Source organism: Bubalus bubalis, chromosome 7 (assembly GCF_019923935.1).
Source record: "Bubalus bubalis isolate 160015118507 breed Murrah chromosome 7, NDDB_SH_1, whole genome shotgun sequence".
NCBI classification, from domain to species: domain Eukaryota; kingdom Metazoa; phylum Chordata; class Mammalia; order Artiodactyla; family Bovidae; genus Bubalus; species Bubalus bubalis.
This window is the reverse complement of record NC_059163.1, coordinates 15,157,607-15,229,695: the sequence shown is the minus strand read 5'-3', so window position 1 is coordinate 15,229,695 and position 72,089 is coordinate 15,157,607. Positions and strand designations below refer to the sequence as shown.

The window sequence follows — 72,089 nt, the reverse complement described above, 5'->3', positions numbered from 1 at the left end:
ATTTTGACTTTTAAAAATAATTTTTAAACTTCATGCTTTCCTTTAATGTTATTTGAAATAACTGAACAAAAATCTAATCAATTACTGTTTAAATGTGTCTTTGGGAATTAATACATATTAATATTATTAATTGTTAATATACTTTCCCCCCCAAATTACACATTGTTGTGAAGATCCTGGTTATTCCTCCTTAGGAAGGCCTCTGTTCTGCCCTTTGGTTCATTTTAATCCTCAACTGAGAATTACTTATCCAAGCCCTAGTTAGTCTCAGAAGTTTCCTTATTTATTTTAGTTTTTTTAGAAGTTTCTTTGTTTGTAGTATGAGCAAATTAACTCTTGCTGGCAGATTTTACTTATTTCCTTATTTGGAAATCACACCTAATGCTAAGGGATCATGTCTTTCCTTTTGTTTTCAGCTTTTTCACTGTAATTTTTTTAAAAAATATTTATTTATTTTTGGCTTTGTTGGGTCTTAAGTCGCAGCATGCATGATATTTTAGTTATGTCTTGCGAACTCTTAGGTGAGGATCTAGTAGATTCTAGTTCCCTGACCAGGGATCGAACTCTTATCCCCCGTGTTGGAAAGCAGACTCTTACCATTGGGCCATCAGGAAGTTCCTCATTGTAATTTTTTTCACTAGTATAAATGATTAAAGAATGGTGTTTAAATGTATTTCTTCATAATGGTGTTCTGGGTGGATTTAAGGTTCTTTGTTGTGAAAGCAGAGAGGTTAAGAAAGTAAAGTGAAAGGTATTTAAGCAAGAATACCCTCTCAGAGCAAGAGTGGGCAGACAGATGAAGAGCTGCAGCCTTGAGTTTCTTTGGCAAGCAGGTTATGTCACTGTTACTTAGTCGCTCACTTGTGTCCAACTCTTTGTGACCCTATGTACTGTAGCCCGCCAAGCTCCTCTGTCCATGGGATTTCCCAGGCAAGAATACAGGAGTGGGTTGCCATTTCCTTCTCCAGGGCATCTTCCCACCCCAGGGATGGAATCTGAGTCGCCTACATTGGCAGGGGTGTTCTTTACCACTGAGCTACCAGAGAAGCCCCAAGCTGCGTATGAGGGGCATACAAATGAAGGGGTAGAATAGTCACGAGGGAAGAAGGAGTCTGCAAGTCATCTTTCATGATTTTCATCCCAGCTCCATTTTCCCCAGGAGAGGAGGGATTTTTGTCCTTATTTAGCTTAGATCAGAAGTGTCACGGCATCAGTGCATGATGGGCACTTCTTACCTGTAAGGCTAACCTTACTGCTAAGTTACTTCAGTCGTGTCCGACTCTTGGACTCTATGGACTGTAGCCTGCCTGGCTCCTCTGTCCATGGGACTCTCCAGGAAAGAATACTGGAGTGGGTTGCCACGCCTTCCTCTAGGGGACCTTCCCTACCTAGGGATGGAAGCCGCGTCTCTTATGTCTTCTGCATTGGCAGGCGAGTTCTTTACCACTAGTGCCACCTGGGAGTGGGAGCGTAATGAGCGAAAGGTTACATTTGAACGCAGGAGATGCCTGCCTTCCCCTCCCTTCTTTGTCTGCCACTGGGGCATTATCACCCAGAATGTGTGGTTTCCTGTCAGTCTGAAGGTTCCCACTTTCTTTTGTCTGTCTATGGACCCTTGCTTTACAAGATATATAATTTCTTGCCATCTGGTCCTGCCCATTTTCTCTGCTCATACCTAGCTACTTGCCTGCTGTAACAATGGGGCAGTGAATAAGACTTTAGTAGCATTTTGAAAGATAACTGAAATTTTACTGGCTAGATTCTTTAAAAATATAATGCATTTACCCCAAGCTGGAATAGTAAACCTAACTCAGTGCTCTTTATTTTTAAAGATGATAAAAGGTATTGATTGAATCAAAGAAAAGAGGGTCAGATGGGTATAAAAGTTAATAATTACTAAGAATAATTCAACCACGGTAGTGGAAATTTCAGAAAATTGTCATCTATAAATCCAACGACCAGTAAGAAAACAGACTATAAGGAAATTATCTAAGTTTGTGGTCCGAGGAAAACTTTTTTTTTTTAATTTTATTTTATTTTTAAACTTTACATAATTGTATTAGTTTTGCCAAATATCAAAATGAATCCGCCACATGTATACATGTGTTCCCAATCCTGAACCCTCCTCCCTCCTCCCTCCCCATTCCATCCCTCTGGTTCATCCCAGTGCACCAGCCCCAAGCATCCAGTATCGTGCATCGAACCTGGACTGGCAACTCGTTTCATACATGATATTTTACATGTTTCAATGCCATTCTCCCAAATCTTCCCACCCTCTCCCTCTCCCACAGAGTCCATAAGACTGTTCTATACATCAGTGTCTCTTTTGCTGTCTCGTACACAGGGTTATTGTTACCATCTTTCTAAATTCCATGTATATGTGTTAGTATACTGTATTGGTGTTTTTCTTTCTGGCTTACTTCACTCTGTATAATAGGCTCCAGTTTCATCCACCTCATTAGAACTGATTCAAAGGTATTCTTTTTAATGGCTGAGTAATACTCCATTGTGTGTATATACCACAGCTTTCTTATCCATTCATCTGCTGATGGACATCTAGGTTGCTTCCATGTCCTGGCTATTATAAACAGTGCTGCGATGAACATTGGGGTACACGTGTCTCTTTCCCTTCTGGTTTCCTCAGTGTGTATGCCCAGCAGTGGGATTGCTGGATCATACGGCAGTTCTATTTCCAGTTTTTTAAGGAATCTCCACACTGTTCTCCATAGTGGCTGTACTAGTTTGCATTCCCACCAACAGTGTAAGAGGGTTCCCTTTTCTCCACACCCTCTCCAGCATTTATTACTTGTAGACTTTTGGATCGCAGCCATTCTGACTGGTGTGAAATGGTACCTCATAGTGGTTTTGATTTGCATTTCTCTGATAATGAGTGATGTTGAGCATCTTTTCATGTGTTTGTTAGCCATCTGTATGTCTTCTTTGGAGAAATGTCTATTTAGTTCTTTGGCCCATTTTTTGATTGGGTCATTTATTTTTCTGGAGTTGAGCTGTAGGAGTTGCTTGTATATTCTCAAGATTAGTTGTTTGTCAGTTGCTTCATTTGCTATTATCTTCTCCCATTCTGAAGGCTGTCTTTTCACCTTGCTAATAGTTTCCTTTGATGTGCAGAAGCTTTTAAGGTTAATTAGGTCCCATTTGTTTATTTTTGCTTTTATTTCCAATATTCTGGGAGGTGGGTCATAGAGGATCCTGCTGTGATGTATGTCAGAGAGTGTTTTGCCTATGTTCTCCTCTAGGAGTTTTATAGTTTCTGGTCTTACGTTTAGATCTTTAATCCATTTTGAGTTTATTTTTGTGTATGGTGTTAGAAAGTGTTCTAGTTTCATTCTTTTACAAGTGGTTGACCAGATTTCCCAGCACCACTTGTTAAAGAGATTGTCTTTAATCCATTGTATATTCTTGCCTCCTTTGTCGAAGATAAGGTGTCCATATGTGCGTGGATTTATCTCTGGGCTTTCTATTTTGTTCCATTGATCTATATTTCTGTCTTTGTGCCAGTACCATACTGTCTTGATAACTGTGGCTTTGTAGTAGAGCCTGAAGTCAGGTAGGTTGATTCCTCCAGTTCCATTCTTCTTTCTCAAGATCACTTTGGCTATTCGAGGTTTTTTGTATTTCCATACAAATTGTGAAATTATTTGTTCTAGCTCTGTGAAGAATGCTGTTGGTAGCTTGATAGGGATTGCATTGAATCTATAGATTGCTTTGGGTAGTATACTCATTTTCACTATATTGATTTTTCCAATCCTTGAACATGGTATATTTCTCCATCTGTTAGTGTCCTCTTTGATTTCTTTCACCAGTGTTTTATAGTTTTCTATATATAGGTCTTTAATTTCTTTAGGTAGATATATTCCTAAGTATTTTATTCTTTCCGTTGCAATGGTGAATGGAATTGTTTCCTTAATTTCTCTTTCTGTTTTCTCATTATTAGTGTATAGGAATGCAAGGGATTTCTGTGTGTTGATTTTATATCCTGCAACTTTACTATAGTCGTTGATTAGTTCTAGTAATTTTCTGGTGGAGTCTTTAGGGTTTTCTATGTAGAGGATCATGTCATCTGCAAACAGTGAGAGCTTTACTTCTTCTTTTCCAATTTGGATTCCTTTTATTTCTTTTTCTGCTCTGATTGCTGTGGCCAAAACTTCCAAAACTATGTTGAATAGTAATGGTGAAAGTGGGCACCCTTGTCTTGTTCCTGACTTTAGAGGAAATGCTTTCAATTTTTCACCATTGAGGATAATGTTTGCTGTGGGTTTGTCATATATAGCTTCTATTATGTTGAGGTATGTTCCTTCTATTCCTGCTTTCTGGAGAGTTTTGATCATAAATGGATGTTGAATTTTGTCAAAGGCTTTCTCTGCATCTATTGAGATAATCATATGGTTTTTATTTTTCAATTTGTTAATGTGGTGTATTACATTGATTGATTTGCGGATATTGAAGAATCCTTGCATCCCTGGGATAAAGCCCACTTGGTCATGGTGTATGATCTTTTTAATGTGTTGTTGGATTCTGATTGCTAGAATTTTGTTAAGGATTTTTGCATCTATGTTCATCAGTGATATTGGCCTGTAGTTTTCTTTTTTTGTGGCATCTTTGTCAGGTTTTGGTATTAGGGTGATGGTGGCCTCATAGAATGAGTTTGGAAGTTTACCATCCTCTGCAGTTTTCTGGAAGAGTTTGAGCAGGATAGGTGTTAGCTCTTCTCTAAATTTTTGGTAGAATTCAGCTGTGAAGCCGTCTGGACCTGGCCTTTTGTTTGCTGGAAGATTTTTGATTACAGTTTCAATTTCCGTGCTTGTGATGGGTCTGTTAAGATTTTCTATTTCTTCCTGATCGAGTTTTGGAAAGTTGTACTTTTCTAAGAATTTGTCCATTTCTTCCACGTTGTCCATTTTATTGGCATATAATTGTTGATAGTACTCTCTTATGATCCTTTGTATTTCTGTGTTGTCTGTTGTGATCTCTCCATTTTCATTTCTCATTTTATTGATTTGATTTTTCTCCCTTTGTTTCTTGATGAGTCTGGCTAATGGTTTGTCAATTTTATTTATCCTTTCAAAAAACCAGCTTTTGGTTTTGTTGATTTTTGCTATGATCTCTTTTGTTTCTTTTGCATTTATTTCTGCTCTAAGTTTTAAGATTTCTTTCCTTCTACTAACCCTGGGGTTCTTCATTTCTTCCTTTTCTAGTTGCTTTAGGTGTAGAGTTAGGTTATTTATTTGACTTTTTTCTTGTTTCTTGAGGTGTGCCTGTATCGCTATGAACTTTCCCCTTAGGACTGCTTTTACCGTGTCCCACAGGTTTAGGGTTGTTGTGTTTTCATTTTCATTCGTTTCTATGCAAATTTTGATTTCTTTTTTGATTTCTTCTGTGATTTGTTGGTTATTCAGCAGCGTGTTGTTCAGCCTCCATATGTTGGAATTTTTAATAGTTTTTCTCTTGTCATTGAGATCTAATCTTACTGCATTGTGGTCAGAAAAGATGCTTGGAATGATTTCTATTTTTTTGAATTTACCAAGGCTAGCTTTATGGCCCAGGATGTGATCTATCCTGGAGAAGGTTCCATGTGCGCTTGAGAAAAAGGTGAAATTCATTGTTTTGGGATGAAATGTCCTATAGATATCAATTAGGTCTAACTGGTCTATTGTATTGTTTAAAGTTTGTGTTTCCTTGTTAATTTTCTGTTTAGTTGATCTATCCATAGGTGTGAGTGGGGTATTAAAGTCTCCCACTATTACTGTGTTATTGTTAATTTCTCCTTTCATACTTATTAGCATTTGTCTTACATACTGTGGTGCTCTCGTGTTGGGTGCATATATATTTATAATTGTTATATCTTCTTCTTGGATTGATCCTTTGATCATTATGTAGTGACCATCTTTGTCTCTTTTCAGTCTTTGTTTTAAAGTCTACTTTATCTGATATGAGTATTGCTACTCCTGCTTTCTTTTGGTCCCTATTTGCATGGAAAATCTTTTTCCAGCCCTTCACTTTCAGTCTGTATGTGTCCCCTGTTTTGAGGTGGGTCTCTTGTAGACAACATATGTAGGGGTCTTGTTTTTGTATCCATTCAGCCAGTCTTTGTCTTTTGGTTGGGGCATTCAACCCATTTACGTTTAAGGTAATTACTGATAAGTATGATGCCGTTGCCATTTACTTTATTGTTTTGGGTTCAAATTTATACACCGTTTTTGTGTTTCCTGCTAGAGAATATCCTTTAGTATTTGTTGGAGAGCTGGTTTGGTGGTGCAGAATTCTCTCAGCTTTTGCTTGTCTGAAAAGCTTTTGATTTCTCCTTCATACTTGAATGAGATCCTTGCTGGGTACAATAATCTGGGCTGTAGGTTATTTTCTTTCATCATTTTAAGTATGTCTTGCCATTCCCTCCTGGCTTGAAGAGTTTCTATTGAAAGATCAGCTGTTATCCTTATGGGTATTCCCTTGTGTATTATTTGTTGTTTTTCCCTTGCTGCTTTTAATATTTGTTCTTTGTTTTTGATCTTTGTTAATTTGATTAATACGTGCCTTGGGGTGTTTCGCCTTGGGTTTATCCTGTTTGGGACTCTCTGGGTTTCTTGGACTTGGGTGATTATTTCCTTCCCCATTTTAGGGAAGTTTTCAACTATTATCTCCTCAAGTATTTTCTCATGGTCTTTCTTTTTGTCTTCTTCTTCTGGGACCCCTATGATTCGAATGTTGTAGCGTTTAATATTGTCCTGGAGGTCTCTGAGATTGTCCTCATTTCTTTTAATTCGTTTTTCTTTTATCCTCTCTGATTCATTTATTTCTACCATTCTATCTTCTAATTCACTAATCCTATCTTCTGCCTCTGTTATTCTACTATTTGTTGCCTCCACAGTGTTTTTAATTTCACTTATTGCATTATTCATTATATATTGACTCTTTTTTATTTCTTCTAAGTCCTTGTTAAACCTTTCTTGCACCTTCTCAATCCTTGCCTCCAGGCTATTTATCTGTGATTCCATTTTAATTTCAAGATTTTGGATCAATTTCACTATCATTATTCGGAATTCTTTATCAGGTAGATTCCCTCTCTCTTCCTCTTTTGTTTGGTTTGGTGGGCATTTATCCTGTTCCTTTATCTGCTGGCTATTCCTCTGTCTCTTCACCTTGTTTAAATTGCTGAGCTTGGGGTATCCTTTCTGTATTCTGGCAGTTTGTGGAGTTCTCTTTATTGTGGCATTTCCTCACTGTGTGTGGGTTTGTACAGGTGGCTTGTCAAGGTTTCCTGGTTAGGGAAGCTTGTGTCGATGTTCTGGTGGATGGAGCTGTATTTCTTCTCTCTGGAGTGTAATGAAATGTCCAGTAATGAGTTATGAGATGTCTATGGTTTTGGGGTGACTTTGGGCAGCCTGTATCTTGAAGCTCAGGGCTGTGTTCCTTTGTTGCTGGAGAATTTGCTTGGTATGTCTTGCCCTGGAACTTGTTGCCCTTGTGTGGTGCTTGGTTTCAGTGTCGGTATGGAGGCGTTTGATGAGCTCCTGTCAATTAATGTTCCTTGGAGTCAGGAGTTCCCTGGAGTCAGGGTTTGGACTTAAGCCTCCTACTTCCAGTTATCGGTCTTATTTTTACAGTAGTTTCAAAACTTCTCCTTCTATACAGCACCATTGATAAAACATCTACATTAAAGATGAAAAGTTTCTCTACTGTGAGGGTCACTCAGAGAGGTTCACAGCGTTACATGGAGAAGAGAAGTGGGAGGAGGGAGTTAGAGGTGACCCAAATGAGATGAGGTGGAATCAATAGTGGAGAGAGTGGGCTAGCCAGTAGTCACTTCCTTATGTGCACTCCACAACTGGACCGCTCAGAGATGTTCACGGAGTTATACAGAGAAGAGAAGAAGGAGGCAGGAGACAGAGGTGGCCAGAAGGATAAAAGGGGGAAATGAAAAGGAGGGAGACAGATCCAGCCAGTAATCAGTTCCCTAAGAGTTTTCCACCGTCTGGAACACACAGAAATTCACAGAGTTGGGTAGAGTAGAGAGGGGTTAGGGAGGAGATACAGGCGACCTGGTGGAGAAAACGGAGAGTCCAAAGGGAGAGAGAGCAGTCAAGCCAGTAATCTCGTTCCCTAGTGAAAAATGGGTCCTGAAGATTGGGTTTTTGAAGGTACAAAATTGGTAACAAATACATAAAAGCAAAAATTAAAAATCTAGAGTAGAGTTTGGAATTTCAAAAATGCGATGTTAATGAAAAGAAGAAGGAAAAGAAAGAGAGAAAAAATGAACAAAGAAAAACAAACAAGGTTGCGAAAATTATAAAGAAACTACAGGTACAAAATTGATAACTAATACCAAAAAGCAAAAATTAAAAATCTAGAGTACAGTTTGGAATTTCAAAAATACAATGTTAAAAAAAGAAGAAGAAGAAGAAAAATAAAGAGAGAAAACAAACAAACCAACAAAAACAATGTTGCAAAAATTATAAAGAAAATGCAGGTACAAAATTGATATCAAATACCAAAAAGCATAAATTAAAAATCTTGAGTAGAGTTTGGAATTGCAGCTATACGATGTTATACAAAAGAAGAAGAGAAAGAAACAGAGGGAAAAAAAAGTCACAGAAATTATGAAAAAAACTATAGGTACAAAATTGATAACATATACCAAAAGGCTAAAATTAAAAATCTAGAGTAGAGTTTGGAATTTCAAAAATACAATGTTAAAGAAAAGAAGAAAAAGAAAAAAACAAAACAAAACATGGTCAAAAAATTATAAAATATATATATGAAGTTTGCTGAAGAAGAAAATAAAAATAGGGTCTTTTTTTTTTTGCAAAGTAATAGTTATAAAAGTGAAAATTAAAGGACAATAGAGGACTTAAAAAATTTTTTTTAAATTAAAAAAAAAAGAAAGAAAGATTGATCGTAAAAATAGTAAAAATATATCTAGGTCTTTCTCTGGTTTTGTTGTGAGTATTGTGGGTTCAGTTCATTTTTGGCTAGTTCCTTGGTCTGACTTATATTTCTCAAGATCTATAGGCCCCTTCCTATGTAGTCCGTAGTAACCACAGGGTTTTAATCTATGGCCTGTAGCTTCCAAGGCGTTTCCCTCTGTTATAGCTTCTTCTGTTTGCTGGTCTCTTCAGTGTCTGGTTCCCGCCCTGACACAAAGGGGACGGTGGAGGACACTATTTTTTTTTTTAATTTTATTTAGGCTCACTTGTTCAGCCGCGCTGTGGGGAGGGAGGGAGGGATGCTGCAAACAGATAACACTGGCGTGCGCTCGCAGTGCCTCAGCCACACTGGGTCTGCCCCCACTCGCGGCGCGTGTAGCCTCCCTGCCCACACTGCTCGGGCTCTAGGTTGTTCCGCCGGGAACAATCAGAGGCCGGCCCTGGGCTGAGCTCCCAGGTCCAAGCCGCTGAGGTTCAGGCACTCAGGTAGTCCTCAGAGGCGCAGACTCGGTTGGGCCTGCGTTTTGTGCTCTTCCCAGATCCAAGCAGCTCAGGTGATGTGTTTGGTGAGCGCCAATGCTGCGACTTATCACCTCCCCGCCACTCGGTTATCTGGGTGTAAAACTGGCGCACCTTCTCAGGCAGATGTTGACCGTCCAGACCCCCAAGATGTTTTAGTTAGCAAAGAAGCCTGCTTACAGTTTTATAGATAGTGTCTCTCTTGGGCTGCAATTGCCCCCTTACGGCTCTGGCTGCCTGTCACCGGAGGGGGAAGGTCTGCAGCCGGCTATCTCTGTTCAGTCCTTTGTTCTGTGCGCGGGCCTGGTGGTGTCTTGGGTTAGGGCTGGCTTTTCACGTGGTAGATATCCCACAGTCTGGTTTGCTAGCCCAAATTATTTCACTCAGATAGCGCTCAGGACATTCGGGCTGATTCTTACTCTAAGGGACACAGCCCGCGCCGCGCTTCCCTGCCCAGCCCCCGCTTGCTAATGCCGTGTGCAGGCGTCTGCGCTGCTTCTCCGCTGGGGGAGTTACCATAGGGCTCACAATCTGCGATTTTTAATTGTTTATTTATTTTTTTTCTCCCTTTTATGTTGCCCTCTGTGCTTCCAAAGCTCGGCACAGATTTGGCAGTGAGAAGGTTTCCTGGTGTTTGGAAACTTCTCTCTTTTTAAGACTCCCTTCCCGGGACGGAACTCCGTCCCTCCCTCTTTTGTCTCTTTTTTTGTCTTTTATATTTTTTCCTACCTCCTTTCGAAGAGTTGGGTTGCTTTTCTGGGTGCCTGATGTCCTCTGCCGGCATTCGGAAGTTGTTTTGTGGAATTTACTCGACGTTTAAATGCTCTTTTGATGAATTTGTGGGGGAGAAAGTGTTCTCCCCGTCCTACTCCTCCGCCATCTTGGCTCCTCCCTCTGAGGAAAACTTTATCAGTAAACTGCTGAATAAGATGGTAAAGCTGTTAAACCAGATACACATTAAACCAGCTGGTCTACATAGACCTGCCTCATCAATGAGACTTGAATTGGAGCCAGATAGCTTAAATAAGAAATTCTGTGTATGTAATGTTCAGACTATACAAATTTTAAACCAGGCTTTGAAAGAGAGTGGCATTTACTCTGCCGTTTCCATCTAATTTGTTTATTGTTTTCTGTTATTCAATGACTTGGGTAAACCTTGTACTGAGGAAAAGAGAGTCAGAATCAATTTTCTATAATCTCCACCTTCGTTTTATTGTTATTTGTTTTCCTGTTCAGGCTGCTGTGGATATTCATTAAATCTTGATTCATTTCATGTGAAAATCGTCCTCGTGGAGGAAGTGGCAACCCACTCCAGTATTCTTGCCTGGAGAATTCCATGGACAGAGGATCCTGGCGGGCTACAGTCCATGCGGTTGCAAAAAGTCAGACTCGACTGAGCACAGACACGATGGAGAGATGAAGGAATAAACAGAAGACTGTGCAGGGTTATTTGTTCTTAATTTGTGACCCTAGAAATTAGAGGGAATTTGTTTAATTCAGTTCCTTCCCCTCTACTGAGCAGTTTACTTCATCATAAGCAAAAGCACTCAAACTATTCTGTTCTTGTTACTTTTATTGTCTGTAGCCTTCCAGGCCACAAATTGGTTTATAAACATATGTTTTAATATTTATGTATTGTCATGGTCTGTAGGTGGGTTGGAAAAGAATTTCCAGACATGAGGCAGAGTGAAAGGAGAATAAAGTGTTTTAGAGTGGGAGCCGCTGTTAGAACAGCGGGTCGGCTCATGGGAGAGCTGAAGCCCTTCACAGGCTTGTTGTTCAGTCAATCAGTCCTGTCCAACTCTTTGTGAACCCATGAACTGTAGCTCACCAGGTTTCTCTGTCCTTCACCACCTCCTGGAGCTTGCTCAAACTGATGCCCGTTGAGTTGATGATACCATCCAACCATCTCATCCTCTGTCATCCCCTTCTCCTCCTGTCTTCAATCTTTTCCAGCATCAGAGTCTTTTCAAATGAGTCAGCTCCTCACATCAGGTGGCCAAAGTACTGGAGCTTCAGCTTCAGCATGAATCATTCCAATGAATATTCAGGACTGATCTCCTTCAGAATGGACTGGTTGGATCTCCTTGTAGTCCAAGGGACTCTCAAGAGTCTTCTCCAACACCACAGTTCAAAAGCATCAATTCTTCAATGCTCAGCCTTCTTTATGGTCAAACTCTCATATCCATACATGACTACTAGAAAAACCATAGCTTTAACGAGACAGACCTTTGTTGGCAAATTAATGTCTCTGCTTTTCAATATGTTGTCTAGGTTGGTCATAGCTTTTCTTCCAAGGAGCAAGTGTCTTTTAATTTCATGGCTGCAGTTACCATCTGCAGTGATTTTGGAGCCCAAGAAAATAAAGTCTGTCACTGTTTCCATTGTTTCCCCATCTACTTGCCATGAAGTAATGGGAACTCAAGGCGGGGAAAATTCCTACTGGAATGATGGCATTAGGTGATTGGTTAGGATATGGTTGGGTGGGTAATAGGGTAGGTATTTTACCTAATATGGGATCAGAGAACTGGCTGGTTTAGATCTGGGTGCTCATGGCAATAGTTGTTACCGGAGCTTGGTGAGTTCCAGATATTTTTATCCTGTGACCTTGGTACAGGGCTCCACATTTATTTGACTGGGCTGGGTTTCAGTTACAGCACTCAGGATCTTTGATCTTTGTTGAGGCATTTGGGATCCTTAGCTGTGGCATGTGAACTCTTACTTGTGACATGGGGGATCTAGTTCCCTGACCACTGGGAGCTCAGAGTCTTAGCCACTGAATCACCAGGGAAGTCCCTGATTTTTACTCTTGATTTTTCTCTTGAACTTTATAAGCCTGCCAGAATTCTGTCATGATTTCCCCAGTGTGAGTTACAAGTCTATTTACTCTGCCTTAAGCCTACCTGCCATTGATAACCTTTGAGAGATCATTGCTCTTTCATAAACTTGATGCTGTCCCCTGAGAGCTGCCAAATCCACTATTGTGCAATGGTGAAAACAGTTACACATGGGAGATCGGTGTGCAGAGATGAGACTAAAATGAGGCCCCCAAATGACAGGTGGGTCTTCTACTCAGTTCTCTGTAACCCTCTTTCCCAGGGTTGTGTTTGTGATCTTGACATCCCCAGAAACTGCAACGTATCCCAACCTCTACTTGGAGCCTCCCACTCTTACTGATGCCTCTCTCCTCCTGCTAATTTCCCCACTTAAATTCACCTATTACAGCAATTGCTTGAGGGGTGTCCCTCAGTCAGTTGACTCTCCCATTTCTGATCACTTACCCGACTTTTTCATCCCTCCTTTCCTTACCCAGCTCAGATTCAATGACTCTTTGCTGTCATCATCCTTCTGAGTCTCCCTCCCTCCACTAGACTCACCTGGTGAAGGTCCAGGTCTGTGTTTTTTTAAATATTTATTTACTTACTATTTATTTGGCTGTGCTGGGTCTTAGTTGTGGCATGTGGGGTCTAGTTCCCTCAGGGATCGAGCCTGAACCCCCTCCATTGGGAGCCCAAAGTCTTAGCCACTGGACCCCCAGGGAAGTCTCCAATCCAGCTCTTGTTAAACTCTGCTGCTTCTCTGTGCTTGCACCAAGAAGCTGAGCATTCCTGAAAGCAAATAAACAACCTCAAGTGTGCCGACTGAATCCGAGAACACAAATCTCAAATAGGTGTTAAGCACTCCCTGAGAAGAACTGTCCAGTGCTGTTTCTTGTCCCGCGCTTTCCAAAAGAGGCTGTATTACATGTCTTCTGTCTTCAAAGTGCCTATACTTCCTTTCTGACCCTCACTCCCACTGATGAAGCAGTCTCCACTGACAAAAAGAGCAGCAGTCACAAGAAAGGTCCTCATTTTCCAGCTACCAAACCGATCAAACTCTCTGCATCTGACAGCAGGCTCGCTGCCTCTTCTTCTGTTTCTATGTATGAAGCTCTTGTTCCCACTTCCCCACTAGACACAGGATCCCATCTCTTCCTGTTCTTTTCCTGTCCTTCTAGCTTTTTGAAGAACTTCACTTTGGCAATTATTCCCTCTTCATGGCAAGTAGTTCTCTGTCCTAGAGGGCGAGTCCACCAGAGCCCTAGGGGTAAGCTCTGTGACACTCTGTTTCTGTATTAAATAAATATGTTTATTTTGTATATTTATTTATTTATCTGCTCCAGGTCTTAGTTGCCTCACATAGGATCTGTCTTCCTTGTGGCATGTGAGATCTTTTCAGTTGTGACTTGCAAAATCTTAACTGCAGCATGTTTGGGATCAAGTTCCCTGACCAGGGATCGAACCTGGGCCCCCTGAATTGGGAGCATAGAGTCTTGGCCACTGGAGCACCAGGGAAGTCCCTGTGACACTCTTTTGAAGCATTTTCTAACCATCAGAGAGGAAAGCCTTTTTTTTTTTCCCTACTCTTTTTATGTTTAGTGAAGGTATTCTGCAAGTTAAACACGTAAAAATCAGATTAGCAAGAGAAAAGACACATATTTACTCAGACTGATAAATATCAATAACCTCACATATGCAGATGACACCACCCTTATGGCAAAAGCAAAGAGGAACTAAAGAGCCTCTTGATGAAGGTGAAAGAGGAGAGTGAAAAAGCTGGCTTAAAACTCAGCACTCAAAAGACTAAGATCGTGGCATCTGATCCTATCACTCAATGGCAAATGGAAAAATGGAAACAGTGACAGACTTTATTTTCCTGGGCTCCCAAATCACTGTAGACGGTGACTGCAGCCATGAAATTAAAAGACTCTTGCTCCTTGGAAGAAAAGCTATGACAAACCTAGACAGCGTATTTAAAAGCAAAGACATCTCTTTGCCAACAAAAGTCCTTATAGTCAAACTATGGTTTTCCAGTAATCACCTATGGATGTGAGAGTTGGACCATAAGGAAGGCTGACTGCCAAAGAATTGATGCTTTAGAATTGTGGTGCTGGAGAAGACTCTTGAAAGTCCCTTAGACAGCAAGGAGATCAAACTAGTCAATCCTAAAGGAAATCAATCCTGAATATTCATTGGAAGGACTGATGCTGAAGCTCTAATACTTTGGGCCCCTGATGTGAAGAGCTGACTCATTAGAAAAGTCCCTGATGCTGGGAAATACTGAAGGCAGGAGGAGAAGGGGGCAACAGAAGAAGAGATGGTTGGATGGCATCACCGATTCAATGGACATAAGTTTGAGCAAACTTTGGAAGATGGTGAAAGGCAGGGAATCCTGGTGTGCTGTGGTCCATGGGGTCTCAAAGAGTCGAACATGACTGAGCAATTGAACAACAACAAGACTTCACAGAAAAATGTGCCCCAAGGAGGTGGTTAGAACTGGAGACTTCTATACTATTTTAATAGGCAAAGGGGAGGGAGAGAAGGGCACTGTAGGGAAAACAGATGATTTAGGAAAGATTAACAGGCCCATAAGAGAATAGATGGATGACGTGATAGTTTTGAGACATCTGTGACAATCTTCTCCAGGTGCAAAACTCCAAAAACTTCTTGGGAGAGGATTTATGGTAATTAAATTTGCGGGGTAGGGGGCTCTGCCTCCAAGCAGATAAGGGTGTTCAGAAAAAAGCCTATTCTCGAAAGTGCTTTCAACTTAAATAATTTTTATGCTACAGTGGTATTTTCAGGAACCCTTTATAGCACTTGTGCTGAATCATTCTCATTGGCACACAAACACACTCTATCTCTTATCTTAAGCAATAACAAATTCTGCCTTCATCACACTCCCCCGCCCCACCACCTACCACTGTTTCTCAACTCTCCTTCATAGTAGCCAGAGTAATATTTTAGAAATGAAGATCAAATCCTGTCCTCTCCTGATTAACTCACTCGAGGCTTCTCCTTGCATTTAGAATAAAATCTAAACTCCTTGGCCTCTTCAGACAAGTTCTATATGATGTGGTCTCTGTCTGTCTCCTGCTTACACTGAATTCTTCTCTCATTATCACAACTATGTCTATCATGGAAAGGAAACAGAGAACCCCATTTCTTTAAGAATTAAATGAACAGTGGACGTAAATGATATCTCTTTGGGACATATGTGTAAGGAGACACAAGGTACAAGCCAAAGAGTTACTAATCTTATAAAATTTTGGAAGATCATTTGAAAGCTGTGCCTTGAGTATATTAAATGCTATTTTAATGGCACGAATAGAGTTCATGTATCCTTCTTTGGTCACCTAGTCACTTGATTGTCCATGGTCAGCTACTTGGTATTTACATGGGCCAAGTAACATGCCAGGAGCTATTTTCTAAGAGCAAGAAGCTCTTTGCCATGGAAGGTAGAGTCTTGCTCCAGAGCCCTTGGGGTTTTGCTTTGTGAACTCCACACAGCTTCCTTACCCATCATGGCTAAGTCTTACACAATGGATATCCAGGGACATATGGATTAAGAGGCAGGCAAGCTTGCAGCACAGCCTGGACCTGACTCAGAGCACTTTGTTATTCTGGCAACACTCAAAACCGGCAGCATAGTGAGTTAATCAAGAAATGTGTCGAAGGAGTATTTTCAAGAAGTATATTCAAGTTACACTTGTATATATGCCACCTGCAAAGCTCAAAGAGGCTATGATGCATTGTCCCTCTTTCTTAGTGGTGGAGGGTACAAAGTGTAACTTTTATCTAGAATTTTACCACCACTTAGGTCTGACAATTACTGTTTACTGTGCATAGGTGCTAAGTCTCTTCAGTTGTGTCTGACTCTTTGTGACTCCATGGACTATATATAGCCTGCCAGGCTCCTCTGTCTATGGGATTCTCCCATACTAGAGAAGGTTGCCATCTTCCTGATCCAGGGATCAAACCCGCATCTCTTGTCTCTTATGTCTCCCGGATTGGCAGGTGGGTTCTTTACCACTAGCACCACCAGGGAAGCCTTTAAACTATTTGTCCATTTATCTTTACATTTCAAAAATCTGCAGATACGGGACTTCCTCGATGGTCCAGTGGCTAAGACGCCATGCTCCCAATGCAGGGGGCCTGGGGTTCAAACCCTGGTCAGGGAACTAGATCCCACATATCTCAACGAAGAGTTCGCATGCTGCAACGAAAGATCCTGCATGCCGCAACATGAAAACCTGATGTAGCTAAATAGACAAATATTTTTTAAAAATCTGCAAAGACCAGTACAAGCCAGTTCCCTGGCAGTCCAGTGGTCAGGACTCCATGCTTTCCCTGCCAAGGGCCTGGTTCAATTCCTGCTTTGGGATCTAAGATCTCACAAGCCAGTTCAGTTCAGTCACTCAGTCGTGTCTGACTCTTTGCGACCCCATGAATTACAGCACGCCAGGCCTCCCTGTCCATCACCAACTCCCGGAGTTCACTCAGACTCACGTCCATCGAGTCGGTGATGCCATCCAGCCATCTCATCCTCTGTCGTCCCCTTCTCCTCCTGCCCCCAATCCCTCCCAGCATCAGAGTCTTTTCCAATGAGTCAACTCTTCACATGAGGTGGCCAAAGTACTGGAGTTTCAGCTTCAGCATAATTCCCTCCAAAGAAATCCCAGGGCTGATCTCCTTCAAAATGGACTGATTGGATCTCCTTGCAGTCCAAGGGACTCTCAAGAGTCTTCTCCAGCACCACAGTTCAAAAGCATCAATTCTTCGGTGCTCAGCCTTCTTCACAGTCCAACTCTCACATCCATACATGACCACAGGAAAAACCATAGCCTTGACTAGATGGACCTTTGTTGGTAAAATAATGTCTCTGCTTTTGAATATGCTATCTAGGTTGGTCATAACTTTCCTTCCAAGGAGTAAGCGTCTTTTAATTTCATGGCTGCAGTCACCGTCTGCAGTGATTTTGGAGTCCAGAAAAATAAAGTCTGACACTGTTTCCACTGTTTCCCCATCTATTTGCCATGAAGTGATGGCACCGGATGCCATGATCTTCATTTTCTGAATGCTGTGCTTTAAGCCAACTTTTTCACTCTCCTCTTTCACTTTCATCAAGAGGCTTTTTAGTTCCTCTTCACTTTCTGCCATAAGGGTGGTGTCATCTGCATATCTGAGGTTATTGATATTTCTCCCAGCAATCTTGACTCCAGCTTGTGTTTCTTCCAGTCCAGCGTTTCTCATGATGTACTCTGCATAGAAGTTAAATAAGCAGGGTGACAATATACAGCCTTGACATACTCCTTTTCCTATTTGGAATCAGTCTGTTCTTCCATGTCCAGTTCTAACTGTTGCTTCCTGACCTGCATACAGGTTTCTCAAGAGGCAGGTCAGGTGGTCTGGTATTCCCATCTCTTGAAGAATTTTTCACAGTTTATTGTGATCCACACAGTCAAAGGCTTTGGCATAGTCAATAAAGCAGAAATAGATATTTTCTGGAACTCTCTTGCCTTTTTCATGATCCAGCGGATGTTATAAATTTGATCTCTCATTCCTCTGCCTTTTCTAAAACCAGCTTGAACATCAGGAAGTTTACGGTTCACATATTGCTGCGGCATGGCCAAAAAAAAAAAGTAACATAAAATAAAAAAAGACAAAAAAAAAAAAAGCTTTATAAGTTTGGGCTTCCCTGGTGGTTTAGTGGTTAAGACTTCATGCTTCCACTGCAGGGCCACAGGTTCCCTGGTTGGGGGAACTAAAGGTCCCACACGTCACATAGTCTAACCACAAAACAAAAATGTACATATTTATGCCCTATATTTAATGATAAAATTTTAATGTTAAAATTTTATATATTTAAAGCATTAAAATTAAATACCCAGGTACTACTTGGATGTGAATTTCTCAAAGTGATTTCCAGTAAGTGGTCTACTTTCCCAAATAGGCCAGTGTGTGAACAGGAGGGTGTTTTGATTTTATATGTCTCCCATATAAAATCTCCTGGGCTGAGAAAGGAGGGGCACAAATGTCCAGGGTCCTGGGCCTCATGAGTGAGCCCTAGTTTGTGCTTCAGTCTACCTTTAACCAGGACAGGAAACACTTGCTGACGTGAATGAGGAATCATGTCTTGTGTTTACTTCAGGGGGAAAAATAGGGGCCTAGAAGTAGGAATAAACAAACCTTGGTTACGTCTTTAATTCATTACCCCAAGCCCAAACTCTGTTTAAATTCTTCAGTAATTGAGAACCCCAAACTTAAGTTTCTTTGTCCTGTCAATTACTCACCAAACATTGTTTCTTTGTTTAAAAAATATAAAAGCTGTCTGCCTTGGTCACTTCTTAGGTCTCATATGGGTCCTGGTGGCTCAGACTGTAAAGAATCTGCCTGCAATGCAGGAGATGTGGGTTCAGTCCTTGGGTTAGGAAGATCCCCTGGAAAAGGGAATGGCTACCCACTCCAGTATTCTTGCCTGGAGAATTCTGTGGACAGAGGAGCCTGGCAGGCTACAGCCCGTGGGGTTGCAAAGAGTAGGACATGACTGAGTGACTAACTTGCTAGGTCCCATTTGGCATTCCCAGGTGATACAGTGGTAAAGAATCTGCCTGCCAGTGTAGGAAACACAGGAGACACGGCTATGATCCCTAGGTCAGGAAGCTCCTCTGGAGTAGGAAATGGCACCCCACTCCAGTATTCTTGCCAGGGAAATCCCATGGACAGAGGAGCCTGGCAGGCTATAGTCCATGGGATCCGAAAGAGTTGGACATGACTGAGTACGCACATAGGTCCCATTTACATGTACATGAATTAAAATTTGTTTCTTTTTCTCCTGTTAACCTGTCTTATGTCAATTTTATTATTAGTCTAACAACAAGAATTTAAGATAGGGAGAGGGGACAAATTCCCCCTCCCCAACTATAAATTCACATTAATTCTTAAATAAACAAGGTATTGTATTCAATACAGAAGATGCCCTCCTTTAACTAATAAGAATTGTAAAGCACAGATACTCTGGAGAAATAAAAGAGTGGAAAGACTGAGATGGGCACTCATATTTATGGAGATTTGTCTAGAGATTTGTCTTCTCTTCCTTTCAGCACTGCTACCAAGTATAGTCAGCTTGTGCTTCATCCAGCATATTAAAAAGCAGAGACATTATTTTGCCAACAAAGGTCCGTCTAGTCAAAGCTATGGTTTTTCCAGTAGCCATCTATGGATGTGAGAGTTGGACTATAAATAAAGCTTAGTGCAAAAGAATTGATGCTTTTGAACTGTGGTGTTGGAGAAGACTCTTGAGAGTCCCTTAGACTGCAAGGAGATCCAACCAGTCCATCCTAAAGGAAATCAGTCCTGAATATTCATTGGAAGGACTGATGCTGAAGCTGAAACTCCAATACTTTGGCTGCCTAATGTGAAAAGCTGACTCTTTTGAAAAGACCCTGATGCTGGGAAGGATTGAAGGCAGGAGGAGAAGAGGAGGATGACAGAGGATGAGATGATTGGATGGCATCACCAACTCAGTGGACATCAATTTGAGTAAACTCTGGGAGCTGGTAAACTCTGGGATTTTGGGGAGTTGGTGACGAACAGGGAGGCCTGGCGTGCTGCAGTCCATGGGGTCACAAAGAGTCGGACATGACTGAACGATTGAACTGAACTGAGTATAGTAGTTTTTTGGCTTTTGGGGGGCATTTACTTATTGATTTGGCTGTGCTGGGTCTTAGTTGTGGCCCACAGGATCTTAGTTACCACACATGGGATCTTAAGCTGTGGCATGGAGGATCTAGTTTCTTGACCAGGGATCAAATGCAGGGCCCCTGCATTGGGAGCTCAGATTCTCAATCACTGGGCCATCAGAGAATTCCCATGTGTAGTAGTTTTGATTTGTGCTAAACCCATATTTCTAAGTTCTTTCTTTAGCTATAAATATTGATGAAAGTTTATTTATGGGCCCTCTGGAACTCACAAAAAAGAACAAATTTACTGATTTTAAATGTGGAAACAAAATTCTTGCTTTTCAGCTCGTTGTTAAATAAACTAATTTTGTTTCTTCCTCATAACAACTCTAACAGAATATCCTTGAAAACTTTTGGAAAATATTTATTTTCAAATACAAAGAAACATTCTGTGAAATCTCTTTCATATACTACACAGTAACATTTGCAAAGATTATCTTTGAACAACTTGTCTAATAAAAAGCCCAAGAGTTAACAAAACCCTCTTCTTCTTTTTAAAATGGATGTTCTGTTAAAGGATGCTTTTTCAAGGTTTTTGGATCCTCCTTGATCATGTACTGTCTCATCCTGGAACACTGATTGCATTGAGAAGGTATACACAATAGACTAAGTTTGATCCTTGGGCCCTGTCATGCTCATGCAAGCAAGCTGTATCACTGATTTGTTTATTGTCCAGCTATGGATGAACCTGTGAAGACAGCTATTGCATGGACTGTTGCAGAGAGTGTTGCTCGGAAAGACTCTAGAGAAACATGTGAAGGGCTCCCACCATAGTAATTCTATAGCTCTTTGAATCACACTGTGGCTGCACTATAGGTTCTCAAAGGAAATGAGGGGAGACGGAACAGAGAATTGCTTTACTGAGCACTTATATGTGCCAGACATCCTGCCAACAGGACTGTATAGGATTTTTTTCTTTTACTCCATTTTATGTCTAACTGGCTCCTATTCTTCCTTCAGATCTCATCCCAAGTGCTGCTTCTTAAAAGTGGAGCTTTCCCAGACTTGACCGTCTCCACCTATCATAAATTCCCAGAGCACCGTGAACCTCCCTTCGTGACGTCAGTCATAGTTGCAATTTGGCATTTATTTGCGTGATCACATTTTTAATGTTTCATCAGTATCTATCTCTGTCTAGATTCATGAGGACAGTGCTCCTGATTGTTTTTCTTTTTTAAAATATTTGGCTGCGCCAAGTCTTAGATGTGGCAGGCAGGATCTTTGATATTTGTTGTCACATTCGAGCTCTTAGTTTCAGCATATGGGATCTAGTTCCCTGACCAGGGATCAAACCCAGGCCTCCTGCATCTGGAGCTCGCATTCTTAACCAGTGAGCCACCCGGGAAGTTCCTGCATCATCGGTTTAGCTCATTATTGTATCTACAGTACCAACTACTGTCTCGTACACATCAGGTGTGTAATAAATATTTACTGATCAAATACATGGTTTAGAATTTAAGTTTATGGTCAAACAAACCTAAATTTGAATCCTGGTGTTGTACACTGAATAATGATCCCCAAAGGATATCAGATCCTAAACCCTGGAACCTGTGAATGTTACCTAATATGGAAAGAGGGTCTTTACAGATGCAATTAAGGATACTGAGGTGATAAGGTTAGCCTAGATTATATAGAAAGAAAGCGAAAGCCACTCAGTAGTGTCCGAGTCTTTGTGACCCCATGGACTACACAGTCCATGGAATTCTTTAGTCCAGAATGCTGGAGTGGGTAGCCTTTCCCTTCTCCAGTGGATCTTCCTGACCCAGGAATCAAACCTGGGTCTCTGAATCGCAGGCAGATTGTTTACCAACTGAGCTATTAGGGAATCCCAAAATTATATAGGTCGGCACTAAATGAAATCCCAAGTGTCCTTATAATAGAGAGGCAGAAGAGGGATTGATACAAACAGAAAAGAGGAAAGCAATGTGATCATTTGGAGTGCTGCGAAGTGCTGTGACCACAAACCATAGGATGCCAGCCGCCACCTGAGGCAAAGAATGGGGATTGTCCCCACTAACCCCCAGGAAGAGTGTGGTTCTGACACCTTGATTTTTTTTTGTTTTGGCTGTCCTGAGTCTTCTCTAGTTGTGGTGCATAGGCTTAGTTGCCCCACAGCATGTGGGATCTTGGTTCCCCAACCAGGGATCCAACTCGCATCCCTGGCATTGGAAGGGGGACTCTTATCCTCTTGATTCCCAAGGAAGTCCCAACTGACAACTTGATTTTGGGTACAGTGCAACTAAATTAGGACTTCTGTTCTCCAGATTGTGCAAAAATAAATTTCTGATTTTTTATACTACTAAGTTTGTGGTAACTTGTTACATCATCCTGGGGAAACAAATACGTCTGCGCTTACAAATTATTAGATATACTGTGTGATCTTGGGCATATTGCTTAATCTTCTTGAGTCTGTATCATCCTCTCTAAAGCAGGGAAAATCACATGAGCCCTCTTGGGATTAGGGTCATGATTAAGTATGGTGATGGGACTTCCCTCGTGGCTCAGACTGTAAAGAATCCGCCTGCAGTGCAGGAGACCTGGGTTTGATCCCTGGGTCTGGAAGACTGGATAGAGAAGGGAATGGTTACCCACTACAGTATTCTTGTCTGGAGAATTCCACGGACAGAGGAGCCTGGTGGGATACAGTCCATGGAGTTGCAAAGAATCGAACACGACTGAATGACTAATGCTAAATGTGGTACTATGTATAAAGACCATAAGAAAGAGTAGGCACCATTGTTACAATTTTTGTTAGACATTCAGCAAAAGTTATTTTTAATTCTCATAGCTCTATGATTTTGAGTATCATGTTTCCTCTTTTTACAGCTAAGGAAACACTCATAGGGAAGTTAAGTAATTTGCCCAAATTATAAGTCCAAAGGGGGAAAAGAAATATGATGAGGACAGGACTTTGGGGATATTTTTAGAGGTGTTTTTTATATTCTGTGTAACTTACTGCTCTGAGTCACCCCACCCATTGCCATAATAGTTTCAGTGTTTCAGAGGGAAGAACAGACATGAAATAGAACAAAGTAGTGACTGTCAAATGGGATTTCTGAGGCTCTAGCACAGGACTAATCTTGAAAGCCAGGCTTTGTCACGTGAAAAAGGGCTTTAGAGTTTCCTTCAGCATGCAATAACTTCTTAAGAAACAGGACTGGTAGGTGTGAAGTTTCTCCTGAAAAGAACATGGAAGATATAAAGAAATTCCTTGCCATAAGGGAAGAGAAGAGGGAAGTAGGCTACTTCTGACCCAACAGATTATGGGAAAAAAGAGAGAGCTAACAGTAGTGAATTCAAATATTAGGAATCCAGGGACTTCCCTGGTGGTTCAGTGGTTAAGACTCCATTCTCCCAATGCCAGTGGCCTGTGTTCCATCCCTGGTTAGGAAACTAGATACTGCATGCCACAACTAATTAAAAACAAAAAAAAAAAAAGAAAAGAGTTTGCTGCTGCTGCTGCTAAGTCACTTCAGTCGTGTCTGACTCTGTGTGACCCCATAGATGGCAGCCTACCAGGCTCCCCCGTCCCTGGGATTCTCTAGGCAAGAACACTGGAGTGGGTTGCCATTTCCTTCTCCAATGCATGAAAGTGAAAAAGTGAAAGTGAAGTTGCTCAGTCGTGCCCTACTCTTAGCGACCCCATGGACTGCAGCCCACCAGGCTCCTCCACCCGTGGGATTTTCCAGGCAAGAGTACTGGAGTGGGGTGCCATCGCCTTCTCCTAAAGAGTCTGCAGGCTGCAACAAAGATCCTGTGTGCTACAACTAAGATCAGGTGCAGCCAAATAAATTAAAAAAAAAAAAAAAAAGAATCCAGTAACTTGGCTTACCACTCCAACCCCCATCCTAATGTTCTATTTATCCAGTTCCAACTTTTATACACTTACTTCTTTATATTATGAGGAATAAAGTTTGGCAGACTATTAATGACCTATAAAACCTTATGTGATTTGAGTCTTGTGTCAGGATCTTCACATAAAATAAACCCAACCATAGCAGCTAGCCAAACAGTTCCAACTTTTATACAGTTACTTCTTTATGTTATGAGGAATAAAGTTTGGCAGAGTATTAATGACCGATAAGACCTTATGTGATTTGAGTCTTGTGTCAAGATCTTCACATAAAATAAACCCAACCAAAGCAGCTAGTCAAATAGGGGCTTATTTTCCTCATTGGTCCTGAAGCAGTATATTCAGGATTGGTGCAACTACTTGAGGAAGTCATAAAAGACTCCGGCTCCTTCTTAACATGCTAGTCTGCCAACTTTATATGTGGCTTTTGTCTTTACGGTCTCAAGGTGATTGCTCCTTCTTCAGACATTGTGTCCTCCTTCTGAGGAGAAATAAAGGAGGGAGGGGGAAATGGCAAAGGGTTAATAGTTCCTGCCATATGAGCTAGTCTCTTTTTCACCAGGAAAAAAAATAGCCTTCCCAGAAGACCCATACAGCAGGCTCCACTTTCATTTCATTGGCCAGGAAAGGTCAAATGGCCACTTTAGTGGCAGGGATCGCAAGGAGATAAGTTTTTAACTGGACATATTTCTCCATATGACGAGGAAGAAGAGAGAGCAGGTAAACAGGTACTGGGAAGCAGAGAGCTGCGTCCACCATACTGGTTCACCTCTCCGGTTTCTTTGAAGATCAGGATTCTTCTGCTTTACTGCTTTGCCATAGTACACTGACCTTTTCCTTTCTTTTCTTTTTAAAATGATTTAATTAATTAATGATTTACTTTTGGTTGCGCTGGGTCTTTGCTGCCGTGTGTTGGCTTTCTCTAGCTGTAGCCAGCAGGGGCTACTCTTCCATGCGGTGCACAGGCTTCTCATTGCAGTGGTCTCTCTTGCTGCAGAGCCCGGGCTCCAGTAGTCCCAACATGTGGGCTCAGTAGTTGTGGCAGACAGGCTTAGTTGCTCCGAGGCATGTGCAATCTTTCTGGACCAGGGATCAAAGCCGTGTCCCCTGCAATGGCAGGCAGAATCCTGTCCACTGTACTACCACCAGAGAAGTTTCTCCCTTCTTTAATTGAGGCCAAACTCTTTCCTATCTCAAAGACTTTTGCATGTATAGTCCTCTCTGTCTGGAGTGCTGTTTTCCCAGATTTTCCAGGGGCTGCAACTTCATGTCGTAGGTAACTTGCAGAACTCCTCAGCAGAGCCTTGTCTGACACTTCTCCCTTGTCATCTAAGGTAGCCACTTTTGCTCCAATTAGTCTTTTCCACAGCAAGTTGTCTATTTCATTGCACTTCTTCTAATCTGTAATTCCAAGTTTGTTTACTTATTTATAGTTGATTTCCCTACCGTTGAAAGTAAGCTTCCTGCAAGCAGGACCTGGTTCAGCTTGTTCATGAAGGGGTTCAGGACAAGTCTCCCTTAAATGCGTCAGTTTGGCATGTGAATTATTTTGAGGTGAAGAAAATCAGGGCCCAAAAAGACTCAGGAAGACCTTTCTACCACCCTTAAACTGCCTAAAAGAAGTTAGAGTGTCTGGTCCAGAAAGAGATCTCTACAAAGAATGTGGGCTAGGTGTGGTGGGCTGGGGAGAGCTCAGTGGATCCATTTATTTGAATTCCTCACTGTGTCCCATTGTCTCTGCATAGCATGATAAACATTTGCTCTTCCCATCTTTCTATGAATTGTCTTCCTTCTCTTTGAAGACCCTCGAGCCTAATCAGTCTCCTTAGCTCAGGATGGCCTATAAGCTTTAATTGCCTGTCTGCCTTTGACCCTCTCATGTCTGTGTGAAGCTCTCATATATATGAAATTAAATTGATTCCTCTCAAGTTAATCTGTCTTAATTAATCAATAAGCCAAAAATAAAATTTACAAGGGTGGACTTCCAAGGTGACAAAGTGCTAAAGAATCTGCTTGCTAATGTAGGAGACTCCAGAGATGCGAGTTTGCTCCCTGGGTTGGGAAGATCCTCTGGAGAAAGAAATGGCAACCCACTCCAGGATTCTTACGTGGAGAAGTCCATGGACAGAGGAGCCTGGTGGGCTACAGTCCACGGGGTCACAAAAGAGTCAGATGTAACTGAGCATACAGGCACAGAAGGGTAGAGGAAAATTTTTTCCCCCTTACATTCACAGTTGTGTTCCTGGCATTTCAGGGATGTGTGCATACTAAGCAACTTCATTCGTGTCCAACATTTTGGGACCCTATGGACTGTAGTGAGAGAGTTAATTCTTAGGTAGATTGATAAGGAGTCTGGGGCCCTCAAGGAGGAAGGGGTCCAGAGCCCTTGAGAAGCAGAAACGGGTCCGGGGCTCTCGAGGAGAAAACGACAAAAAATTTTTCTACATTTCTTCCTCTTAGTCACATAAAACGTTTTTTTCTTTAAATCCAGAGCTAATGGCTCAAGGGTATGGTTTTGCTTAAGCTCTGTTCAGCTCAGTTCAGTTTACTCGCTCTGTCGTGTCTGACTCTGTGACCCCATGGACCGCAGCACGCCAGGCCTCCCTGTCCATCAACCCCTGGAGTTTACTCAAACTCATGTCCATTGAGTTGGTGATGCCATCCAACCATCTTATCCTCTGTTGTCCCCTTCTCTTCCTGCCTTCAATCTTTCGCAGCATCAGGGTCTTTTCAAATGAGTCAGTTCTTCACGTCAGGTGGCCAAAGTATTGGAGTTTCAGCTTCAACATCAGTCCTTCTAATGAATATTCAGGACTGATTTCCTTTAGGATGGACTGGTTAGATCTCCTTGCAGTCCAAGGGACTCTCAAGAGTCTTCTCCACACCATACTTCAAAAGCATCAATTCTTCTGCGCTCAGCTTTCTTTATAGCCCAACTCTCACATCCATACATAACCGCTGGAAAAACCATAGCCTTGATTAGATGGGCCTTTGTTGGCAAAGTAATGTCTCTGTTTTTTAAGATGCTGTCCAGGTTGGTCATAACTTTTCTTCCAAGGAGTAACCGCCTTTTAATTTCATGGCTGCAGTCACCATCTGCAATGGTTTTGGAGTCCAAAAAAATAAAGTCTGCCTCTGTTTCCACTGTTTCCCCATCTAGTTGCCATGAAATGATGGGACCAGATGCCATGATCTTAGTTTTCTGAATGTTGAGCTTTAAGCCAACTTTTTCACTCTCCTCTTTCACTTTCATCAAGATGTGCTTTAGTTCTTCTTCACTTTCTGCCATAAGGGTCATGTCATCTGCATATCTGAGGTTATTGATATTTCTCCCAGAAATACTGATTCCAGCTTGTGCTTCATCCAGTGCAGTGTTTCTCATATAAGTTAAACAAGCAGGGTGACAATATACAGCCTTGACATACTCCTTTTCCTATTTGGAATCAGTCTGTTGTTCCATGTCCAGTTCTAACTGTTGCTTCCTGACCTGCATATAGGTTTCTCAAGAGGCAGGTCAGGTGGTCTGGTATTCCCATCTCTTGAAGAATTTTCCACAGTTTATTGTGATCCACACAGTCAAAGGCTTTGGCATAGTCAATAAAGAAGAAATAAATGTTTTTCTGGAACTCCCTTGCTTTTTCCATGATCCAGTGGATGTTGGCAATTTGATCTCTGGTTCCTCTGCCTTTCCTAAAACCCCCTTGAACATCTGGAAGTTCATGATTCATGTATTGCTGAAGCCTGGCTTGGAGAATTTTGAGCATTACTTTACTAGCATGTGAGATGAGTGCAATTGTGTGGTAGTTTGAGCATTCTTTGGCACTGCCTTTCTTTGGGATTGGGATGAAAACTGACCTTTTCCAGTCCTGTGGCCACTGCTGAATTTTTCAAATTTGCTGGCATATTGAGTGCAGCACATTCACAACATCATCTTTCAGGATTTGAAATAGCTCAACTGGAATTCTATCACCTCCACTAGTTTTGTTCATAGTGATGCTTCCTAAGGCCCACTTGACTTCACATTCCAGGATGTCTGGCTCTAGGTGAGTGATCACACCATCGTGATTATCTGGGTCGTGAAGATCTTTTTTGTACAGTTCTTCTGTGTATTCTTGCCACCTCTTCTTACTGCTTCTGTTAGTGAGTGAGTGAAGTTGCTGTCGTGTCTGACTCTTTGCGACCTCCGTGGACTGCAGCCCACCAGGCTCCTCCGTCCATGGGATTCTCCAGGCAAGAATACTGGAGTGGGTTGCCATTTCCTTCTCCAGGGGATCTTCCCAACCCAGGGATCGAACCCAAGTCTCCCGCATTGCAGGCAAACGCTTTAACCTCCGAGCCAACAGGGAAGCCCCTGCTTCTGCTAGGTCCATACTATTTCTGCCTTTTTGATATGCCAAGGCCTTTGACTGTGTGGATCACAGTCAAAGAACCACAGACTTGTGGATCACAAGGCTGTATATTGTCACCCTGCTTTAGTTTGACCCCAGGTAAATAGCAGGGAGGGAACACAGCTCCACCCATCAACAGAAAATTGGATTAAAGATTTACTGAGCAATCAGCAATCCATCAGAACAAGACCCAGTTTCCTCCTTAGTCAATCTCTCCCAGCAGGAAGCTTCCATAAGCCTCTTATCCTAAACTCTGTACTAAGGATTATATAATAACAATGTATCTTGCTCAAGGACATGTTTCTCCTTTTTAACAGGAACCTCTAATTAATATCGTTATTTTATGTTGTGGGAGTGGGTCTAGTAAGACCTTTCTATTGTTAGTTCTAATCTTGGTTTTTCCAGTAGTCATGTATGGATGTGAAAGTTGGACTATAAAGAAAGCTGAGCATCCAAGAATTGATGCTTTTGAACTGTGGTGTGGAGAAGACTCTTGAGAGTCCCTTGGACTGCAAGGAGATCCAGCCAGTCCATCCTAAAGGAGATCAGTCCTAGGTGTTCATTGGAAGGACTGATGTTGAAGCTGAAACTCCAATACTTTGGCCACCTGACGTGAAGAACTGACTCATTTGAAAAGACCCTGATGCTGGGAAAGATTGAGGGCAGGAGGAGAAGGGGATGACAGAGGATGAGATGGTTGGATGGCATCACCAACTCAATGGACATGAGTTTGGGTAAACTCCGCGAGTTGGTGATGGACAGGGAGGCCTGGTATGCTGTGGTTCATGGGGTCACAAAGTATTTATTTCTCAGTGTCTTTTGTCTGTTTCACCAACTATTATAAGATGCCCTTAAGTGTGTGCAGACCTGGGAGTAGACATCTCTGAAGGGAGATGGAGACCTGAAGGAGACCTGGCTTTTGGAGTCAACTGTGGTGCAGGTCCAGTGCCAGGGAGTTGGTTTTGTCTGAGTGGGAGTTGGTTTTGTCTGCATGGGAGTTGGCTTTGTCTGAGTGGTTGTGTAGTTTCTTAAACTGAGTCCACTCCAACCTCCCCTCAAGGAATGTAGTGAGAAACTTCTGTGAGAACACCTTCCTGTTTTTCTTGTTCTTTGGTCAGAGGTTTTGTGACTCAAACTGCCTTATTCCTCTTCTATCTAATGACTAATAAGTCAGCTGAACTACTGATAATTTGGTTGATAAGTGGAGTCTTTTTTAACAGAGCCTGCCTAGTACCTTTCCAGTGTTAAAAAAGGGACAACAGGTCCACACTGAAGTCACTTATGCTGCTGCTGCTGCTGCTAAGTCGCGTCAGTCGTGTCCAACTCTGTGTGACCCCATAGACAGCAGCCCACCAGGCCCCGCCGTCCCTGGGATTCTCCAGGCAAGAACACAGGAGTGGGTTGCCATTTCCTCCTCCAATGCATAAAAGTGAAAAGTGAAAGTGAAGTCGCTCAGTAGTGTCCGACTCTTAGCGACCCCATGGACTGCAGCCTACCAGGCTCCTCCATCCATGGGATTTTCCAGGCAAGGGTACTGGAGTGGGGTGCCATTAGTCCCCAGTATTCTTGCCTGGAGAATCCCATGGACAGATGACCTTGGCAGGCGATAGTCCAAGGGGTCACAAAGAGTTAGACACTGCTGAGCAACTAACTCTTTGTTCACTTCATGCTAAGCCCCACAGAAGCAAACTAAAACTTCATACCCAATTGTGGTTTCAGCCTTTTTGAAATGTAATTTTTTAAAACCAATCAGCCTGGAATTTTCTGACCAACACCAGTGAGGTGATACCCATCATAAACCCCAACCCTTCCCCCAAAGAAAGGTGATCTTGCCTGAAGTAATAATGCTTTTTTTTTTTTTTCATTTTGACTTCCTTGTCCCTCTCCTTCCTGATTTTTAAAGATTTTTGGCTGCACTGTGAGGCATGGGGGATCTTAGTTCCCTGACTAGGTATTAAACCCAGACCCTCTGTAGCAGAAGCAGAGTGTTCTAACCACTGGCCCACCAGGGAATTCCTCTTTCCTGCTTTTAAAAACCTTCCATTTGTACAGCTCCTTAGAGCTCCTTTCTGTTTGTTAGATGGGATAATGCCTGATTCATGAACCATTCAACAAAGCCAATTAGATCTTCAAGTTCACTCAGTTGAATTTTGTTTTTTAAGTTTAAGCAGAGGTTAATGGCTGTCAACAACTTTGACAACAAAGTTTATCTGACTTCAGGAAGCCAAGTCCAGATAATTATTTTTTAAAAGGTTTAAGTATATTTTAATAACAGTAGTTTGCTACCTGGATAGATTGTTACAGATCATCAAATCTGGACACTAAAGTGGTAAGGACATATTTTGTTTAGTAACACTGTAACCAAAAGTGGGGTCTGGGGTGTGCCACCCAAACGCCAATAAGGAGGCCAGGTTGGTAGAAAGGCAATTGTGTTTTACTTTGGATGCTGGCAAGGGGATGGGGGTGGGGGCGCGGTGGGTGTGGCCAATGCCTGTCCAAAGGCTGCCTCCTGCAGCACCCCTGGACAATCAGGGGGCTAGAGCTTTTCTAGGCTGAGGGAGGGGCTACCTATGGCAACAGCACAGTCAATTCTGACAGTCATCTGGAAACTGGTCATTGGTGATTTGACTAACATCATCTTGACTGTTTTAAGTACAGTTAATTTTCAGTTCTAGTGTTGGTTCTTTTCCACTTCTTGACGCCAGTTCTCAGAATCGTGGCAGCTTTTGTCACGCTTACTGTCTGGTCATCATGTGTTAACCTCTCCAACTCGTGGAGCTTTCAGTATCTAAAAGACAGCTCACAGGATATGGCTCAGAATACCGTCTATAGCCCTTGAGAAGGAACTAAACGTCCTTGACTGTACTTAATTGTTAAACTATTATTCTTTGGTCCCTTTGACTATTTTCCTTTGTTTCTGCATGTTCTCACTTCTCTGATCAAGCGTATTCTTTGGCTAAAGTTCTTCCACAGACAAAAGGCAGGCAGAGGATGTGGGGGACAAGAACCATAGGGTCTTGCTTTGTTTCAGTACTGCAGTATGAACTGAACTCTACTTCCCTGAAACAGAAGGCTGGAGACTATTCAAAGGCTGGAGTGTGCTATGGGGTGGTAGAGAGGTGGGTGGGTGATCCATGTGACTAGGCTATCTGGGTTTAACAGGTATTTGTCAGAGGAGAAGCAGTAGTGCTAAAGGAAAGTTCTGGGTGGTAGATTTATACCACCAGGGCAGAGAAAAGATTTCTAATTGCAAGCTGTCTAAACTGCCCCAAGAGAGGGGTCTGGAGTCTGACTGCCTATCCAGGTTTTACCTGGAACAAAAGGGTTTGAAGCGGAGGGTGGGGGTGGGGGTTGATGCTGGGATCACTCTATGGACAAGACCTTAGGTGCCAGAAGCCATAATAGAGTAATGAAATACACTTTATATTTTAAGGCAGGACAATAAAAACTAAAACACAATTCTCTGAGAACTGGGGCTCCTCCCTTCCTCACGTGCAGTGTGTATTACACATTAACCAGAACTTCTCAGAGATCAGTTTGAGAATTTACAAAGTTCTCAATCATAAAGATCAATTTTTCCCCTTTATTCTGACCCTAGTGATATAACTTCCTAAAAGAAGAATGTTCTTTCTCAGTGTGATAGGGGGTCAAAGTAACTTTAGGCTGTCTTGGCATGTTATTACCTGGAGTACCAGTTCAGTCGCTCAATTGTGTCCGACTCTTAGCGACTCCATGAACCACAGCATGCCAGGCCTCCCTGTCCATCACCAGCTCCCGGAGTCCACCCAAACCCATGTCCATCGAGTCGGTGATGCCATCTGACCATCTCATCCTCTGTCGTCTCCTCCTCCTGCCCTCAATCTTTCCCAGCATCAGGGTCTTTTCAAAAGAGTCAGCTCTTCACATCAGGTGGCCAAAGTATTGGAGTTTCAGCTTCACATCAGTCCTTCCAATGAACACCCAGGGCTTATCTCCTTTAGCGTGGACTGGTTGGATCTCCTTGCAGTCCAAGGGACTCTCAAGAGTCTTCTCCAACATCACAGTTCAAAAGCATCAATTCTTGGGCGCTCAGCTTTCTTTATAATCCAACTCTCACATCCATACGTGACCACTGGAAAAACCATAGCCTTGACTAGATGGACCTTTGTTGGCAAAGTAATGTCTCTGCTTTTTAATATGCTACCTAGGTTGGTCATAACTTTCCTTCCAAGGAGTAAGCATCTTTTAATTTCATGGCTGCAATTACCATCTGCAGTGATTTTGGAGCCCAGAAAAATAAAGTCACCCACTGTTTCCCTATCTATTTGCCATGAAGTGATGGGACCGGATGTCACTGTCTTAGTTTTCTGAATGTTGAGCTTTAAGCCAACTTTTTCACTCTCCACTTTCACTTTCATCAAGAGGCTCCTTAGTTCTTCACTTTCTGCCATAAGGGTAGTGTCATCTGCATATCTGAGGTTATTGATATTTCTCCCAGCAATCTTGATTCCAGCTTGTGTTTCTTCCAGCCCAGCATTTCTCATGATGTACTCTGCATAGAAATTAAATAAACAGGGTGACAATATACAGCCTTGACATACTCCTTTTCCTATTTGGAACCAGTCTGTTGTTCCATGTCCAGTTCTAACTGTTGCTTCCTGACCTGCATACAGATTTCTCAAGAGGCAGGTCAAGTGGTCTGGTATTCCCACCTCTTTCAGAATTTTCCACAGTTTATTGTGATCCACACAGTCAAAGGCTTTGGCATAGTCAATAAAGCAGAAATAGATGTTTTCCTGGAACTCTCTTGCTTTTTTGATGATCCAGCACATGTTGGCAATTTGATCTCTGGTTCCTCTGCCTTTTCTAAAACCAGCTTGAACATCTGGAAGTTCACAGTTCACATGTTGTTGAAGCCTGGCTTGGAGAATTTTGAGCATTACTTTACTACACATGTGAGATGAGTGCAACTGTGTGGTAGTTTGAGCATTCTTTGGCATTGCCTTTCTTTGGGATTGGAATGAAAACTGACCTTTTACAGAGGTTTGATAAATATGGCTTTTTGAGATGGTGAGAAGTTTTATGTCAGTGTCCATACCCCACCACTGAAACAGTGGATTACATACTTAAAAGGTAAATATCCACACACTTTAATAAGATAATGAGATACATGCACCCCAATGTTCACAGAAGCACTGTTTACAACAGCCAGGACGTGGAAGCAACCTAAATGTCTATCAGCTGAAGAACAGATAAAGATGTGGTACATATATACAATGGAATATTTCTTTGCAATGAAAAGGAATGAAACTGTGTTATTTGCAGAGATGTGGATGGCTGTCATACAGAGTAAGTCAGAAAAACAAATATAGTATATTAACACATACATGTGGAATCTAGGAAAGTGGTAAAGATGATCTTATTTGCAAAGCAAAAATAGAGGCACAAACGTAGAGGATAAAAAAGTATGGATACCAAGGGGGAAAGGGTGGGGAGTGGAATGAACTGGGAGAATGGGGTTGACATATATACGCTATAGTGTATAAAATAGATGACTAATGAGAACCTAGGGCTGTGTAACTAGAGATTATCATACTAAGTGAAGTAAGTCAGAAAGATACTGATCATAGGATATCACCCCTATGTGGAATCTAAAAAAAAACGACAATAGGAATCTATGAAACAGCAGCAGAGCCATAGACAACAGATCTGTGGTGACCAAGGGGTAGGAGAGGAAGAAGAGACTTGCTCCTGGAAGTTTGAGGTTGGTAGATAGAAATTATCACATTTAGAATAAAGAAAAAACAAGGCCTTAATGTATAGCATAGGGAACTATAGTCAATACTCTGTGATAAACTATACTGAAAAAGAATATTAAAAATATATTTTAAAAAGGGTATACTACTGCGTCTTATAATTTCAGACCTAGAAAAAGATAATGACAAACCAGTGTCAAACAAAAATCGCATTACAAACTGTTCTGAACAATGTTGGTTTACAATTTCCGGTTCGGCTTATCGCTGCCTCTGGAGTTATGTATCAGATGTTGCCCTTATCCCTCCTCCACGCTGTGTACTTATTTCACAGCTGGTTTTACTCCTCCGCAGGTTTGCTAAGGCCACACACGTCAAAGCCTCGTGAAATTTGCCCATGACATGAACATCTTGGTAAAAAAAGAATACGGGAATTCCAAGTCTCTCGCCTACCTCTTTTCCCTGTAACCACTTGTAATCAGGTATGACTAGGATCGTAACCTCTTCCTCCCTGGGGTGGAAAAAAAAAAAAGGAGGGCACACTTCTCTGAATCCCCTTCCTTTTTCTTCTCCTTTCCAACTTCTCGGTTTCTTTCATCCTCCCTTTTCCCTACCGCTTTCTCGATGGTACCCCGAGACCCCTATCCAACCCCCCCTCACAATCACCGGACCCGCACGAATGAAAAGCCGAAGAAGGCCGGCGCTACGAAGCCCGCACCTCCTCGCTTTGCGGCGCTGTCGTAAAGTGCCGTCACGCAGCGGAGCGTTACGGCCGGGGTGGCTGTTTTCCCGGCAACTGGAGCTGTACCTTGCGCGTCACTTGGGGGTTCGAAGTGGGCTGTTATTTTGGGAGGCCATCTAGTCACTGTGTGTTAATGAGACTGACGTAGCTACTTCCTCTACGGAACCGGAGGGCTGCCCGGTTCCAGTACCCGGTGGACACTCGGGGCTCGGGGCTGTGGGGAGGGCGGAGGCTGCGGACCAAGCTAAGAGCTACCTCTCGCCGCGAATCTTCCGCGGGCCGCTGATGGCCGGAGGCTTCCTGGGGAAGACTTTAGCCGCCGTGTCCCTCTCTGTCGCCCTGGCCTCTGTGACTGTTAAGTCCTTCGGCAGTTGCAGCGTCGCGGCGTGCAGGTATTCCCGCTTCTAGTGCTGACTCCTTCTCCCGAGTCTTTCTGTTGCGGCTGGGAACCAGCTTTTCTGGTCGGGTGGTTTCAGGAGGCTCCGTTTGGGTCCCAGCTTTTTACAGCCATACGCACGTTTAAAAAAAAAACTAAAATACTTCACCTGCCTTTTGAGAAAAGCAAGCGGTGGCACGCTTTCTCACGATACTTGAAATTTGTCCTCTTCCGAGAGTCACTAACATTGTTTGTCCCCAGGGAGTTTAAATAGCGAACCGTTTAAATGGTGTAAAAGTGTAAGTCGTTATTCCTCTACTTCTCCATTTCAATGTAGATAATATATTTATTATTTACCTCTTTTTAAAAAAAATTGCCTTGCATAAATTTAGGGATTTGTGGTATCTCATACTGTCTCCTCCTCTTCTTCTTTTCTCGTGGTTTCTGAACACATGTCCTAGGTACCATGCCCATGCTAGGCATTGAGTAATAAACAAGTGTTGTGAGGCTGCCTCTAGGAGTGTGTGTGTTTTTAATTATTTTTGTCACCTCATTAGACACAAGGAAATTTTCTTCTATTTCTTCCATTTTTTTCCTTCTATCCACCCCTCCAACCCCCGCAACTCCAGTGATAGCCCTCTGGACTGGAAGGTTTCGGTTGAGGGTGTGTGAGCAAGTAGCAACAGGTGGACAGGCTGGAATCGTCCCCTTCCTCTTCTGGTCCAGACTTGACACTTGAGCAAATTTCCCTGCTGACTGTAGCTGCCTCAACTGTATTTCCTCAGTGTGAACTGTACACATATTAAGCCGAAGTTTCTGCTGTGTTCTTTAATACCTAATTAACCACAGAGGTTCCAGCCCTTTTCTTTACATTTTGGTTTTGTCCTGGGGATCAACAAGTACTACAGACTTTTTGTTTGTAGGATGAGGAGGGAGAGAGGGCTGATTTCTGTGGTTACTGTCCCACTGCTCATGTAGGATGTTTCGGCCCCCTTATTTCAAAGGTATTAACTTCCCTGGTGGCTCAGACAGTAAAGTGTTTGCTTGCAAACCTGGGTTTGATCCCTGGGTTGGGAACATCCCTGGAGAAGGAAATGGCAACCCACTCCAGTACTCTTCCTGAAAAATCCCATGGATGGAGGAGCCTGGTAGACTACAGTCCATGGGGTCGCAAAGTCGGACACAACTGAGCGACCTCACTTTATTTCAAATATAACTCTCTGGTGGACATGGTGGTGGTGTTGGGGTTTTTTGTGATTGTGGTGAGGAAGCTGGGTTTACATGGGAGCTTTGTTATTTTCTGCACAATTTTGCCGTGAAGCTGAAACTGTTTAAAAAAACAAAAGTATTAAAAACGCAGGTAGAATCCTTTGTTACTTTCCTCAAAGCACAGAGGGACTGGTATGTGGAAAATAAAAGACATAATGCTCTTGTTAAAAAAAAAAAAAGTTGACAAAACCAACGAAAGCATAGTGTTTCAAGCAAGAATGGTTTGCATATCAAAGGAGTGAAGGAGATCTTGGGGACATTTTGATGAAGCCTTCTAATACTTTTACTAGAATTGATTTCACTCTGATTTGACTTCAGTTCAGTTCAGTTGCTCCGTCGTGTCTGACTCTTTGCAACCCCATGAACCGCAGCACGCCAGGCCTCCCTGTCCATCACCAACTCCCAGAGTTCACCCAAACCCATGTCCATTGAGTCGGTTATGCCATCCAACCATCTCATCCCCTGTCATCCCCTTCTCCTCCTGCCCTCAATCTTTCCCAGCATCAGGGTCTTTTCAAATGAATCAGCTCTTCGCGTCAGGTGGCCAAAGTATTGGAGTTTCAGCTTCAACATCAGTCCTCCCAATGAATACCCAGGACTGATCTCCTTTAGGATGGACTGGTTGTATCTCCTTGCAGTCCAAGGGACTCTCAAGAGTCTTCTTGTCTGTGAAGGTCTAAAAGTAAAGTTTGCTGTATAATGCAGTTATGTATAAAATGTAACAAGCGGAATAAACACAAAGATTGATGAATTCTTTGTTTGAAGACTTAGTATATAGATTTGGTTTTAACCTATTTATGTGTAATATGAAATTTATTTTCCCTCCAGTTTTATTGAGATAAAATTGATGTATAGCACTGTATAAGAGTAATGTGTGTATCATAATGATTTGAAACACAAACATGAAATGATTCTCACAATAAGTTTAGTGAACATCCATCATCTCCTATAGACACAGCATTAAAGAAGTAGAATAAAAAATTTTCATTGTGATGAGAACTCTTAGGATTTACTTTGTATATAATATAGAGCAGTATTAGTTGTATATATCATGTTGTACATTATGTCCCTAGTACTTATTTATCTTATAACTGGAAAGTCGTATGTACCTTTTGACCACCTTTACCCAGTTCCCCGCTCCCCTCCACAATCTTTATGAGTTAGTTTGTTTTTTGAAGTATAATTGACCTATATAACACTGTGTTAGTTCCTGTTATACCACGTAGTGATTTGATATTTCCATACATCTTAACATGATCTCCAGGGTGAGTTTAGTTACCATAAGTCACTGTACAGGGATAACAGTTACACTCTACACCTTACATTTCATACACATAATTCATTTATTTTGTACCTAGAAGTTTGTACCTCTTAATCTTATCCCTTTACTACTTCTTTCCACCCCCTACTGTCCTCTCTTTTGGTGACTACCTGTTTGTTCTGTGTATCTATGACTGTGTTTCTGTTTTGTTAGGCTTATTTGTTTTGTTTTTAGATTCCGCATATTAGAATCATACAGTAGTTGTCTTTCTCTTTTTTCTGACATTTCACTTAGCATAATACCCTCTAGGTCTAACCATGTCATCACAAATGGAAATATTTCCTTTTTTTAAAAAATAGCTGAGTAATATTCCATTATGTGTTGTGTGTGCATGATATCTTTATCCATTCACCTATTGATGGGCAGTTAGGCTACTTCCATATCTTGGCTGTTGTAAATAATGCTGCTGTGAATATGGGGGTGCATGCATCTTTTCTAATTAGTCTTTTTATGTTCTTTAGATAAATAATCAGGAGTAGAATTGGTGGATCATATAGTAGTTATATTTTTAATTTTTTTTAAGGAATCTCTACTGTTTTCTATAGTAGCTGCATCAATTTACATTCCCATTAGTAGTGCACAAGGGTTCCCTTTTCCCCACAACCCCACCAACACTTGTTATTTGTTGTTTTTTTGATAATAGCCATTCTGACAGGTATGAGGTGGGTTTTGATTTGCATTTCTGTGATGATTAGTGATGTTGCTGCTGCTGCTGCTGCTGCTGCTGCTAAGTCTCTTCAGTCATGTCTGACTCTGTGTGACCCCATAGACGGCAGCCCCCCAGACTCCCCTGTCCCTGGGATTCTCCAGGCAAGGACACTGGAGTGGGTTGCCATTTCCTCCTCCAATGCATGAAAGTGAAAAGTGATGTTGAGCGTATTTTAATGTTCCTATTGGTCATCTCTATGTCCTCTTTGAAAAAAATATGTATTTGGAGCTTCTACCCATTTCTTAAGTTGGGTTGTTTGTTTTTTCTAGTGTTGTATTATGTAAGTTCTTTGTATGTGTTAGATACTAACCAATTATCAGGTATATTGTTTGCAAGTATATTCTCCCATTCAATAGGCAGCCTTTTTGTTTTGTTGGTAGTTTCCTTTGCTGACAAAAGCTTTTTAATTTAATGTCCCATTTGTTTATTTTTGCTTTTGTTTCCCTTGCCAGAGGAGACATACCCCCAAAAATCTTGCTAAGACCATGTCAAAGAATGTACTGATTATGTTTTCTTCTAGAGGTTTTATGGTTTCAGATCTTGCATTTAAGTCTTTAATTCATTTTGAAATTATTTTTGTGCATGGTGTGAGAGAGTAATCTGGTTTGTTTCTTTTGCATCTGTTGAAAAGGCTGCTGCTAAGTCACTTCAGTCGTGTCCGACTCTGTGCGACCCCATAGACGGCAGTCCACCAGGCTTCCCTGTCCCTGGGATTCTCCAGGCAAGAACACTGGAGTGGGTTGCCATTTTCTTCTCCATGCATGAAAGTGAAAAGTGAAAGTGAAGTTGCTCAGTCGTGTCTGACTCTTTGCGACCCCATGGACTGCAGCCTACCAGGCTCCTCCGTCCATGGGATTTTCTAGGCAAGAGTACTGGAGTGGGGTGCCATCGCCTTCTCCGGTTGAAAAGGCTACCTTTCCCTATTGTGTATTCTTGCCTCCTCTGTTGTAGATTAATTGCCCATATAAGTGTGGGTTCATTTCTGGGCTTTCTTTTCTGTTCCATTTATCTGTTGTATTTTAGTCTCTGTTTCTTTTATTTCTGTTCTGGTCTTTATGATTTCTTTGCTTCTGCTAGCTTTGGGTTTTGTTTGTTCTTCATTTTCTAGTTCCTTTAGGTGTAAGGGTTGGTTGGTTGGTTGAGATTTTTCTTGTTTTATGGGAAACAAGAAACCTTGTTTTGCAAGATAGGCTTGTAATACTATGAACTTGGGGTTGTAAAGTCGGACATGACTAACTTTTACTTTCCTTCTTAGAACTGTAGGTCCCTTAATTGTTCTGAAGTTGATTGAAAATAAAATTGTTTAGAAAATAAACTGTGCTAGGAAATAATAAAACAGAAGTAAAAAGTAAATTTACATCGGGATTGGTGGTGCTGAACTCTGTTAGATCAGCTTCTGATCTCTCTGTGAAATCTGAATGAAAGCCTTGCCGGCTACATCAAAGTCTTGCAGCCCTGTCTACATGTTGGTTTTAGCCCAGTAAGACTTTTGTCTGACTTCTGACCTGGAGATAAAGATAATAAGATAATAAATTTGTATAGTTTTAAGCTGCTGAATTTGGGGAAATTTGTTATGGCAGCAGTGGAAAAATGAATACATTGTGTACATACTCTCAAATATATCTTCTTTATTTTTTCTACCATTTCTGTGTAAGATGGGATCATACTATACACACTTTCTTGCATCTTCCTTTTCATTTTCAACAATATCGAATGAAAATACTGTCACTTGATGTCATTATTTCTAATAGCTACTTAATAGTCATCCCATGGGGTAGCTGTTCTAATATTTACTAAGCCATCCTTACATTATTGGGCATTTCCTTTAATTCCCATTAAACATTGCTGAAATAAACACTTTTTGTATGTATAATTGGTTATTTCATTTTTATGGGATAGATTAGTGGAATGAAATTACTTGAGTTGCAGGATGTAAGTACATTCATCTTTATTGCCAAATAACTTAACAGAAATGCTGTAGCAGTTCACATCTCTGCCAGCAATGTATGGGAGATGGTGTTACCTTTTTAAAGGTTTGTTAGTCTAGATGGAAAAAAGAATTTAAGGTTACTTAAATTTTCATTTCTTTAATTGCTAGTGATTATAACTGTCTTTTAATGTTTATTAGCCAGTTGGATCTGCTCTTTTTGATTGGTCATAATCTGCCCAGTTTCCTATTCCAGTTCAGCCTTTGTCAGTTTATACAAACTCAATATATTATAGTTACTAGCCCTTTGAATGTCATCTACAGTATAGTTTGTGATTGGCTTTTTTCACTCCGTTGATTGTGTCCTTTGATACACAGACGTTTTCGTGTTGATACAGTCTGATTTACTGATTTTCTTCTGTCGCTCGTGCTTTCAGTCATATCCGAGAAATCATTGCCAAATTCAATGTCATGAAATCTCCCTCTATGTTTTCTTTTAAGAGTTTTATAGTTTTAGGTCTTAATGTTTGGGTCTTTGATCCATTTCAAGTTAATGTTTGTGTATATGTAAGGTATGGGTCCATCTTCATCTGTTTGCATGTGGGTATCTAACCTTCCCAGCACCATTTGTTGGAAGGGCTGTCCTTTCCCGTTTGAGAGTTGACACCCTGTTGTGAAAATCATCTGACTATATATGTAAGGGTTTATGTCTGGACTCTCTATTGTATCCTATCGGCCTGTATACACACACACACATACGTATGTATCTTTTTTCATATTCCTTTTCCATTAGGGTTTATCACAGGATATTGAGTATAGTTCCCAGTGCTGTACAGTAGGACCTGGTTGTCTATCCATGTTATATATACCAGTTTGCATCTGCTAATCCCAAACTCCTATTCCTTCCCTCTCCCCCTCCCTCTCCCTGTTGGCAACCACAAGTCTGTTCAAGTCTGAGTCTGTTTCTGTTTAGTAGATATGTTTATTTGTGCCATATTTTAGATTCCACATATAAGTGATATCATACAGCATTTGTCTGACAGAGACATTTTTGGGCATCAGTTGAGAGTATCACATGCTTTTTTCCTTCATTCTTTTAATGTGATATGTTACTTTGGTTTATGTTTGTATGTTGAACTGTTCTTGAATTTCAGGAATAAACCCCACTTGATGATGATGTATAATCCTTTTAATGTGTTGCTGAAGTCCATTCACTACTATCTTTTTTAAAAAAATTATTTATTCACTAATTTTTGGTTGTGCCAGGTCTTTGTTGTACGTGGACTTTCTCTAGTTGTAGTGAGTGGGGGGCACCCTTTGTTGGGTGCGTGGGCTTCAGTAATTGTAGCGTGTGGGTTCAGCGGTTGTGGCTCATGGGCTTTAGTTGCTCCTTGGCATGCAAAATCTTCCTGGACCAGGGATCAGACCTGTGTCCCCTGCTCTGGCAAGTGGATTCTTACCCACTGTACCACCAGGGAAGTCACGTTCACTGCTATCTTGTAGAGGATTTTTTCATCGATATTTTTCAGGGATATTGGTCTGTAGTTTCTGGTAGTATCTTTGTTTAGCTTTGGTATCAGGGTAATAATGCTGATCTCATAGAATTTGGAAGTATTCACTCCTCTTCAGTTTTTTGGGAAGCATTTGAGGAGTGTTAGTGTTAATTCTTCCTCAGATGTTTAATAAAATTTATCGGTGAAGCCATTGATTCCTTGTCGGGAGTAAACAAATAAGTTTTTAAAAAAATTATTTGTCCTACCCCATTCACATTTCAATACTTGTCCTTTTTTTTTTTTTTTTACATGATTCAGGAGATAACCCAGGATCGTTGATTGCACTTAGTTTTCATGCTCTCTATCTGGATGAGTTCCTTCAACTTTTATCTTTCATGACCATAGCAATTTAAAAAGTATGGACCTGTATTTCCATATACAGTGTGTCCTGTATTTCCTTTTATCTAGACTCTGATCGTATATTCTTATAAGGAATCCTCAGAAATGATTGCTGTGTACTTCTCACTGTATGTATGATATCAAAAGGCACATGGATTTGACTTATTTCAACATCCCATCACGTTAGTGTTTTCCCCATTGGCCATTTATCTCAAGTAGGGCTAATCATTATTGTGAGAGCAGGAGAAGGGAACTGTTCTCAGAATCCCCTCTGTCATATTAGAGACACTAATTTAGGGCCATTAGGAATTTTGATCTTTAAGAATAATGAGAAGGCATTTACATTTTTAGTCAGGAGGAGAAATGAAAGATTTTTGTGTATGTTATGGTGTAAAGGTTAAGTTTCAGTTTTTTGTTTTCCTTTTTGTGTATATACTATCTAATTATTTTAGCTCTACACTTATTTTACTCTAAAGTGCTTTGAAAAAAAATATTTACTTTTATTTTTGGCTGTACTGGGTCTTTGTTGCTGCACGCAGGTTTTCTCTAGTTGCAGCAAGCAGGGGTCCTGTCTAGCTGTGGTACTTGGGTGGCTTTTCTTGTTGTAGAGCACAGGCGCTGGCGTGCGTGGGCTTCACTGGTTGTAGCACATGGGCTCAGTAGCTGTGGCTTGTGAGTGTGTGTGCTTCAGTAGTTGTAGAGCGTGGGCTTAGTTGCCCCATGGCATATGGAATCTTCCTGGACCAGGGATTGAACCCGTGTGCCCTGCATTGACAGGTGGTTTCCTAACTACTGGCTCATCAGGAAGTCCTACTCTAAAGTTTATAATATGTACATCTATCAGAGTCTGGCTTCAAGTAATACTACATTAATTTGAGTACAGTGTAGGAACCTAACAACAGTATATCTCCATTTCCTTTTCTTCTTTTGTGCTATTTCTGTGATCCATTTTTTACATATGTTAGACCAGAGATCCCCAACCCTCGGGCCCTATTGGAAACTGGGTCACACAGCAGGTGAGCAGTGGGCAAGCAAGTGAAGCTTCACCTGCCGTTCCCCATTGCTTGTATTACTACCTGAACTGTTCCCCACCTCAGTCACTCCCATTACCACCAGGCCTGAATTATCTATCCCTGCCCCCTCACCCTGATCGGTGTAAAAATTGTCTTCCACGAAACCAGTTCCTTGTGCCAAAAAGCTTGGGGACTGCTGTGTTAGACCATTAGCTTATTATTATTTTTTTTTGAATGGATTCCTTCATGTAGGCTTTAATAGTCTTTCTTTACATTTGTTTTTATGGTTGAATTTTTATTATAAAATTATCTTCTCCAACATTTGTGCTAACAAAAGTAAACTTCTGTCCCTTTTTCTCAGCTAAAATAAACTCTGTGAGTAAGTTTCATTTAATAAGATTTAGCAATGTTTTTATGTTTGTAAACAGTTTCACAGATATTGGACCTTTATTCCAGTATACATCAAATTAGGATTTTCTGATTTTTAAGTCTTTGAAAAGTTGTATTTTGAAGACTGTGAATTAGGTTTTTAAGTTAATTTAAGTATTTTGTACTTACATAAAACGTTGTTTTTTTTTTCCCCTCTCAGAAACTCACTTTCATCCTGCAGATTTCATGTTAATTCCAGCATGATGTCTGGTTTTAATGGTACCAAAGAGAATTCCCACAACAAGGCTCGGACATCTCCTTATCCAGGTTCAAAAGTTCAACGCAGCCAGGTTCCTAATGATAAAGTGGACTGGCTTGTTGAGTGGCATGACTATAATCCTGTGGAATACACTGCAGTTTCTGTCTTGGCTGGACCTCAGTGGGCAGATCCTCAGATCACGTGAGTAAATTAGCTGGTGTTAGCTGGGTAGGAGACTTTTGGAGAAAGTAATGGTTGTGTTTGTAAATTGTCATTTGATAGCAGAAAAATAATTTTTATCTAGTGCTTGACTTAAACTATTTCCACATTTACTTGAATTTTTGCCAAAGCTATTCAATTCATGTTTATTTATTCTTTTGGGGGTTTTATGATGATCTTTCCAAATAGGTAAATCTATTTTATCGTAGAGTTTTTTATTTTATGAAATGACAGTGGTAGTTTCTGTTTTCATTTCTTCTGCTTGGGTTATCAATAACATCTTTTGTGGTTATTTTCCAACATAGCTAGACTTGTGTTTGAATAGTGAAAATGTTTTTCAGAAACTTTTTCTGGATTACTAACAACAAGATGATGATAAAATTTGACCATTGTGAGAAGATAGAAAAGGGATAGATAAAGGAGAGAGGAAAGAGGAAAACAAAAAACTCAAGCAGAAATGTTTTGATTAGAAGTAGAATGGCTGAATGAATACAAAAATAAGACCTGTATATAGGCTATCAACAGGAGACCCACTTCAGACCCAGAGACACAGACTGAAAATGAGAGGTTGCAAAAAGATATTCCATGCAAATGGAAGTAAAAAAAAAAAAGCTGGAGTACCAGTATTCATATCAGATAAACAAGACTTTAAAATAAAGACTGTTACAAGAAACAAGAATGCTACATAATAATCAAGGGATCAATCCAAGAAGGAGATACAACAATTATAAATATTTTTGCCCCCAGTATAGGAGCACCTCAATACATAAGGCAAATGCTAGCAGCCCTAAAAGGGGAAAATGGCAGCAACACAATAATAGTGGGAGACTTTAATACCCCACTTCCCCAATGAACAGATTATCCAGACAGAAAATAAATAAGAAAACACAAGCTTTAATGACACAATAGATCAGATAGAATTAATTGATATTTATAGGACATTCCATCTGAAAGCAGCAGAATATACTTTCATCTCAAGTGCACATAATGACACAATAGATCAGATAGAATTAATTGATATTTATAGGACATTCCATCTGAAAGCAGCAGAATATACTTTCATCTCAAGTGCACATGGAATATTCTCCAGGATAGATCATATCTTGGGTCACAAATCAAGCCTCGGTAAATTTAAGAAAATTGAAACTGTATCAAGCATGTTTTCTGACTACAACACTTTGAGATTAGAAATCAATTACAGGAAAAAAAGAAACTGTAAAAACATGAACACATGGAGGCCAAATAATAGACTACTGAATAACAAAGAGATCAGTGAAGAAATCAAAGAGGAAATAAAAAAATACATAGAAACAAATGACAGTGAAATCAGGATGACTCAAAACCATGGGATGCAGTAAAAGCAATCCTAAGAGGGAAGTTAATACCAATTCAGTTCTTCCTCAAGAAATGAGAAAAATCTCCAGTAAACAACCTAACATTATACTAAAGCAGCTAGACCAAGAAGAACAAACAAAACCCAAAGTTGATAGAAGGAAATAAATCATAGGCAGAGCAGGAATAAATGAAATAGAAATGAAGAAAACAATAGCAAAAATCAATGAAACTAAAAGCTGGTTCTTTGAGAAGATAAACAAAATCGATAGACTTTTAGCCAGACTCATTTAAAAAAAAAAGGATTCAAATCAATAAAATTAGAAATGAAAAAGAAAAATTACAACTGATACCCCAGAAATACAAAGAATCATTAGAGACTACTAGACCCAGATAATCAGGATGGTGTGATCACTGACCTAGAGCCAGACATCCTGGAATGTGAAGTCAAGTGGGCCTTAGAAAGCATCACTACGAACAAAGCTAGTGGAGGTGATGGAATTCCAGTTGAGCTATTTAAAATCCTGAAAGATGATGCTGTGAAAGTGCTGCACTCAATATGCCAGCAAATTTGGAAAACTCAGCAGTGGCCACAGGACTGGAAAAGGTCAGTTTTCATCCCAATCCCAAAGAAAGGCAATGCCAAAGAATGCTCAAACTACCACACAATTGCACTCATCTCACACGCTAGTAAAGTACTGCTCAAAATTCTCCAAGCCAGGCTTCAGCAATATGTGAACCGTGAACTTCCTGATGTTCAAGCTGGTTTTAGAAAAGGCAGAGGAACCAGAGATCAAATTGCCAACATCTGCTGGATCATGGAAAAAGCAAGAGAGTTTCAGAAAAACATCTATTTCTGCTTTATTGACTATGCCAAAGCCTTTGACTGTGTGGATCACAATAAAGTGTGGAAAATTCTTCAAGAGTCTGGGAATACCAGACCACCTGATCTGCCTCTTGAGAAATCTGTATGCAGGTCAGGAAGCAACAGTTAGAACTGGACATGGAACAAGAGACTGGTTCCAAATAGGAAAAGGAGTACGTCAAGGCTGTATATTGTCACCCTGTTTATTTAACTTCTATGCAGAGTACATCATGAGAAACGCTGGACTGGAAGAAACACAAGCTGGAGTCAAGATTGCTGGGAGAAATATCAATAACCTCAGATATGCAGGTGACACCACCCTTATGGCAGAAAGTGAAGAGGAACTAAAAAGCCTCTTGATGAAAGTGAAAGTGAAGAGAGAAAAAGTTGGCTTAAGGCTCAACATTCAGAAAACGAAGATCGTGGCATCCGGTCCCACCACTTCATGGGAAATAGATGGGTAAACAGTGGAAACAGTGTCAGACTTTATTTTTGGGGGCTCCAAAATCACTACAAATGGTGACTGCAGCCATGAAATTAAAAGACGTTTACTCCTTGGAAGGAAAGTTATGACCAAACTAGATAGCATATTCAAAAGCCGAGACATAACTTTGCCAACAAAGGTCCGTCTAGTCAAGGCTCTGGTTTTTCCTGTGGTCATGTGTGGATGTGAGAGTTGGACTGTGAAGAAGGCTGAGCGCCGAAGAATTGATGCTTTAGAACTGTGGTTTTGGAGAAGACTCTTGAGAGTCCCTTGGACTGCAAGGAGATCCAGCCAGTCCATTCTGAAGGAGATCAGCCCTGGGTGTTCTTTGGAAGGAATGATGCTAAAGCTGAAACTGCAGTACTTTGGCCACCTCATGCGAAGAGCTGACTCATTGGAAAAGACTCTGATGCTGGGAGGGATTGGGGGCAGGAGGAAAAGGGGACAACAGAGGATGAGATGGCTGGATGGCATCACTGACTCGATGGACATGAGTCTGGGTGAACTCTGGGAGTTGGTGTTGGACAGGGAGGTCTGGCGTGCTGCGATTCGTGGGGTCGCAAAGAGTCGGACACGACTGAGCGACTGATCTGATCTGATCTGATAAGCAACTCTATGCCAATAAAATGGACAACCTGGAAGAAATGGACAAATTCTTAGAAAGTTACAGTCTCCCAAGACTGAAGCAGGAAGAAATAGAAAATATAGACAGACCAATCACAAGTAATGAAATTGAAACTGCAGTTAAAAATTGTCCAACAAACAAAAGTCCAGGACCAGATAGATGGCTTCATAGGTGAAATCTATCAAGCATTTAGAAAAGAGCTAACATCTGTCCTTCTCAGTTCAGTGCAGTCGCTCAGTCGTGTCTGACTCTTTGTGACCCCATGAATCGCAGCACGCCAGGCCTCCCTGTCCATCACCAACTCCCGGAGTTCACTCAGACTCATGTCCATCGAGTCAGTGATGCCATCCAGCCATCTCATCCTCTGTCGTCCCCTTCTCCTCCTGCCCCCAATCCCTCCCAGCATCAGAGTCTTTTCCAATGAGTCAACTCTTCGCATGAGGTGGCCAAAGTACTGCAGTTTCAGCTTTAGCATCAGTCCTTCCAGTGAACACCCAGGGCTGATCTCCTTCAGAATGGACTGGTTGGATCTCCTTGCAGTCCAAGGGACTCTCAAGAGTCTTCTCCAACACCACACTTCAAAAGCATCAGTTCTTTGGTGCTCAGCTTTCTTCACAGTCCAACTCTCACATCCATACATGACCACTGGAAAAACCAGAGCCTTGACTAGACGGACCTTTGTTGGCAAAGTTATGTCTCTGCTTTTTAATATGCTATCTAGGTTGGTCATAACTTTCCTTCCAAGGAGTAAGCGTCTTTTAATTTCATGGCTGCAATCACCATCTGCAGTGATTTTGGAGCCCCCCAAAATAAAGTCTGACACTGTTTCCACTGTTTCCCCATCTAGTTGCCATGAAATGATGGGACCAGATGCCATGATCTTAGTTTTCTGAATGTTGAGCTTTAAGCCAACTTTTTCACTCTCCTCTTCCACTTTCATCAAGAGGCTTTTTAGTTCCTCTTCACTTTCTGCCATAAGGGTGGTGTCATCTGCATATCTGAGGTTATTGATATTTCTCCCGGCAGTCTTGATTCCAGGTGGTGCTTCTTTCAGTCCAGCGTTTCTCATGATGTACGCTGCATAGAAGTTAAAAAAGCAGGGTGAAAATATATAGCCTTGACGTACTCCTTTTCCTATTTGGAACCAGTCTGTTGTTCCATGTCCAGTTCTAACTGTTGCTTCCTGACCTGTATATAGATTTCTCAAGAGGCAGGTCAGGTGGTCTGGTATTCCCATCTCTCACACTCCTCTAAAAAATTATAGAACACTCCCAAGCTCATTCTGCGAGGCTATCATCTGCCCGATACCAAAACCAAAGATATCACGAAAAAAGAAAATTGCAGACCAGTATCACTGATAAACATAGTTGACAGAATCTTCAACAAAATACTAGCAACACATTAAAAGATTGATATACCCTGATCAAGTGAAATTTTTCTGAGGGATACAAGGATTCTTCAATATATATAAGTCAATCACTATGATACACCATGTTAACAAGTTAAAAAAAAAATAGAATCATCTCAAGAATTGCAGAAAAGCTTTTGACAAAATTCAACACCCATTTATGATAAAAACTCTCCAGAAAGTGGGCATAGAGGGAACCCACCTCACCATGATAAAGGCCATATATGACAAACCCACAGCAAACATCAGTGGTGGAGAACTGAAAGCATTTCCTTTAAGATCAGGAACAAGACAAGGATGTCTACTCTTGCCATTATTATTCAGTATATTTTTGAAAGTCCTAACTGTGGCAGTCAGAAAGGAAAAAGAAATAAAAGGAATACAAATTGAGAAGAAGAAGTAAAACTGTCACTGTTTGTGGATGATATGACTATATATAGAAAATCCTGAAGATGCCACCAGAAAATTTGAGCTAATCAATGAATTTGGTAAAATTACAGGATACAAAATTAATGCACAGAAATCTCTTGCAGTCCTATATACTAACAATGAAAGATCAGAAAGAGAAATTAAAGAAATAATCCCAGTTACTATTGCAACAGAAAGAATAAAATACCTAGGAATGAATGTATATGAGAAGGTAAAAGGCTTCCCTGGTGGCTCAGACGGTAAAAGAATCTGCCTGTAATGCAGGAGACCTGGGTTTGATTTGTGAGTGGGGAAGATCCCCTGGAGAAGGGACTGGCAACCCACTCCAGTATTCTTGCCTGGAGAATTCCATGGACAGAGGAGCCTGGCGGGCTACAGTCCATGGGGTCACAAAGAGTTGGACACGACTGAGTGACTAACACTTTTACTTTCAAGAAGGTACTTGAATAAGTCCTGTATTCAGAAAACTATAAGACATTTATGAAAGAAATCAAAGATGACACAAACAGATGGAGAGATATACCATGTTCTTGGGTTGGAAGAATCAATATTGTGAACATGATTATACTACTTAAAGCAGTAGTTTTGATGAAAAGTTTTATTTTCATTTTAGTTTTGAAGGATTTATTAACCAAAGAAACCACACATCACACAAACAATTTCAGTATTTAATAGAAGGTTATTTGACTTAATTTCAGTATACTGTCATTAAAAGAGAAATAAAAACAAAGAGAAAAGTAACACCATGTATATCACCAAATTTGGGCCAACCAACCTCCAGATCTAGACAGTGCTGTTAAGTCCCTCATTAACAGCAATCTGGAGTCCTAATTGGGAAAAAGTCCCAGGTGATGTGTCTACCCTGTGGATGAGACTTCAGATTGTAGTTTTGGGGGCTTCCACTTAACAATTCCAAGCAGCAAACTGATATCATCATCAATTTGTGCACAAAAATGCAGCTCTGGTTTTACTTTAACTTTTTGCTGTTTGTTTCATCTTGTGAGTCATAAGGGGTAGGAAAAGTGTCTCAGGCAGTAAAGAATCCACCTGCAATGCAGGAGACCTGGGTTCAATCCCTGGGTGGGGAGATCCCCTGGAGAAGGGAATGGCTACCCACTCTAGTATTCTTGCTTGGAGTTTCCATGGACAGAGGAGCCAACTTCTTAGACCCTGGAGGTGGGAGGTGGGGTTGGGGGAATTGTCCAGACCCTCAGGGGCTTGCCCTGGTAGCTCAGACGGTAAAGCGTCTACCTACAATGCGGGAGACCCGGGTTCGATCCCTGGGTCAGGAAGATTCCCTGGAGAAGGAAACAGCAACCCACTTCAGTATTCATGCCTGGAAAATCCCATGGACCAAGGAGCCTGGTGGGCTATAATCCATGGGGTCGCGAAGAGTCGGACACGACTGAGCGACTTCTGTGTGTGTGTGTGTGTGTCTGTCAGGGGCTTAAGAGAATCTAAGACCTACTCCCTGTCTTATCTAAAGTGCCGCCTGACTTGCTTTCCTTGCAGGCAGGCCCAGAATCTTTGCAGTATCCAGGGAGATCAGAGGCCTGCTCTCCTCCTTTTGATGTCTGCACAAGACTTCCCCCATTTTAATTTCCCTAAGATAAGTCTATGGATTCAGTACACTTCCTATCAAATTACCAGTGAACTTTTTCACAAAATTAGAACAAAAAACTTTTTACAGTTTTTGTGGATCCATACAAGACCCCAAGATACCAAAAGCAATCTTGAGAAAGATACCAAAGCAATCTTGAGAAAGAAAAAACAGAACTGGAGTAATCAGGCTCCCTGACTTCAGACTGTACTACAAAACTACAGTCATCAGGACAGTATGGTACTGGCACAAAAACAGAAATATAGATCAATGGGACAGGATTGAAAGCCCAAAGATAAACCCACATACCTATGGTCACCTAATCTATGACAAAGAAGGCAAGAATATTCAGTGGAGAAAAGACAGTCTTTTCAACAAGTGGTACTGGGAAAACTGGACAGCTACATGTAAAAGAATGAAATGAGAACACTCTCTAACACCATATATAAAAATAAAACTCAACGTGGAGTAAAGATCTAAGTGTAAGACCAGACACCTATACAACTCTTAGAGGAAAACATAACATTCTTTGACATAAACCACAGCAATGTCTTTTCTGACCCACTTCCTAGCATAAGGAAAATAAAAACAAAATAAACAAATGGGACCGAATTAAACTTAAGAGCTTTTGTACAGAAAAGAAAACTATAAATGAGATGAAAAAACTACCTTAGAATGGGAGAAAATATTTGCAAATGAAAGCAACCGAGAAAGGACTACCATATGACCATAATTCAAAAGGACACACGCACCCCAGTGTTCATTGCAGCGCTGTTTACGTTAGCCAGGACATGAAAGCAACCCAGATGTGCAATTGCAGATGAATGGGTAAGGAAGAGGTGGTACATATATGCAGGGGAATATTACTCAGCCATAAAAATGACAAAATTGGGTAACATTTGTGGAGATGTGGATGGACCTAGAGTCTGTCATAGAGTGAAGTAAGTCAGAAAGAAAAAAGTATTGTATATTAATGCATGTATGTGGAATATAGAAAAATGGTATAGGTGATTTTATTTTACAAAGCAGAAATAGAGACACAAATGTGGAGAAGGGACATGTGGACACGGACTGGTGGAGAAGGGGGAGTGGGGTGAATTGAGAAGTTGGGATTGACCTGTGTACACTGCCATGTGTGAAATAGATAGCCAGTGGGAAGCTGCTGTGTAGCACAGGGAGCTCAGCTCAGAGCTCTGTGGTGACATAGAGGGGTGGGACGGGAGCGGGTGGGAGAGAGGCCCAAGAGGGAGTGGGTATATGTATACATGTGGCTGATTTATTTTGTTGTACAACATTGTAAAGCAGGTATACCCCAATTAAAATAAATACTTTGACTAAATTCATAAAAGTGCCGTGTTGATTCACATTTTATATTTATGTTTCTTTTGATAAATATAATGATAGAGTTGTAAAATGTACTGACTACAAGCTAGGCACTATACTAAATGTTTTATAAGCAGTGTTTCATTCTTATAACTATTCTGGAAGGCAGACAGGGTTGTTATTTCTCCTTTATAGGAAAAAAAAAACACACAAAAAATGGAAGCACAGAAAGTTTGTCCTTTACATATGGTCATGGAGCTAGTAGATGGGATAGCTTGGCCTTTAACTCAGTATGACTTTAGAATTTATGCCCTTAACTACTCTGCTAAATGGCCACTCTAGTTTTGGAATAGTTGATAAGTTGTAAATTATAGTCCTCTCAAGGCATTATTTAGTCAGTTAAATAAACATTTTTGCTGGTTGGGTTGGTCTGTATTAGTTCATTAGGTTGTTAAACTTTACCAGTCACACATTACTGTGACTTGATTTTAACCCACAGTTTCTTTATTTAATCCAAAGATGTGTTTGTGATAGTATTTGAGTTGTTAAATTAATCATGAAGCCAACTTGTGAAAAAATTATTACCTGTAAATGAGTTCCATTTCCCTCATTTTAGAGGCTGTATTAATATATATTTACATGTACATTATACATACACATGCACAATTAGAATTAGTGACATTACAAGGGGTGCTATACAGTGTAAATGGAGGAAGACTGAATGAGTCTTCCTGTTTCATTCAATTTATTTTTTATAAGTTAAATTTGTATCAATGTCTAAAGCCTTACTAATGTTAATATTTAAATTATAACTAGATTCATGCTTTCCCCCGCCAGAAAATGGCTCTCTTTATCTAAAATTTTATTCTGAAACATTTCCAACATAGAAGAAATTTGAAAGAACTTTACAGGGGACACTCAAAACTCACCACTTTGATTTTCTTATTACCATTTTATTATACTTATTTCATCACATATATATCCATCTATCCCTCCTTCATCCATCTTGATTTTTGATATATTGGTACATCTCTGCCTGTATACTTCAACATGTATTTCATTAACTAGCACTCAATATTTATTTAGTTTCTTTTATTTAAAAAAATTTTAATGGAGTATTATTGATTTACAGTATTGTGTTATCAGTTCAGTTCAGTTGCTCAGTCATGTCCAACTCTGTGACCCCATGGACTGCAGCACACTAGGCCTCCATGTCCATCACCAACTCCCAGAGCTTGCTCAAACTCATGTCCATCGAGTCGGTGATGCCATCCAACTATCTCATCCTCTGTCGTCCCCTTCTCCTCCTGCCCTCAATATTTCCCAGCATTGGGGTCTTTTCCAGTGAGTCAGTTCTTCTCTTCAAGTGGCCGAAGTATTGGAGCTGGAGCTTCAGCTTCAGCATCAGTCCTTCCAATGAATATTCAGGACTGATTTCCTTTAGGATTGACTGGTTTGAATCATATATATATATATATATATATATATATGCTGCTACTGCTGCTAAGTCGCTTCAGTTGTGTCCAACTCTGTGCGACCCGAGACAGCAGCCCACCAGGCTCCCCCGTCCCTGGGATTCTCCAGGCGAGAACACTGGAGTGGGTTGCCATTTCCTTCTCCAATGCATGAAAGTGAGAAGTGAAAGTGAAGTCGCTAAGTCGTGTCCAACTTACTCACTCTTTTTTAGATTCTATATATATATATATGTATGTCATTATAGAGTACTGAATAAAGTTCCCTGTGCTATATTAGTGAGTTCTTACTAGTTATCTGTTTTATACATAGTAGTGTGTATATGTCAATCCCAATCTCCCAATTTATCCCCCCTCCCCCACCCTGATAACCATAAGTTTATTTTCTACATCTGTGACTCTATTTCTGTTTCATAAATAAGTTCATTTGTACCATTTTTTTTTAAGATTCCACATTTAATGGTGAAATTGTAGAGTCCCAAGAACATTATAACTCTGGTTTTATAATTTCATGATTTTTACCATTTAATTTTATAGGTATGTTAGAAGTTTTGGGAAAATGACTGGATCATTCAAGTTGGAAACTATTTCCAAAACAGAGCACAAATATCGCTATGCTCTTGCTTACTGGAATTAAAGCAAGAAAGGAAGTGAAACTTGTGTTAGAACTGCCTGTGAACTGTCCAGTGCTATATAACTCTTTATTCACTCAGTGCAGTTATGTCAGCAGTTTCATAATGGTGAAGAAAGTAGTTTGTTTATAGCTTTAAAAAAATATTTTTATTGAGTGTGACATAAATGCAATAAACTATACATTTCTTAGGTGTGCAGGTGTAGCTCACTTAGATTTTATATTTATCTAACTCTAATCTAGATCCGTGTCCAGATCAAGATCTGGAGTAGTTCCAGCTTATATCTCTTTTAATCTACATCATGGTTATTATTTCTAGCTTATTATTTTAATCTGTATCATGGTTATTATGAAGTTTGTGGGATATTTTCATGTTTTTTGGGTTTTACTTTGATACAGATATTAATCAGTGTACATTAGAAGACATTAAAATTACTTTGAGACAGTAGAAACAGCAAAATGTCAGAAGGAATCTTATTTTTAGAAGTGTTTATTAATAGGAACCAGTAATTGCCATATTATGTCCACAGACAAATCCGTTTTACTGATAGTAATGTTTTCTTTTCTGTAGTATGTAGGAGCAGCTCCAGTTTGCCTGCCATTAGTCCTTCCCCACAGGGGTTACAACATACCTTCTTGTCTTATAAGGTCTTTTGATTAAACAAAAAATTTTTGCCGGAAAGTGTTTTGAAGGAGTTGATGAGTTTGTAAATGAAAACTAAATTTGTACTAAAAATTTAGTTTCAAGGATACTGGTTGTTATAAATAACTGGCTGGCATTATTAAGCTGTTGGTAATATTGGATCATTATTTCTTATTTTGCATTGGTATTCTCATTACAGTGAAAGGAACTTCTCTCCCAAGTTTAATGAAAAGGATGGGCAGGTTGAGAGAAAGAGCCAGAATGGCCTGTATGAGGTTGAAAATGGAAGACCTAGGTAGGTACTGTGGTGGGGCATCTTACAATAATGGGTCTTTAAAAGGTAGAAAATAATTGTCAATGAAAATTCACTTAACAATCAAGGTAAGAAAAAAGCAAATTTTATGTAAACCAAACTAAGAGTTACAACTTGGAAGACAGACTCTCAGGAAGCTCTGCAAAGTGTTCCACCTGTTAGAAGGTACTGTTGTTTAGTCACCAAGTCTTGGTGAACTCTTTTGTGATCCCATAGCATGCCAGGCTCCTCTTTCCTTAGGATTTCCCAGGCAAGAAGGGGGATCCTCCTGACCCAGGTATTGAACCCACATCTCCTGCATTATTAGCAGGTGGCTTCTTTACCAATGAGCCACCAGGGAAGCCCTGTTAGAAGGTGTAGTCATGTTCTTTTAAGAAGTTACATTGCTAGTGTCAGAAGAAAGGGAAAATAATCATCTTTATGGTCAAGAAAGCACTCTCATCTTTGAGGAGGTCTGGTCAATGTGCAGATACACTGCACGTTAGGGATGCTAGGAGAGGCCCAGATGGACACACAAAATTTTTGGTCTAAATTTTTTTGTCCTGCCTTAAAATACACATTTTATTTTATCAATGTAATTAACATTTATTGAGGGCTTGCCTATGTCAGACCTTGTCTGAAATAATTTATATATGTGATTTAATTAAATCATAATAATAACCCTGTGGGTGGATATTTTTAGTTCCATTTACAGATAAGTAGAGAAAATGCAAGTAGTTTGCATATGGTAAGTAAGTGCTGGAAGGAATTGAATGCATCTTCTTAGAACTTTACCTTGAAATAGAAATAATAGCAGTTGACTTTTGAACAAAATGGGGCTTAAACTACACAGGCCCACTTATACATGGACTCTTTTTCAGTAGTAAATATTACAGCACTGCTCCATCTGAGTTTGGTTGAATTGAATACCTGAATGTGGAACCACAGATAGAGGGGAACTGTGTGTACAGACGGTTGACTATAAGTTTATATGGAAGCATTGTTCAAGGGTCAACTGTAATTGAATAAATTAACAGAAGGAAAGGATTAAGAATTGTATTTCAGTGATTATTTATAAAATGAGATAATACTTTTAAGAATTTATCCAAATATGTAAGAGTAAAAAACAGCCTAACAATTTAACATCGTTTTTTTCTTTTGGCCGTGTCGTGTGGCAAGTGGGTGGGATGTGGGAATCTTAGTTCACCAGCTAGGGATCAAACCTGTGACCAGTGAAAGCACGGAGTCTTAACCACTGGACCACCAGGAAATCCCTCTTTTTGTACTTTTAAAAGTGATTTTTCTATACAACTAGAAAATTTTCAGTTTTTATTAAGTCTTCATAAAAGGAAGAAATGTAAAAATTAGCATGCCTCCAATAAAAAAATAGAAAAATCACAGATTTGGTAATCATACGTATCACCTTGTAGACATGTTGCAAAAGCTAAAAATATTATTAGTTCTTCTAAAGCAAGGAAATAGTAGTGCTCCTCTCATGCCAACATGGTCTTTCAGTTTTGCTAAATTCTTTCTTTGTTCATAGCTTACTCACTTTTCTGTGTTACTGAGTCTTTTCAAGTCAAACTTGCCTTGCATTTGACTTACTCCTTAAGTTCTCTTCTGGGCAAAATATGTTAGAAGATATGTACACATATAAAAGGACAGAAAAGGCAAAGGAAAGATAGCCTGTTTTAGTCAAGACTCTCTTGACTAATGGAAACCGACTCTAGCTTGCCTGAGTAAAAAAGTGAACTTTACTCCAGGACTACAGAATCATCTCAGGAATCCAAAGCAGAAATGCAGCTAACTTTAGGAAAGGGTAGAGTTTGGAAAGCCATTAGAACTGTCTCTGCCTTATGTCTGCTTTCCTTTATATGTTGTCTTTGTTTTGCTTTTTCTGCAAATAGCTCTCTCTGTTGCTCAGGCAGTAGGGTAATCTATATATCTTTGCTACAGCTTCTAGTTTATCAGTTACAGGCTTGGTCTTTGTCTCTCTTAATATTGGCTTTGATCATTTGTATTCAAGGGTGTATGGTTACATGGAATAAAACATAGTTACTGACCACCCTGCCCCTCTTCCTGAATTTGCAAAGTAGAGTAATTATAACCTGGCCAAGTGTCTTGCCTTTCTGTTTTTATTTGCAAGTCTTGCTAAAATATTTCTGAGTCCAGTATAAAACAATATAAAGATTGACTCAATTTTAATAACAGTCGCAAGGAAGAGCAAAATAAAAAAGAGTAGCTGGGACTTCCCTGGGGGCATAGTGGTTGAGAATCCACCTGCCAGTACAGGGAACATGAGTTCGATCCCTGGTCCAGGAAGATCCCAAATGCTGTGGAGCAACTAGACCTGTGACCCACAACTTCCGAGCCCACGTGCTGCAGCCACTGGAGCTCCTGTACCTGAGCCCATGCTCCGCCACAAGAGAAGCCACTGAAATGAGAAGCCTGAGCACTGCAGAGGAGAAAGCCCCGCAGCAACCAAGACCCAGTGCAACCGTAAATAAAAAAATAGTTACAAAGATAGCTGAAAGGGAAAATTTGACGAGTTGTTTATTTACTTTTACATACTGGGAGGACCAAAGATATTAAATAGATAAGATTGCAGATTAGGGCATTTCATTTTACATAATGAAAGTTAAACATTTAAGGAATATTGACTGGAAGAAAATTACTCAGGCCTGAGTGTGCCCTGTTTATCTGATAGACTTTTAAACATTGGGTTGTGGCATTAGGTTAAATAGTTGTTGGCATTTTTATAAAATTGTTTTTAAAAATTGAATTTGGTATATTTGAAATCTTGAAATATTAAGTATTTCTACTTCATTATATGCTGTGTGCTGTGGGCTAAGTCGCTTTAGTCGTGTCCAACTCTATGCAGCCTTTAGGGACTCTAGCCTGCCAGGCTCCTCTGTCCATGGGATTCTCCAGGCAAGAATACTAGAGTGAGTTGCCATGCCTTTCTCCAGGGGATCTTCCGACTCAGGGATGGAACCTGTCTCTTACGTCTGCCTTCATTGGCAGGCAGGTTATTTACCACTAGCACCTCCTGGGAAGCCCTCATTATATGCTACACAATATCTATTACTGATAATAAAAATCTAGAACTCACTATGAAATAAATGGACTTGAAAATGTAATCAAAACTATATCAGCGAGACAGGTTGTAAGAGAGTGAAGTATGAAAAGAGGATGATGAGAAAGGGAAGAGAAATGTGGATATACTGGATAAAGCCTTGCTGTTGCAGAGTTAGACTATGATTAGGTGCAGAACATTTCAGCCTTCCAGATTTAAAACAACTCTGGAAATGAGGTCCTCCTCCTGGATCAAGCCCAGGCATGAAAGAAAAGTTAAATAACACTGTAAAGAAATACGTACTTTGTATGTCAAATATGTAGTAGTGCTACTGGATTTGTGTGGAGATCTTACTTCCCTCTTAGTACCTTGTTTTGGGCCATATCAAGTTTGGTTCAAAAAGATGAATACATTCAGTTGGTTTTATGGTTTTTTGTTTTTCCAGAAATCCTGCAGGACGGACTGGACTGATTGGCCGGGGACTTTTGGGGCGATGGGGCCCCAATCATGCTGCAGATCCCATCATAACCAGGTAAGAGCTGAAAACACATTTCAGTAACAAAGAGACAAGTAATTGGAAAAATACAGACACTAACCATGTTTTTACATGTCCATCATATACATAGGCAAATGTATGTATGCATATGTATGTGTTTATATATATAGTTATCCCTTGATATTTTAGGGGATTGGCTCTCGAAGAAGCCCCTGTGCCTCAAGCAGGTAGCAAAATCTGTGGATATTCAGGTCGCTTACATAAAATGGAATAGTACGGTTGACCTGTCTTATCCGTGGGTTCCGCATTTGTGGATACAGAGAGCCGACTGCATGTGTGTGTGTTTGTGTCGGTATATACACAGGCATATATATATATATGTATGTATGCAACCTTGAAATTAAAAGGCGCTTGCTCCTTGGAAGAAAAGCTATGACAAACCTGGACAGCATATTAAAAAGCAGAGACATTACTTTGCCAACAAAGGTCCGTCTAGTCAAAGCTGTGGTTTTTCCAGTAGTCTTATATGGATGTGAGAGTTGGACTATAAAGAAACCTGAGTACCGAAGAATTGATGCTTTTGAACTGTGGTGTTGGAGAAGACTCTTGAGAGTCCCTTGGACTGCAAGGAGATCCAACCAGTCCATTCTGAAGGAGATCAGCCCTGGGATTTCTTTGGAAGGACTGATGCTGAAGCTGAAACTCCAATACTTTGGCCACCTCATGCGAAGAGCTGACTCATTTGAAAAGACCCTGATGCTGGGAGGGATTGGGGGCAGGAGGAGAAGGGGACGACAGAGGATGAGATGGTTGGATGGCATCACTGACTCAATGGACATGGGTTTGGGTGGACTCCAGGAGTTGGTGATGAACAGGGAGGCCTGGCATGCTGGGGTTCATGGGGTCGCAAAGAGTCGGACACGACTGAGCGACTGAACTGAATTGAGCTGGCTTTTCTTGCTTTCGGTCTTGATCACCTCCAAACCAACTTCCAAACTTTTGTCAACAATAAGTGAGTTTTCTGAAATACAAATTGCTAACAACTTTTAACCTGCTTAAAAACGTTCTCTGGCTCTCTAAGCAGATGAATTTGATGAATTCTTGGCCTACTTCAACCTCATCACCCATCTTTCCCTCACTGATGTTCATCCTGCTGTGTATACTTTCAGTTTCTTGAATACATTATTTTGTTTTTATAACTTTGTTTCCTCCCTCTGCATCCTTAAAATCAGATTTGTCTTGTACTAATTATTCTTTCATTTCTAGCTATCTGTACTCATCAAGCTGTCAGTCTTACAGTTTATTCACCTACATGTCTAGCTCCACTGCTAGGCTGTGAACTCCTTTAGGGGGAATTACGGATGGGGCTTCCCTGATAGCTCAGTTGGTGAAGAATCCACCTGCAATGCAGGAGAACCCAGTTCCATTCCTGGGTCTGGAAGGTCCGCTGGAGAAGGGCTAGGCTACCTACTCCAGCATTCTTGGGCTTCCCTTGTGGCTTAGCTGGTAAAGAATCCACCTGCAATGCGGGAGACCTGGGTTCGATTCCTGGGTCTGGAAGATCTGCTGGAAAAGGGATACACTACCCACTCCAGTATTCTGGCCTGGGGAATTCCATGGAGTGTATAGTCCATGGGGCCCCAAAGAGTAGTACATGACTGAGCAACTTTCACTTTCATGGGTTAGATGTAGTGTTCAGCCACGTTATAAAGACTTGGACACTCATATCTAAGCTGGTGTATTTTAATCTCATGCAGAGTGAAAATTAGATTGTAGGCTTTCTGTTTTGGTTTTGTACTGCAAGTTCAAAATCTTTATCTTTGCCTAAGGGGCTATTAGAACTATTCTTAACATTTGGCAGGGGGAGGTAGATGTGGTGTAGGGAAGGGGAAAGGGAGATTTATCAACATCTTTGGGAAGGAGGCTCTGATTACAAAAAGCACATTTTGAAATTAATGTTGCCTTAATGCTTGAAAAATATTCAATTAAATTTGAAATATAAAATTAAAGGATAGAGTGAGATTTCTTTTATCAAAAAAGGGGATAAAGATTGAGAAGCTTTTTTTTTTTTTTTTTTGAGACCAACTGGACATGGAACAACAGACTGGTTCCAAATGGTAAAAGGAGTACATCAAGGCTGTATATTGTCACCCTGCTTATTTAACTTCTATGCAGAGTACATCATGAGAAACGCTGGGCTGGAAGAAGCACAAGCTGGAATCAAGTTTGCTGGGAGAAATATCAATAACCTCAGATATGCAGATGACACCACCCTTATGGCAGAAAGCAAAGAAGAACTAAGGAGCCTCTTGATGAAAGTGAAAGTGGAGAGTGAAAAAGTTGGCTTAAAGCTCAACACTCAGAAAACGAAGATCATGGTATCTGGTCACATCACTTCATGGGAAATAGATGGGGAAACAGTGGAAACAGTGTCAGACTTTATTTTTGGGGGCTCTAAAATCACTGCAGCTGGTGATTGCAGCCATGAAATTAAAAGACACTTACTCCTTGGAAGGAAAGTTATGACCAACCTAGATAGCATATTCAAAAGCAGAGACATTACTTTGCCAACAAAGGTCCGTCTAGTCAAGGCTATGGTTTTTCCAGTGGTCATGTATGGATGTGAGAGTTGGACTGTGAAGAAAGCTGAGTGCCAAAGAATTGATGCTTTTGAACTGTGGTGTTGGAGAAGACTCTTGAGAGTCCCTTGGAGTGCAAGGAGATCCAACCAGTCCATTCTAAAGGAGATCAGTCCTGGGTATTCTTTGGAAGGAATGATGCTGAAGCTGAAACTCCAGTACTTTGGCCACCTCATGCGAAGAGTTGACTCATTGGAAAAGACCCTGATGCTGGGAGGGATTGGGGGCAGGAGGAGAAGGGGATGACAGAGGATGAGATGGCTGGATGGCATCACTGACTCAATGGACGTGAGTTTGAGTGAACTCCGGGAGTTGGTGATGGACAGGGAAGCCTGGTGTGCTGCGATTCATGGGGTCGCAAAGAGTCGGACACGACTGAACAACTGAACTGAACTGAACCGAACCTGTATTACATAATCTTCTTTTCTGAAAACAGGGTGAACTGTTAAAAGCAATTATTACAGATCTTTTTTACTACTTATATTAATAATTCTTAAAAAGGTTCCTTGGATAAAAAAGAAAAGAAACTCTTAATGATCTTCCTTTGAATTCTGTTCTGCTTTAAAATCTTTTTGATAAATTTTACTTTAGTGAAAAGTATATCTTGAATTTTTATTTTTCAGACTATAATATCCTTTATTGAAAGTAGACATTTGGTTTGTAACAGTGCTAAATAAAGAGTATTTTTTTAAATGCAAAACAATATTTCTTTATAAAACTAGCTGATTTGAGGTAAATTTATATACACTATTATAAAGAAAAATACATCTTTATATTTTTGTCTTAAGCTTGGTTTAGGACCTTGATCTTTTTCTGAATCACTTATGATCTTACATTACTGTTTATAGGTGGAAAAGGGATAGAAGTGGAAATAAAATCACCCATCCCATTTCTGGGAAAAACATCTTACAGTTTGTTGCAATAAAAAGGAAAGACTGTGGAGAATGGGCAATCCCAGGGGTAAGCATTAAAATAAAGTCAAATCAATGTTTTCAGTTCTTTTTAGTTGCTTTACTTATATAATGCAAGGTTATCGCATATGGATCTTTTCTACACCCTTAAGTCTCTTTCCTCCCTACTTCAGTTAGTAATTCCTTTGCAGTGAAGTATCATTGTTAAGGACAAGTGTAGAATAATACACCAAAGCTGTTAAAATCTGAGTCTTAATTCTAAAACCCTTGAGAAAGAACATGGACTTTGATGTTAGACCTGGGCTTGTGTTTTAGCCTTTCCACTTGGAGCTGAGTGCTGTGGAGTTCAGACCTTTGTTCTAAAAATAATCATATTTATTTCACAGGATTATTAGAGAGAGCATTTAAAGCTCCTGGTATTGCAGATACTCACTAATGCAGAGTCTTGTCTTAGAACCCATCCCCTACTCTAAGACCAAAGTAACATTTTCAGTATTTTAAAAAAAGGTAACACATTACTTACTGTTCCTTACAGTTTTTAAAGTTTCTATAATATCATCAGAAAGAGTATACTTTTATTGAGTTCACGTCAGTGGTATTTCCAGTGGCTTTAAAAAAATATGTATGTGTTCAAGAGTGGGTTTTATGTTTTATGCCGTATTGTTAAATGGAGATAGTTTGATAAGAGGATGACTCATCCTATACACATTCTGCTATCTGCAAGAATGGTTTCTTTCTTTGTAGGATAAAATGGAATGAAAACGAAGATTGTAGCTGACTGTATGAGCCAAATAAGCTTCACACATGCAGAATGCAAAATACAATGATATCATCATCATAGGATTTTCTGTTTTTATTGTCATTTGAAATTCTGATCAGTCAGGGAACTGTTGTTGTTAAGTATAATTTTGAGAGTCGTTCATCTCAGTGTATTTTGAGCATCCGAGGATATGGCAGGGCTACATGAACAAGCATCCCTGTCTTCTTGGTGCCCACACTCCAATGAGGGAGACCATACAAGATAAATAAGTTCTTGTATGTTAGGTGATAAGTATTAAGAAAACTAAAGCAATGAAGGGGACTAGGAAGTGTTGGTAGAGCTTGCAATTTTAGATAGAGGGTGGTTATAGAAGGTCTCCTGAGAGAAGGTGACATCTAAGTGAAGATCTGGAGGAGGTGGACAAGTGGCCTGTGTAGATATCTGGGGAAAGTGCCTTTAGGTAGAAGCAGTAGCAGTTGCAAAGGCCTTAAGGTTGGAATATGTCTGGCACATCCTAGGAACATTGAGGAGGTCACTGTGACTAGAATGGAATGACTGGTGGGGAAAGTATCAGTTTGTTGTATTCTTGCCTCCAGCCCTTCCTTCTGTAGCTTGACTTTGGAAAATACCAGGAAAGGAGTCTTACAGGCTCAGTTATCATAGGCTAACCTTGGACCATTTACTGTGGTTGAGTATATATATGGTTGATACCCTACTAAGCTACTTCTACTAGAAACAAATGATTTAGAGAAGAGCATATTACAGAAGATTATGGACAGATAGAGCAACATATCCCTGGAGAAGGAAATGGCAACCCACTCTGGTATTCTTGCCTGGGAAATCCCATGGACAGAGGAGCCTGGCGGGCTACAAAACATGGGGTTGCAAGAGTCAGACACGACTGAGTGCCTAAACCAACACCCACCACAAAGCAATATATGTCCACTGTATCTATCAGTCAGTAAATATTTATTGATTGAATTAAAGCTTTTTCCTTTTTTTTTTTTTTTGAACAAAAATGTGACTCTCAGGGGATGGTGGATCCAGGAGAGAAGATTAGTGCCACACTGAAAAGAGAATTTGGTGAGGAAGCTCTGAACTCCTTACAGAAGTCCAGTGCTGAAAAGAGAGAATTACAGGAAAAGTTGCACAAGCTCTTCAACCAGGAACATCTAGTGGTAAGAAATGATTTCTAAGAAGGATTTAGTCCTGGGGATTAATGAAAATTACTTAAAATTCACCTGAAAATCTGGTAGATTATTCTCTGAATAAAGTGAAATACCTGTATATTTGAAATATATGTTCATAAAACAAATTGTAGCTCTTCTCTGTGAATAGATTCCTACTTAAATTTTTATAGCTCAACTTTACATTATTTATTATATTTTTTCCTCATAGTTTTTCTTTAGACTCAGTGTGAGCTAATGTGATACTGAGTTCACTCATCTAACAGTAAATCTTTTCTATTTTTAAAATATTTGCAAGAATTCAACTTTTTTGAAAGGACATTTACATTTTAACTTAGGTTGTTCAGAGCTTTTCTCATTCATAACAGTTTAAGTCTCATGTCTGTTTTGCTTATGTATCCTTTGTGGTTTAAAAAAATCACTATAAGGTATATGTGCACTAGTAATAAGGAGAAGAATGGATTTTCTTTTTTATTGCTGTTGGCTTTTGTTTGACGTGCTTTATTTTCTTCCCAGAATTAGGATTTCTTAGTTGTTTATATTGTCTGGGTTTTGGGTCACATTTGTTTTAGATGGCTGAATCCAAGTCTTTTCATGTATTAAGAGCTTAAATATTAGTCTTTACTAACCTTGTTTATAGATCTTTGTTTAACTAGAAGAATCTATCTTTGTATGTCTAAAACTGTAATCATGGAAATTATTTTTAAATTGGCGTATAATTGCTTTACAGCATCGTGTTAGTTTCTGCTGTACAGTGGCATGAATCAGCTATATATATATCCCCTCCTTGAGTCTCCCTCTCACACCCCCCCGCAGAAATTATTAAAACAGAAAAATATTTACATGAAGAGTCTTAAAAAAAATCATATGGCCCAAATATGATTATTCTTACATTCTGAAATTAAAATCTGAGGTGTTGAGGGTTTTGTGAATGTTAGATAGCGCTACCTCAGAATGTTCTTGAGACTATTGTTTCCTGGGAAATTTATTTATTTAAAAAAATATTTTGTTCATTTGATGCTATTATAAATGGAATCACTTTACTTTGTTAATTTCATTTTCACATTGACTTTTTTTGGCCACTTTTTCTTTTTGAGGAATCTTAGTTTCCCCTGGTAAAGGCACCAAGTCCTAACCACTGGACCACAGGGAATTCCCTCCCTGGGACATTTAGAACAAGCATATGGAATGTTACATTAAAGGTTCTGTAATATTTGTATTTCTTTTGTGTGTGTGTGATAAAAAGCACATAGCATATAATATGCCCACTTAACCATTTTTTAAGTGTACAATTAATTAATGTTAATTAAATGTGCATTGTTTTGCAATGGATATTTCTGATTCTGAAGAAGGCAGCATGCTAAGCTCTACCCATTCCTTTTCACCCTATACTTTTTTTTATCTGTCTCCTTTTAAAAAAATAGATATATAAAGGTTATGTTGATGATCCTCGAAACACTGATAATGCATGGATGGAGACAGAAGCTGTGAATTACCATGATGAAACAGGTAATTTTACTAATGTTTATTAAACTAACTGAATTAGTGGATCAATTTAAGTCAAGCAGCCTACTAGGACACAATTAAATCTGGACTCTTTCAGTATTTTAAGTCAATCATCTAGTGATTATAGAAGTATATTTGTATGAAATCAGATTGTTGATATTAAGATAATATATTTTAAAAAATGAAAGAATATGTAGAAGAAAGCTTTAAAAGTGTTACCAGTAACGAATCTCCTTTAATCCATTGGTGAGTCAGACATGACTGAAGCGACTTAGCAGCAACAGTATATAAAATTAAGATTAAAATTATAAACTAATTATGTGCCTTAAAGTTGTCAAATTGAGTCCATTTGTATGAAACAAAAGCAAAAGATTAAAGGGTTAAAATTATAAACTAATTACATGGCTTAAAGTTGTCAAATTGTTTGAGTCCATTTGTATGAAACAAAAGTAAAAGCAAAAGCAGAAGATTTGGGTAGGAAGTACGGGTATAATAAAGGAAATGGGATTTATGTCTGTTTTAATGTTTGAAATAATTTTATAATCATGTATTCTTAAAATGCAAAATAATACCAAAAAAATTCCAACTGTTGAACAAACTTCAAATGGATGATTTTTTTCTGGTCAATGGATTTAAAAATTTAGCAGGTGGGTGGAAATCTGTTATTATAAAAAGCAAGGGGGAATCTGCTATTTAGAAAATTAATTGCAATTTTAATATTTGTTGAGTGGCTTCTCTTGAAACATTTTATTGCTAAATTGGATGACCTTTTAGATACTTTGTTTTCATCTGTAGCAAAATGAAGTGGTACCATATCAGGGAACTAATTGTTGCATTCATGGTTCCTTTCTGAGCTGAACTGTTGCTGGAAACACGGGGGGAGAGAGACTGGTCATGTCTGAGGTCTCGGGCAAGTCCCTGGGATGGACTGCCAAGTGAGAGTCCTTGGCTTCATGCAGGAAGGAATTCAAGAGCGAGCTGAAGTAGAGTGAGCACAGATTTATTCAGGGAGGTACACACTCCATATGGAGAAGGCAATGGCACCCCACTCCAGTACTCTTGCCTGGAAAATCCCATGGACAGAGGAGCCTGGTAGGCTGCAGTCCAGGGGGTCGCTAGGAGTCGGACACGACTGAGTGACTTCACTTTCACTTTTCACTTTCATACATTGGAGAAGGAAATGGCAACCCACTCCAGTGTTCTTGCCTGGAGAATCCCAGGGACGAGGGAACCTGGTGGGCTGCGGTCTATGGGGTCGCACAGAGTCGGACATGACTGAAGCGACTTAGCAGCAGCAGCAGCACACACAAGGACAGAGTATAGGCTGTCTCAGAAAGCAAGAGACTCTGAAATATGGGGTGTTTGGTTTTTATGGTCTGGGTAATTTCATAGGCTAATGAGTGGGAGAATTATTTCGGCTGTTTTAGAAAAGGCGGAGGGGATTTCCAGGGATTGGATCACACTCACTTTTTGACCTTTTATGGTTAGCCCGACTCCTGTGGGTGTGTCATTTAACCTATGCTGATGTATTATAATGGACATATCAAGATCTAGTCTGCCATCTTGGACCTAGTTGGGTTTAACCAGTTTATATTGTGTCCTCAGTGGCTGTATCATTCTTTTAAAGGTTATGCCTTGCCCCTTCCTATCTCAGTATAACCCTGTGCAAATCACATGTTCTCTTGGACCCAGTTTTTTCCTTTTAAAATGGGCTGCAACTAGAAGATTTGTCACTTTTACATTCTTGCTGAACTTGGGGAAACTCCCAGCACAAGTTTCATTACTCTATACAACTGTAAGCAAAGTATTAAAACAATTCATTTTGGTATTAAGAACTTAAATATTTCAGAAGGAAAAATAATGCATATGTAATTTAGAAGCAGGTCTCTGCAACTTAAGTACTGATACATTTGTTAGCTATTTATTTTTGAAGTTAAAAAACAATGACTGATCCTCTAATGGTTGATTATATAGTGTCTGACTTGTTCAAATCACTGTTTTCACTGTTTCATTCTTTCTCTAAACGTAAAAAAAATTTTGCAGTCTGATAATTTCACATCGCTGCCATATCTGAGTTTGATTCCGATCCTTTGTCTCCTCAGACTGTGGTCTTTGCCTTTTAGCATGCCTTCTAGTGTTTTTGGAAGGTGAACATGATGCATCTAGTAAAAGGGACTGAGGCAAATAGACCTCTAGTGTGAGGTTTTATGTTTGTCTAAACATAGCCAGGAGTGAGGCTGTACTTATTATTTGCTATAATTGTAGGTGTCAGAGCCCAAAATTTCCTCCCAGTGTTTTTTTTTCGCCTCCTTTCATCTTTTGATTTCCCTAGAGACTACTTAAATAAGGTCTGAGCCATGCAGTTCTTTAAGTTAATGCTCCCTTGTTATTTTATGGAATCTCTATTGCTGTGGGTGGTAAGTTGGAAGGGAAACTAAAAGTTCAGCTTCTCTGAGTTAGTGCCAGATCGAATCTCAGAGACAGAGTTTTGGGTGAAGTTGCATAGCTTCTTACATGAAAAGCATAGCTTTATTGCTTTGCCAGGCAAAGGGGGACATAACAGGCTCCTGTGCATATTCAAGAAGAGTTGTTGATTTTCAGTTGGTTTGTATTTTTTTGGTGTGAAGATGGGAGTGATGACCTGCAGGCTCTTTAAATGTCAGACATATAAACTTTACTAACTTTTAAAAAATTCGCTTTGTGTAGTTTATTAGTTGACCAGAGGGCAGTATACTTTTCAGATGTTATTGGATCTGATAAAGAGCCTGTTGGAGAACATTGTTATTTAGATAATCATATTTTATTTTAACTTTTAGATTCAGGTTTACTAATTAATTCTGGTTCTCCATTGGTTATCGTTTACTGTATTTGCCATGAAGGTACACAAAGAGCTGTCATTTTAGCACTGGGATTTAGAAACCTTTGTGCTGAAATGGGCTTCCCTGGTGGCTTAGACGGTAAAGAATTCTCCTGCAATGCAGGAAACCTGGATTTGATCCCTGGGTTGAGAAGATTCCTTGGAGAAGGGAATGGCAATCCACTCCAGTATTCTTGCCTGGGAAATCCTGTGGACAGAGGAGCCTGGCGGGCCTATAGTCCTTGCGGTCACAGAGTTGGACACGACTGAGTGACTAACACTTTCTCTTTCATGTGCTAAACTATTCGATTGATTCTTTTAAGAAGCAGCATTATTATCTTATTATTACAAATGTAATCATTATAAAGGATATGTGTGTTTATAGTGAGTTATTTAGAAAATAGGTGACACAAAATGGAAAGAATTTTAAAGCAGCAGTTATTTCATTTCCCAAAGATAATGACTGTTAACATTTTATTTTCTTCCAGATTTGTATAGCTGTTTTTAAAATAAAAATGGGCTAACACTCTACATTTTATTTTGTTACTTACAATTTCACTTAATATATTAATACATAATGGACATATTTCCATGTCAGTATGTGGAGAGCTTCTTCACTCTTAATGATTATATGGGAGTCCAATGGACTCTTATAATTTATTTAATCTGTGCCCTCTCAGTGGAAAGTTTGGTTATGTCCTGTTTTTCCTCTTTGTTTATAAATAGTGTTGTCTTGAATACTTCAATAAGCTTGTCTTTTTATTTCCTTAGGGTAAATTCTTTGAAGTGAAATTATTTGGTTGTTTATGGTCTCCCTAGTGCCTCTTACAGAGTCTGGTGCATAAGAGGCAATCTGATATTTGTTGCATGAATGCTTATCAAACAGCACTTGCTTTTTAAAAGCTCTTGATAAATACTGCCAAACTATCCTACAGAAATATCCCATTTAGATTGCGAACTGTGATTGAAAACATTTATTTTTAATTTTTGATAATTATAAATATTTTAATAAATATTTATAAGTATATGGTTTCTGATTTGGTGTAATACTTGGAAAAGTGTACTTACCTTATGACTCTCAAGTGAATCATTTATAATTGTTTTCTTTCATTTTTTTTTAATGTTTAAATCTAATCCCTCTGGAATTTTGATGTGAGGTTTCATGTGTATTTAATGTTAAACTTTTTTTTTTTTTAAGAGTAATCTTTTTACTTTTTAAAGAGAAAAGCTGGACTTCCCTGGTAGTCCATGGTTAAGAATCTGCCTGTCAATACAGGGGACATGGGTTCAGTCCCTGGTCTGGGAAGATCCCACATGCAGTGGAGCAGCTAAGCCCACACGCCGCAACAACAGCCACCGCGATGAGAAGCCCGTGCTCAGCGACGAAGAATAGCCCCCGCTTGTCTCAACTAGAGAAAGCCGGTGCAGAGCAACAAAGACCCACATGCAGCCATAAATTGTTCAGCTGCTCAGTCGTGTCTGACTCCTTGCGACCCCATGCACTGCAGCCATAAATACATAAATAAATAGAGCGGTATTGGAGAAGACTCTTGAGAAGCCCTTGGACAGCAAGGAGATTCAACAAGTCAATCCTAAAGGAAAGCAGTCCTGAATATTCACTGAAGGGACTGATGCTGAAGCGGAAGCTGAAGCTCCAATGCTTTGGCCACTTGATGCAAAGAACTGACTCATTGAAAAAGACCCTGATGCTGGGAAAGATTGAAGGCAGGAGGAGAAGGTGACGACAGAGGATGAGATGGTTGGATGGAGTCGCTGATTCAATGGACATGAATTTGAGCAAGCTCTGGGAGATGGTGAGGAACAGGGAAGCCTGGCATGCTGCAGTCCATGGGGTTGTAAAGAGTTGAACACGACTGAGTGATTGAGTTGAACTGAGAAAGAGCAAGAGAGAGAAAAGCTTTGTTTTTTTTTTTTTTTTGCTGCACCCTGTGGCATGTGGGATCCTAGCTGCCTGACCAGGAGACCGAGTGCACACCCTCTGCATTGGAAGTGCAGATTCTTCACCACTGAACCTCTAGGCAAGTCTGAGAAAAGCTTGCTTATCGGTACCTTTACTTGAAATTTAGAAACTTGGTTAAAATTTGGGCATTTTGGAAATTTGGAATATTCTCATTTTTAATTCAGTCTGCCACTTAATATGATGATTTAAAATTATTTTGAGTAAAAATACTTCAAGGTACAGGATTATGCAGAAACAGAAGTGACTAAATAAATTACATTTTCTTGATGATGTTTTTTCTTTGGTAACCAGGTGAAATAATGGATAACCTTACCTTAGAAGCTGGAGATGATGCTGGAAAGGTGAAATGGATGGATATCAGCAATAAACTCAAGCTTTATGCTAGTCACGCTCAGTTCATCAAAAGTGTGGCAGAGAAACGAGATGCACACTGGAGTGAGGACTCGCAGACTGGCTGCCCTGGGTAACAGCTCACAGTCTCCATGTAAGCCAAAAGCCAGGAAAGGAGCGCGTACGGAGGAGAAGGCAGTATCACAGCACTCATGTATGAAAAGGGCAGGGCAGGTCACTTGGAAATTATTCATTAAATGACAGGCAGTTAGGTTTTGCATCAGAATAGAATTAGCAGGTGTGGTGAAACAACACAGAATTTTCTGCTCTCTGTCAAAAGCGCTGTAAACAGTCATTTTGTATGTATTCTATTTAAGCATGGCTTAAACCAAATTGAAACAACTGATGTTCTTTGAAGAATCAGAATTCGAACAAAGATAAATTTAGATAAATTTCTGTTCAGCCATAATTTCTGCTTTCTGTGTAATTCTTGTGTGTCAGTTTTGTTTTTCTCCATTGACTTTTGAGGTATAAAGGATATTCCTACCGAATCAAGCGTCTCTCAGAGGAGTGCTGATCACTATCGCCTAATCTGATTTATCTTTAAATTATTTGGTTCACACTTTGCTTTATATGATCTTGTTGAAGCTGGTTTCAAAAACGGAAACCTTTTGTATTCTTGACTTTAGAGTTGTAAGTTATATGAGGACATTTCAGTCACTCTTTTAGCTGAAAAAGATCAAGATCAATGAACAAGAGATCATGTCCTCATTTCCAAAAATTCTGAATTACAAAAATGTGTCCAGAAAACTAGTAATTTAAATTTATATATGCATTCCACTCTACTGTAACTGTGGGAAAGGCTACCCACTCTAGTATTCTGGCCTAGAGAATTCCATGGACTGTATAGTCTGTAGGGTTGCAGAAGAGTTGGACACGACTTAGAGAATTCCATGGACTGTATAGTCTGTAGGGTTGCAGAAGAGTTGGACACGACTCAGCAACTTTCACTTTCACTACTGTAACTGTATGTACCATAAATGAATTAAAAATGATGTTCAGAAAATAAGTGAAATGAGACAGAGACAGAGGAGGTCTTTGGGAGTTAAAGTGTCCTTTGTTAGGAAGGGATTGTTAAGGACTGACTTAAG

General features: G+C 40.2%; 1 protein-coding gene across 2 annotated transcripts; it reads left to right on the top strand.

Moving 5' to 3' along the window:
* The first annotated feature begins 34,454 nt into the window (after positions 1 to 34,454).
* NUDT9 (nudix hydrolase 9) lies at positions 34,455 to 71,407 on the top strand. Of its 2 annotated transcripts, none has more exons than XM_006045965.4 (8): positions 34,455 to 34,477; positions 43,834 to 44,073; positions 55,103 to 55,198; positions 58,717 to 58,803; positions 62,255 to 62,366; positions 64,109 to 64,255; positions 65,689 to 65,773; positions 70,900 to 71,407. In XM_006045965.4, the coding sequence occupies exons 2-8, from the start codon at positions 43,874 to 43,876 to the stop codon at positions 71,073 to 71,075; spliced, it is 903 nt and encodes a 300-aa protein (XP_006046027.2). In that variant the 5' UTR covers positions 34,455 to 34,477; positions 43,834 to 43,873; the 3' UTR covers positions 71,076 to 71,407. The 2 variants fall into 2 exon arrangements, with proteins under 2 accessions (XP_006046027.2, XP_006046025.3); XM_006045963.4 differs by lacking the exon at positions 34,455 to 34,477 and adding an exon at positions 34,760 to 35,129.
* The last annotated feature ends 682 nt before the right edge of the window (positions 71,408 to 72,089 follow it).

What these genes read in the sequence shown, in the direction of transcription:
- NUDT9 (XM_006045963.4), top strand. Translation starts at nt 35,023, where the DNA reads ATGGCCGGAGGCTTCCTGGGGAAGACTTTAGCCGCCGTGTCCCTCTCT. An exon ending in TCAACCAGGAACATCTAGTG is followed by an intron (nt 64,256 to 65,688) that starts GTAAGAAATGAT and finishes TTAAAAAAATAG; the next exon opens with ATATATAAAGGTTATGTTGA. An exon ending in GAATTACCATGATGAAACAG is followed by an intron (nt 65,774 to 70,899) that starts GTAATTTTACTA and finishes TTTGGTAACCAG; the next exon opens with GTGAAATAATGGATAACCTT.